Source organism: Harpia harpyja, chromosome 6, assembly GCF_026419915.1.
Source record: "Harpia harpyja isolate bHarHar1 chromosome 6, bHarHar1 primary haplotype, whole genome shotgun sequence".
NCBI lineage: Eukaryota > Metazoa > Chordata > Aves > Accipitriformes > Accipitridae > Harpia > Harpia harpyja.
The window spans coordinates 58,735,208-58,807,296 of record NC_068945.1 but is presented as its reverse complement, the minus strand read 5'-3'; the positions used below and the strand labels follow the sequence as shown (position 1 = coordinate 58,807,296).

Here is a 72,089-nt window from a genome sequence, read left to right as displayed (position 1 = left end):
GGATGACGGTTAAGTCCCAGCTTCCTCTCTGCTGTTCCACAGTGTGGTGTTTTGGACAGCAAAGGGGTGAAATGGGACAGGCTGAGAAAGAATCTGAACTTTGATCTCCAGTCTGTAACATGACATCCTTAACCACCAGACTCCTACACAAAAGGAAAGTACTTTTGCCAAGAGCACAACCACCTGGCACCTGGGCTTAGCTTCATCCCTTTCACTAAGGAGTATATGCTGGCGTAATGAATCCCCCTCCTACAGCCTGTTCTGGAGCCTGAAAGCATCAAAATTTCATTTATAATCCAGTCCTATGTCAGAATGTGAAGAACTGCCTCTGGGACTACTTATGTTTCTTGTTCTTAGCTTCTTACCTAAAATTTAAGTAGCTGAACTTGAGAGGAACTTTATTTCAATTGTTATATGGTTTGAATTTTCTTTAGAAGGCTGACCATATTTTTGAATATTCAGTCTTCCAGGTCCATATGCAAGTATCTAACCCAGTAGTCTGATAGCAGTCTTAGTAGTCAGAAAGTTTTTTGTTAATTTGAAGCTGGGAGGTTATGTGAACTCTGTTCTAACATAACTCAAGGAAATAGGTAAATACCAGGGAAGAGTTAATAAAGGACTCCCCTTTGTCAAGGGAAGTCATGCCTCAGAGGTTTCTTTGGAGAAGTGAGCAAAAGTGGACACGGGAAATCCTGTGTATGCAGTCACTTCAGTTTGAAAAAATCGTTCAACACAATCATCCATCAAATGTTCCTGAAGAAACCCAAAATGGCAAAGCATGAGAAGGAAAATCCTTAAATGAATGAAGAAGAACTGCACAAAAGATAGGCAACAGATGGCAAGAGGAAGTAATCAGGGTTTTTAATGATTATAACAAAGCTGGGAGATCAGCAGGGGAATTCCCCAGAGATTTGTGCTAGGGATCATGGAGGTCAGCGAATTTTTAAAGATTAGACAAAGAGGAGGAATAATGAATTGACAAATGTAGTGCTAATAAAAACTTATTCAGGCAAGAAAGATGAAAACTGAGTGTGAAGAATTGCAGAAAAGTCTTATGACATTAAACAACTATGCAATAATTTTTTTCTGAAAATGTAAGTGAAGTGATGTACATAGAAGAAAACAGTCCTAAAATTGCTGGAATTCTGAGCTGTTATCAGTCAGGAATCTGAGTGATGAAAGATTTTGGACAGAATAGGCAGTTCCATGAGAATGTCCTCTGAATAATAGTCAGAATAGCAAATGTAATGTTGGGAACTGTATTGAATTCTTTATCCTGAAAGAGACACTGCTGAGGTAAGACATGACAGAGTTCTGCAAGTAGCATGATAAAAGTGAATTGTTCTTTCTTCCAATACAGGAATGAAATCTATTACCCCTTAGAGTGGAATAAAACCAAACCAAACCAAACCAAAAACAACAACAACAAAAACCCAAACCAAACCAAAAAGAGGCAAAATCAGATACAAAACAAAAGGAGGTATGCCTCTACACAGTCAAGCTATAGAATTACTTGCTGCTATTAATTTACTTCAGTTCAGAAAGTAGAATTCTAGAAATTAGAATTTCCTTCCAGAAAAGGATTCTTGAAAAAAAAATCTATTTAAAGCTATTTAGTACAAAAAGCTCTTTGTCAGTAAGCTACAGCCTGCTATAGGCTGGGGGATTACTCAAGAGAAATTTTCTCTCATACTGTTCTGTAAGCATTTCCTATTTGGGTAGTGTTCAGCATACTAGGCTAGATGGACTTTTAGTTTGATCTCTTTTTTTTGTCTTACATCTTTATTAAAATCAGGTATTTCGTGTAATACCAAGGAGTCTGACTTTACATCTGACTGATTCAATCCTGGCCCCTGAAATTAAACTGAGTAAAATGAGTTTTCTGTTTCTCAGTTATGATCCTCTCCCAGCTATGATGAGTAAAATATCACAGTTCAGCAGAAAAGAGCAGCAGTCCTAGGGGTACAGAGGATAAAGTTGATAGCAAGATGACCTTTATGATTTTTTTTTTTTTTTGTCTCTTTTGCTGACTTGTTGCACTGCAGACAACTTTTTTCTTCTGCAGGTATCCTTCTGTCGTTTCAACTCATTTCACTTTGGGGCAGTCTGAAGAGTAGTTTGACTAAAGAAAATTATAAGAAACAAATATCTGGCAGGGTAGGTCTTGTATGCAGATATTCTGATTGCTGCTAGCTGTTCGGCACTCCAGTGTTTATTTGTTGTGTAGGTATGCTTCTTTTCATGTATGTTGCGGATAAGGAATATCTACCCCTAGAGACTGTGACAGGTGTATTCAAACTGAGTGGATTAATTAAAGGAGTCGCAAAGAGTTTCTTTATGAACACAGCTGAGTGAAATTTGAGTACGCTACTTGTTTTAATATCTCATTTGATTCTGAATTACAAAACAGAGCCCCATGGGATGCTTAATAGTAGAGTGAAGTTTTTCACTGTTACAGGGGTTTTTTTTCAGAGGGACTCACAAATACAGTTAGTCAAGAGTCTCAAGGCTCTAACAGTGTGGCTTTTGTGATGAATTTTAAATTTTATTTCCTATTTAGATTTTCTTAGAAGGGGAAGAGCAAAATCCTTCAAAAATGAGTGAAGTATTCAGGAAATACACTGGTAGCCTTCAAATGAGCCATTAATATTCACAAATAATCCCCATCAACTTTTTTTCTGATTTGTTGTTCTCTTCTTGACTATTATTTAACCTTTTAAAAGTCCAAAGAACTTTTATTTTATTTAAAATAGATCCTTCTTCTCTACAACTAATAGTTCTCTTTCTGTACCCCGCTATTAGTTTTCTCTTACTAACAGCCATCCATATTGTCTTTACCTATCATCCTCCCAGTTTTTAGGTTTCTTTCTAGAAAGAAATCTGGCTTTCTCCAAAGTAATTCTTATTACTTTTCTGCACATTATCATGTTTTCCTAATATTTTCCTTATTCTCTTTTGCATTGCAGTAGTAATGCCCTCGTTCTCTTTGCCTCCTTACAGGTATCATGTTTTGTTACTTATTTTCACTGTCCTCAGTGAACCACTCTGAGTTCACATAGCCGTGTTTCCCTTAGTTTTAATTCCCGAAAAGGATCACAGGATTTCTGGCCAAGATAACTGCCTGCTATATCAATCCCTGATGAGAAGGATGCTATAAATGTAGCACGGACATTAATAATGAAATGTGGTGACAGGATCACAAGAAGCTCTTTCAGACCCTGGCTACACAAAATATCCTCTGGACTTTTCCCACTAGAATGTCTTCTCCCACTTGCCATCTTCTTCCTTTGAGCTCCCTGGTGCCCAATACTTTGATTCTTAATCTGATCCCAGAAATATCAAACAAGCATCTGAAGGGTCAAAGACTGGAAGAAGCACTAAAGAAGGAAGACCTTGCCAGTGTGAGGTACATAAGAAGCTACAGAATTAGCTCATTTTGAGGAGAGGGAACACGGAATTAAGCTTCCCTATACTGTGGGAGACCTGATTAAGTTCCAGCTTTTCCACAGGTTTCCTGAGTGACATTTGCAAGTTGCTCAACTTGATACGTCCATAACACACTTAAGTGTTGCAATGTTCCAAATTCATTTTTAACATCTCATGTAGTTCCTAGCATGAACTGTGTGACCCTCATATAAAGCACAGACAAGGGAACAGCTGCATAACTTATCCAAGCAAGAAAGGCAGAAGAAAGGGAGTGTAGGTTAGATAAATGCTTCATTCAACATAAGATGTTTAACCATGAACTCTCAGCTATGGAGACAGACTCCTTCACGGGCAGTTGTTTCTTCTAAGTGGGATTGTAGTTAAGATCATCCCCATTTCAAGATTATAATCAATTCATACTTCCCTACCTACCTCTGAATAACAGATGGACTTTTGTCATAGTGCTGCTCAGGGGGTACTGAAAGGATCATGTATTGATGGTTTTCTCCTACCTGATTCACCAAGCGTGAGACTCGACCTTGCATCTCAGCAGCTTTGAGTATGTACACTCTGACAGAAGAAATTCAGGCACCACACCATAGACGAGTATGTCTATACAGAGAAGTAAGGGTAGCCTGAACAGTGAGTGTGAATGTTCAGCACTTCTCAGTGCAACAATTCCTTGCCTGTTTTGAACCACTCCGACTAGCTCTAGCACTGTGCATAGAGGACAATCAGTGCTAGCTGGCCTCAGCGGTCCTCGCTTGGTTCTGATCCCTTCGCATTTGGCAATATCAACAGACTCTTAGAGGCATTAGGTGAATGAAGATTTTTAGGATGCTTGTGATGTCTAAATAGTGGTGAAAGGTACCCCAGGCATCCCTACCTTAGCTAAATTAATTTGCCTCTCTGCTCTTTGGAGAAAGTCAGGAAGCTGGAAAAGCAATTCAGATCTTTGGGACTTTAGTCCCCTTCTGCTTTCTATAAACTGCAGGGGGGAGCTGAAGTGACTAACCTCTTAACCACACTGAATCCACTAAATGTCTGGATTTAGGCCCCAAATCCTCTTGGGGGTAATTTCCTTCCTCACGCTAGCACTGGGGATAAATGTGTATGTAGGTATAAAAAGCAGAGTGACTGGGACTAGACCAGAGAATGAGTGCTGTGCATGTATTTAAGGATCAAATATTGTAACAATTGGCAACAAGGCCAGGGCTCTTACTCTGTGTCTTCACCAAGGAGAAAGACACTAGGATCTTTTTGACAAGACAAAGGCCTCATCATATTATTCCTTTTTAGAGTTTTCCACTTCATTTACTCCAGTGCTGAAACCTGCTTCTTTTCCTTCACAGAGCTGGAACACAAGATCCAGTTTTTTTTCTTAAAGCATGCATGAACTGAACTGTTCTTACAAAATATACTAATAATAGTTTAAAAAAAAAAGGTTAAAAAAAAAAAAGCAGTGTAATCCCAGTAATTAAGAATAAGTATTTACTATAATTATTCATTAAGAAAAAAAACCATAAATGTTCCTAGTAAGAACATTGCACAAAATATGGTTTAATTAACACAATGGTCCCTAATCCAGAATTGCAGGGTGTGGACCAATATTCCACACTACCCAGGCTGCATGTTGTTGACCTTCACCATGTTCAAAGTGTCATCTTGGCAAATGGTACAGAATCTGCAATCTTGATTGAGCTCTTTTTGAGGACAGTGGTGAAAACTCCCACAGTTTTGTTGGGGATTTGTTTTGTTTTAGTTTGGGTGGTTTTAATTTTGCATGTTTCATAAGCTGTACTAATGCCTACAGCTAAAGATAGAAATGGCAACCTGCAACCTGGCACTTTCTAAGGCAGTGCTTAACACTGAAAGACTTGGGAGAATGCAATAATCACCTGTGTTACTATTTCCAAGGAGGTGGCATCCCTAAATCGTCTTGGATGCAATGACTCTTTCATAAAGTTTCAGCTATGAAAAGTATGCAGATTCGAGAGAGACAAAGAAAATAAATAATTAAAATCTTGCAGCAGTGCAGGTCAACAGCTCCCCATGGGCTGGGGCAGGGGCTGACAGCACCAGGCTGGGCTGGAATGGGGACCTGGGCCATGGGCAGGGTGGGGTAGGCCCCAGGATGGGGTGGACTGGGTCTACTGATGCCTTCAGGATCCTGACAAAAAAACAGCTGCAGACCTCCTCCTGGTTTAGCTCCAGTATTTAGAGCAGCCCTCAATCCTCTGTGCTGCGTCGAGCTGCCTCTGCGCGCAGTGGCACTCCACCGTTCCTCTCCCACCTCATGCCTGGGAGCATCTCCCTTGTGTTCAAACGGACAAGGGAAGGGAAACAAGACAGAAACATCTTCTGGAAGCTTCACAACCCCAACAACTAAGCATGAGGTGCAAAGAAAAAGGAACAGAAGTGAGTTGCAAGGCTCTGAGTGATGAAGATGAAGGATTTTACCCAGTCTGAAGAGCCCTCGTACTCAAACTTCAGTAAAATATCCAGTCTCACTTGACCCCTCTGCTTCAATCATCATTCAGTTGACAGAATGATGCTGTAACACACAAGGAGTTTTACTGGCTTACTCCTGCTATTTCCTAAAATTAGTTTCATAGTCAGAAGCTTTACAGGTAGCATAATAATGCACATCATTATTAACTGTTTCTGGGATGAACTTAAAAGTTTCCAGTTATCTCAAAATTACACCTCAGAATTCATGGTAGTAGTCTAATAAACACCAGCATTTTAGCACTCACATGTTAGCTTTGACAGCATTGTTTTTGTACACTGACTGGGATGTTTGTCAAACTGCCAGAGAGTTTTAAAAAAGAAAGTCGCATAAATCAAGGACCACTTTATAACCACTGAGGCTGAAAACCTTCTACCTCCAGCAACAATGCCACTGATTCTACTTTGACTTGACAGGCAAAAGTATTTTTGCATAAAACTGACTGGTATTCGTAAACAAAACTGACATACTTTGAGGAAGGTCAGAGAACTTGACTGGCTTGACATAGCCACTGCGTAAGACTTTCCTGTTTCATAATTAGTTATCTTCTATTACCCATATACATAAACTGTCATATTTGTAATCCCCTCAACTACTTCAAATCACAACCAATGTAAGTTATTTTTCTGTACCTGTTTTAAAACATGCTTTGGGTGGTTATGGATCATCCCATAGTTTCTGTTAGAACAAACAGACAAAATAAGTTAAATCCTGTGCACTGGTGACTTGAGTGCTTCACCTGTGCTGTTAACAAATATGGGACTGGAGTGCCAAAGTTAAAAAATAATAATTACAACATTTAAAGTGCAGCAAGCATGCAACATGGCTTAATTTGCATCCAAGTCCTGTTTTCAGGACGCATAGACTTTCTCCTAAGTCACTACAAAAGGCTGAATCTATCTGTCACTTTCCAAATTTGATTTATAATACCACAAAGACTTGAGGCACAGGACAGAAGCTGTACCAACTACATCATAGGGAGCTGGGGATCCTCAGGAGACAGATTTTAGGTTAAGCTTTAGAAGCATGTATAAGGAAATCTGCTCCAGCAAAATGACCTCCAGGGTAAATGAACAAAGAACAAATTGTAAGAGGAAGTATCAGAAAAGGCACAAAGATAGCTCGTACATGAGTAAGACTCGTGACAGGAAAGCCACCAGTGAATGGTCACTTACATACAAAACTACTTACAGACACAGTCAAGGAAATCCTTCACTCATAGTTGATCATTTAGCCATCCTGTCTTAACTGCAAAAAGAATATAAGCTTAAAATCAAGCAGAAATTGCTTTTAGGGATCAAGGCATGCCTAGTGTTGGCTTTCAGTCAGGTGGGCCATGACAGAAAGTACACAGTGGTGGCTAGTAGTTGTATTTAACATTTGTAGACCCAGAGAAAAAAAAAAAACCTCTGCCACTTGTGCATGACAGCTAATTAGACACTGATGGACAAAGACAATAAAATGAATTACGCTGTTTTCATACCAGTGTCATCTGGAGAGACTCTTTATGTGGTCTGAATTACTACACAGGGAGGAACAAAACTACTTATACAGTCACATATAGGAGGATGTTTAGCAACCTACTGCCCTGCTGGAATATGTTTAAATTCCCGTCACCAAGAAAGCCTTAACTATCAGTTTGAAACCAGTCACATGCGTGATCATGCTTATGTCACTGTTGCCCCGCCCCACTATTTAAGAGGTCCCAAAGCAGTTACAGTGCTCTTTTACTGTGATTCTTATCTCTCTTTCCCTTTAAGTGGTTTGTTATACCTGTAAGACTGTCATCTGGTAATTAAGAGTTTTTCTGTTATACTATACCGTAAGACTAAATCCAGTAGTTTCCTGAGTTGGTGGAAAACAGTTTTACAGTCTTCAGTCTACTCTGCTATTCCAACTTCTTTCACATATCCTGGATCTAAATTGCCTTGCCTATCATTTTCAAGTTCCTGAAGCAATAGAATAGCAATAAGACAATGACCCCGCTGAGTAAGCAGTATGATGTTTTAAGGAGTTGTTATGCTGATAGCATTTTCTCTCTGTGTTCTCAGGGAGCACAGTTTTCAACAGAAGTAAATTGTACTGTCCATTTAGTTACTTGTTCAGCTATTTGAAAGAAAAACTTGTTCCCAACACACTCGGAGAACTTGCTGGGCTATGTCATGGTCTATTATTTTCAAACAGTTTGTGGATAAAGATTCCCTCAGGTTCTACCTATGGAGAAGGCCATTAAAGATATAGATACACAGTGCCCTTCCAGAAAATACACAGTCTGTAGAGAAAATAATCTGTGGTAACATAGAAAGACTACATCTTTCTATATAGATATTCTAGCCCTGCAGTTTTTCCAACCAGATATCTTGATGCTTCAGTGAAATCGTAGTTTTGGCATTCAAACTTCAATTTCTTCCTACCTTTCTACATGGTCTTGATATTTGAGACACTTGACATCTCAGATGCTCAGCATGAATGGGCTCTAGTCTGCCTAATAAATAGATGTAAACTCAGGCAGACAGTCCCTTTTAGGTCATCTTCACTCTACACCGACACCTGTAAAGGACTGTTATCAGCAGCTGCCTAAAAGTAGGCACAGTGCAAATGCCGAAGCTGAGAAGACTAGACCGCACCTTTGGTAGCTCCATTAACTTTTTGCCACTTCCAAAATCCCGTCTTGGCTTTCAGCTTTCAGCCCAATTTCTTTCTTTGGTATCAGTCCAAACTCAGTGTAAATTCTTTTAAGTTTTTGGCAAATTGTTATCGTTTGATTTTCTTTCTCATCATGCTCAGGACTGCAGCCCATGAGTGCAGAAAGAAAAGTCTTCTTATCAGTACTTTCTGCTCCATCATCAATATGCCTCCTGTATTCAGTTCTTCCTTCCTGGGCTTTTATCTTTGGTGAGGACTAAAAAAAGAATAATTCCTGTCCTGTGGAAACCTTATTTTTTTTTTCTTAGTGTCTTGAAATACCAATGAATTATTGTAGCCTGACATGCTCCTTTTTCTTGCACATATTTTTTATTATTTATTAGTAGAGATTTTTTTTAAAAAAAAGCAATTTGTAAACTAGCAACGAATAGTAATTTACTTCCACTTCCATCCTCATTTTTCCAAATATTTTCTGTATATCAGTTATTCCTTTTATTGGAAATTGCCATTTTTTTTAAACAGAAATGCATCATCAGATATTATTGCAAATAACCACCCTGAATCTCCTTTGCTAATAATTAAACTTATTTCCATTTTTTTTCCTTCTGTTGACATGGAGAAAAACTCTGAGCCTTGGCTGGATGAAATAGTGGTGAAGAAGAGGACTACAAGGCCCCTTCACCTTACCTTGATGTCTCCTCCTTTCCTCAGCTGTTCAGTCTGCTCGGAGTTCTTGTTTAACCAAACACCTGCTGAATGTTCCTGTATAACCAAAGAAAAGCATTCTCACTTCAGGAGTCATTTAAGTGTTTGCAGGTCCAGAAAGCTTGTTCTACAGTATATTCCTGACAGCAGAGGAGGTCAAACCTTTCTAAATCCCTAAATTCACATTTACAGGAGATCACCTTGCAGTCAGCATCTTCTCATGAAGAACATGCTTCCTGTATACTGTTACAGACTCACTCAAAACTCACCTGAATTCAGAACTTGATGGAAGAAGTACCCTAAAATAGGATTACCTTTGTTACCCTTTGCACAATCCTACAGCTTTGTGCATTGCGCAATTCTACAACTAGTTGTACTCAAAGAGCAAGACTATAGCCTGCAGAGAAAGACTTGAATGCATCTTTTCAAGTCTTTATCTAGGGTTCCGGTTTTCTGAAAAGTTATGGTCAAATTATGAAGTCAGCCCAGCTAAAGTCTGGGTGAGCTTTTTTCTGTTGATATGGACACCAAATGGTAAAACTCATTGCTTCTGATGGAACTCCAAATCTGTACTCAGCCAGAATTTGGTTTTGGACCTTGGACAAGGGATTTATCTACAAGTTTAATATTCTTAATCAGAAATAAAAATAATAAATCTTCCCCCAAATCACAGTGGTGTTCTAAGGACTAATTTGTTAAAAGCTTTTGTGACCTTCTGTGAGATCTTTAGAAAGACCATGCTTAATTAATTACTATTATCATCATATATTCACCTGAAGGCTCATTGGAGAAATTGTGAGTGGTTTTAAAAACAACCAGTTTCTTTAAAGGGAACAAATTAAGAATGTTGACTTCTAAATACAAAGTCTAAGGCATGACAGATGTAAAGATGCTTCAGCACAAAGGGTCTGTCGAAGAGGCAAGTTGTTATATGCACTACAGCTGTGTGTTACAAGCATTTAGATGGTGATGGCCACACATTTGTTAATTAAATGGTGAGACAATTTACGTCAGATGGTCAGCTTGAACACCATTCCTGAATGATGAGAGTGTCCCTTCAGCAGATGTACAGCTTACTAACTGCTGCAATTCAGAACTGAAAAATGAGCTTCTCCCGGCCAGCGAAGGGTTTCTGCACAGGGAGGAGGACACTGAAGTGTCTCTTTTGTAGCAGAAGATCTCCTAGAAAACTAGTTCAGAACATACAAAAATAAGACTTGAGCATTCATTTCTTCATTGGCTGTGTTATTTTAAGCATTCCTCATCTGTCACCAGGTAGTTGTTCTCAGCCCTTGATCTGTCCCTTCTTCTGGATCATTATAACCAAAACCTTTTTTTCCTGGGTTAGTTTCCAGTTGGGTATGTTCCCTAACACAGTGAACTTTGAAGTAGTACAAACAGAGGGAAAACATAAGACAGTAAGAGTGTAGGAGCTGCTTAATTAGTTGAAAGGCATATCTAATATTTATGCCAAATATCTAAACATGGCCTCCGGCACCTGACAGGCAAGTTAACCCCGTCATCATAGTTAGGTTTGCAACATAATATAGATACTTGTAGGGTTTCTTCAGCATCAAACAGGATCAATAAGGAGTTTCTAGACATCTCCTGGAAGGATACCCACATTCTGACAATTCATTTTAAACATGACTTCATCACTCACTATTGATTAAACTGTAGTTTTATCACAGCTCATATAAAGGGCAACATTTTGTTGCAAAGCTAAAGATCAGATCTAGAAAGAGATTTGGATCTAAAGTATCACCACCCGTTTCCTATCTCCACCCAGGGAACAAAACAAGCCATACCATAATGTTGTAGAAGATTGTCTGAAGGGTCATTTTCACAAGGCCAAACTCCTGCTCATGCTGCCATGGTTAATCTACCAGCTCAAATTGCACAGCCAAAGTATGTTGGAATTCAGGGTTGAGCTGACTCAGCAATAATTTCTGTCAGGTGAAATACAGCTGAATGAGCGAGAGACAAATTTTGATATAGAAAAAAATGACAGCCCCCAAAACAGTTATCTGCACAGCAAGAGGATTTATAGTAAAATAATAAAATAAAATGAAATAAAATAAAATAAAGTAATAGAAAGTATAAATCAGAGCAATTTACAAGAGTGCTCAAAAAACCAGACTGAAATAGAGGATAGGATTGAGTTGCTAGTGGTATATATTACAGTGTCATTTAAGCTTAATTATTACTGGTAATACTCTCCACCTCCTTAACTACAGTGGCATGATATCAGATGAGAAATATTTTCTTCTCATTCATAGCTTTGAAGGAACACATAGGATTATGTAGACACAGAAGAGATCTGGGCAACTAGTACTGCGTAATCACACAACTGCATTGCTTGACCATGAAGTGTATGGCTTAATATTTGTTTGCTGGCAACAGGCAGAAGAATTCATAATCAGATCACACTGTATCTAGTGCATCTTGGACTATTTTTTTTCTTCCCCCAAGCATTAGGCATGTGAAACTGTCATAGGTTTAAACAGAGAGAAGTTCCCACTATGAACTTACAGTACCTTCTCACTACTGTTTGACTCTTTCATTTGTATGTAGTATAGTATGTTCTCAGATTATGTTGCAAAGTGCGTAAAATGGTGTCAAGCTGAAGTCAGATCCAAGTCAGAGGACAATCTCCTACTACCTGAAGTGCATTCTTACTCCCTTTCTTCAGTGTAACATCTTTAGAGAGACCAAGTAAATATAAATTCACCTGAACTTGAACTTGAACATAATGTAGATCCACAACAGAAGATAATCACAGAAATATTAGCTGGAAGGGGTATGTCCAGAGGTCTCAGGTCCAACTTCCTGCTTAAACTAAGAGTTTCATCAATGTTGTATTACACCAGCTGCAGCCTTGATTAGCTATGCCTTGAAAACCTCCAAGGGCAGATTCTCCATAAAGTCTTCCAATGCTGCATTATCCCACCCCCACGAAGTAAAGAAGCTTTTCCTAATGTTCAAAAATGTTCAGCCTCTGGCTCTTTTCTCTTGTTATACATCTGCCACTATTGAGAAGATTTTGGTTTTCACTTTACAATTCCCTCTGAAGTAGTTTTAGACTGTGGTTACATTGCCCCTTAGCTTCCTCTTTGCTAGATTGAATAAACCCATCAGCCTCAAACTCTCCTCACGAGTCATACTCTCTAGGCCCCTAATCATCTTAGCGGTTGGATGGTCTCCAGTTTCTAGACTGAGTGAGATGGCCCAAAACTGTACAGAATATTTCATGTGCATCCACACCAGCACCATGGAGAGAGTAATAATGGCTTCCTCAATTTGTTGGACATGCTTTCCTATTCAGTAAGCAGTTTGCCTTATCTACAATAAGAGCACAGTGTTGGCTTATATTCAACTTGGTGTCCACCATAGCCTTCTCAGCAAGTTTGCAGCTCAGCGGGTCAGTTTGAAGCATGTAATGATGCCTGGTGTTATCCTGCCCTAGGCACAGAACTTCAGGCTTCTTGTTGAATTTCATAAAGTTTCTGTCGGCCTAGTCTTCAAGTTTCTCAAAATCCCTCTGGACTGAATCTCAACTGTGAACATATCAATCACCTTACCCAAATTTAATGTCACTTATACATTTTCTGAGGATGTGGTCTGTCTCATCTTTTGAGATGCTGCTGATGATATTCAACAATATCGATCCCAGTATTAACCCCTGGAGTACTTGTTATCAGCTGCCAACTAGATGTCAAGCCATTGATTACTATCATTTGAGCCCAAAGGTCGATTCAGTTTTCATCCCATCTAATGCATATTTCATCCAAAGCAGGCTTCTGCAGTTTACAGTTGGGAAGGCTGTGGAAAATGGTGTCAAAAGCCTTATGAAAGTTAAGGCATCTGATATCCACTGCTCTCCCCTTGTCCCCACAGCCAGCTGTTTCATTATATAAAGCAGTCAAGCTGGTCAAGAATGACTTGTCCATGGTAAATTTGTGCTTACTGTTCTTGAAGGATTTTCTTGCCTTTCCAGTGCTTGTAAATGGATTGCAGAAGTACATGATGTCGAGTCTGAGATGACCTTGATCAACCTTTCTGGCCTGGAGCCTCCCTTTTGCCACTCTTAAAGATGAACATATTATTAACCTCTTTCCAGGCAGGGACTTCCTCCAATCACTATGATGGTTTTGTAGGTAACAGACAGTCATTCTGCAATCATACTTCAGTGAATACCAGCTAGCCTATGGCTGTGCATACACTCAGCTTTTTTAAGTAGTTTTTAATTTGTTGCATCCCCGCTGTTGGCTAACCTCTTTCTGATTCTCCTATAGGCAGTGGTCTGGGAGCAGGCTTTGTGGTGATTGGGGTAAAAAATTCAATGAATACTTCAGCCTTTTCGGAGTCATCTGTCACCAAATTGACTCTCCCATTCATCAGTGAAAACAGATGTCTCAAATGCCATGCTTGTAGAATCCCTTCTTACTACGTCCCTGGCTAGGTTTAGCTCCAGCTGAGCTTTGACTTTTCTGATGTTTTCACTAAATGCTTGAAGAACACTTGGATGTATTGCTGTCCTTGTTTCCACATCTTCTATGCTTTGTACATACTAGTTCATTAAGAAGTTCCTTGCTTTGTCAAGCTGGAATACCACCAAAATTCTCCCTCTTTCTAGAAAATGATTGTGTGTGGAGACGTTCTTGAACTTTCAGTAAGTTTTCTTTAAAAGTTAGCCAGATCTCTGGAGTGCATTTCCCTCTCACGACAGCCTCTGATTGGATTCTGCTTGGAAGTTCCCTAAATAAGCTTAAGCGAGTTGTTCTGAGGTCCTAACTCTGCTGCTTCTCTTCCTCATCTTCCTCTGGATTTTGAACTCAACTGTCTCATGGTCACTACAGTACAAACAACCATCTACAATCACTTCTACCACCAGATTTTTGTGGGCAGAAAGTCAAATAGATGTCACAAAAATTTTGCAACTGGCCTATGCCAACCGAGGAGAGAGGTTAGGATGCAAAGCATAGAATTACAAGAGTAATTCTTTATTCATCTTCATGAGGTGTCCCATTCAAATTGAGCCACACCAAATGTGGTTTTACACATGGTTCTTACACCTTTCAAGCATTCAGGTACGACATGATTTGACCAATCACTACTTAACACATACATACTAATATTTTTAAAAGCAACTATTAAGCTATGGTGTCACCATCCATCTGCTTCTTTCTTGATCTACATGTCCCTGAAGTAGGTCTTGCTACTGTTATTTATCTGTGATGCCAGATACTGGGAGGATTTCACAGAGATGTTGGAGGGACTGGTGTTATTTCAGTTGGCTTTAAGATTCCAAAAAATAAAGGTCCTTATCTTCAGGGTGGGGGCTGTCCTCCTCCTTGTGATGAGCTGGGGCCCTTTAGTTATACTGACTTAACCATGACTATGCAGTATTCAATGTAAACTATGTGTCTCTTAAGAAAGCTAATACAATGTCATACTGTTAAGAAAGTTCACAGTGTCATACTATAAAGACTAATTGGTACAATAGTTAGGGAATGAGATTTTCCTAACATAGACCTGGCTGGATTCTCTAGCATTTATACTAGAAAATTTTCACCAACAGGATCTAAAGATTTCTTGGATTGTTTGCAAAATACTATCTTCCCCTCCCATCAAAAACCTCCCACGGGGACATGAGCTTGTGATCAGGACTTCTGAACTAATTTTGATGCCATATGCCCACATTTCAGTTCAGACATTGAAGCCTGTGGGGACTTTCAATTTAGGCACATCTAATTCTGTCAGGATTGTGTTAGAAAGGGCATAGATTATGCTGACAGACTAAAAACTTGCAACTTGATGTTGCCACAACAGAAGCCCTTGCTGACAAGCACCCAGCATGCCCAGTCTGTCTACTGTACTACTGCCCATGCTATGACAACGCATGCAGGAAAGTCATGAAAACCAGTCAGAGCTTTCTGGGATCAGGTTTCCTCTTTCTAATGCTTTTTCTTTCTTTTAGGGTTTCAAGAAGAGTGCCACTGTTTTACAAAATATACTCCCCTTTGTGGGTAGCGAATTATGGCTACATGTTTATTTCAGATCAACTGAGTGGCATATACTTGTTAGCTATATTTGCCTCCACATGTTTTCATAATTTCATCATCATTCATTCCTCTCTGTTTAATGTGCAGGCCTTAGATAAAGTATTACCTCAGTCTGTTGCTGTAAATTAGCCTTGTCTTAGAGCCAAGCCTCACCCAAAAAGCTGATTGTCATTCACTGGTGCACTTGCACTGGACTGCTTCAAAACTGGCTTCTAGCCAAAAACATGTCAACTCCAAATGCCACTGGACTTTCACTTCTGCTGTAATCCAGCAACCCACATTTGAAGATCCGTACATTTCAGTGAAAACCAAATATGTTCTAGTGAAGCCCAAATTACCCCGCCATCTTCAAGAATAATCACATTAAATTCTGTCGCTTGCAATATGCCAGGGCTCAGTTGGTTGGTTAATCACAGCTCAGGCTCACCAGGGTGCCTCAGCTTCAGCCAGGACCTCTTGGTCCAGAGCCCAAACATCTGGTATCAGAATTGAGAACAAATCTCCAAACTCCCTCCCTTTGCTGTGACACCAGTGGTCCCCCACCTTTTTGACTGTAATTACACTAAACGTACTGCTACATGAAGAAAAAATAGGTAGCTTTGAATTTTACAGTGGCACAGAGAACATGCTAGTTGTCCCTGTATTTTATCCCACGTCAGAAAAAACAATCTAGCAAGAAGAATGTCAGATAAAGCTTTTTTAATATTTAACTAAGCTTGTCAGGAATAGGGGAACTGGCAAGCAGTAAGGCACACTTTGAATACTGCTTGTTATTTTTACATGACGTTTATTACTTAATCATATAAATGGCATTTCAGTCTTGATCAAGAAAAGATAAGTGAGACCATTTATGTGGAAAAAAAGGTATTTACATTCTATTATTGAATATTTTACGGCAGTCTTTTATATATGTGTGTATCATCTGCCATGTAAGGGGTGTGAATTATGTTTTATGTTCATCAAGAACAAAAAAGAAAGATAATTGGTTTATTATTGTTTGTTAATAGCTGCACGCATGGTATGGAATTTCGCAATTTGTTTGACAGGATACTGTAAAAAGTGTGTGTGCAATACTTTTGGTCAAAATCATCTATCTAGAAGTATAAACTTATAATACATTTTTCATTACTGAAGTGAATGTTTAAGTATATGTATATAATTAAAATGTATATAGAGCAAATTTCTGAAAAATCTACTAAGGGAGAAATGGATGTGAAGTGCTGCAAGAAAAAGCTGGGCTGAGAGCAGGGCAGCCAGCAGGCTGAGCAGCCTGAAGGCAGCCTGCCCAGCAAGCCCAGCCATTCACCTACTTGCTAGCTAACTGGAGAGCGTTTCATTTTATAGCATCAGCATTTTCCCAGCATTCTGTTACAGCTGAAAATTACCAGCTGCTGTGAACAGTTCCTTTAAAGTATTAATCCAGTGCACCATTTGCCTTGCAAAGTGACATGTATAGATTAGAGTCCTCAAAGGTTTGTCTTTAGTTTTTTGTTTGTGGTAGCGGAACATGGCCAGAAAGATCCCTTTGCATTAAAAAGGACAGAGCTGATTATGTGCTGCTACATGGACTGAAATACTCCAAAGTGAATGATTTAATACCAAATATGTGAGGCTAAAGAACGCGGTTCTTCAGCTCCCCAAGCATGATAATCTTCTTCTGTGACCTTCTGAAGTTAGCAAAGGCTGTTCACAGTCCCAGAGATTTGTCCATGAATTTTCCACTGGCTGTGGGTCATAGCCAGTAAGAACTGTTTGCATGAGAAACTATGAAGAACATATTGCACAATTAACCTTTGTTCTAAAATAAGAATTATTTTAAAGGAACTCTGGACTGAAATTCTTCTCACAAAATGGATCTGTTCTTATAAACTTTAAAGAAAACATGATAGGCGGCTGCTGTGGCCATTAAAGCAGCTTGCTTTCTCTGTAGTGCTTGGTAGAAACACGTTTTATTTAATAAGTCTCCAGCTGTGCCTCTGGGAGCAGTACAGAACTGCCAGCCGGCCAGCTGCATTTTGTGTAGTGCTGCCAGGAACAGTGTGCCAATAGCTGCATAAACAGTTTGTCCCTGTTGTTTTACTGGGGGAAAAAAATTGTGCAGTTTCCAACTGTGTCTAAATTTGAGCCTTCCTGCATCTTGAAGAATAATCACATTTTTGAGTTAAGTAAGCAGGAAGTGGTATTTAATCAGTGAGCAATCGGGGGGGGAAGGACCTGTGCTCTAGTAACATGCCTGAGTTTTGCTGAACCATAGCTGTGGGAAATGCGGGGATACCAGAATAACTGCTCCTCTGAAACAGTATTGTGAGACCATGTGATAGCAAGAATTTACTACAAAGAACAACCTGCTCACCACGCTGTAGTAAAGTAATTACTATCAGAACTTACACCCTCTTATACCCACTTATAGTGAAGTAAATTTCTCAAATTCACTCTTCCAGTTATAAAGCATGAGGGAGAAAATAGACACAACCGAGTACTCTGTGACTGTGTTCATTACATATACGTAAGCATGTTAAGGCTAATTAAATTCCCTCTGCTGCTCTTGCAGCTTTGGTATTGCAGACCCTGGGCAACCCCATTGATGTTCTGGTTCCTTAACAGTTAAGCACACGGAAGGATGTTGTACACTGATCCAGAGCAGCCTTGGAATAAATTCCCTAGAGTCAATAGAATAATACCAGTAAAACTGGTATTCAGAAGTCAGGACCAGGCTCCCATTTTTCAGCTGCTAAGTTTTCCTTCTGTATCTTTTCAGACTTTGCTTTCCTGACTTGGATTTTTTGTTTGCATTACAGACAGAGGTCACAGGAATATCTGTTTTCAGATAAAAGTTTCATGCTGATCACTGTTTTGTATATTTTAGATTGCAGTTGTCCTTTTTTTGTGTAGGAGTGCTGTCAACTACTACTATGAAATGCCAAAGCATAAGAATCACAGCAGCCACTGTCTCAGTATTCAGAAAGCATCTAAAAAACCCTAATAACATACCCCCTTCTCCAAGCCTTGTGTTCCCCCAGAAAAGTTCCAGATTCTCCTGAAATAGAGTGCCCTTTTAAAGAGAAAACCAAATCTTTCAAGGTCTGTTTGATCCATTTGTTTAGGACCTTTAGGAGGAAATGTTGTGCAAATGCCAAAAAATCAGTGGGAGCTGAAAAGTTGCTGGTTGTGCTGGATGGAGAGGCATTTCGCTGAACAGCAAAAGGCTAAGTGGCTGCAAGTCCGAGGGCTCCTAAGAAATGCAAAGGGTCATAATCGCATGCATCTTGCAACATTTACAAAGAGAAGGAGCTCCAATAAGCAGCGTTCTGCAAATTGAAAGATCAACATCCCACACCGGTAACAGCAAACCAAACCCGGCAAGTGTAACTTGGGAGCGTGCCCTTAACAACTGGAAATAGGGTTTGGGGTTGGGTGTTTTGAGGTGGTTTTTGTTTTATTTTTCACCAAATCACAGCAGCTACAATGCTGGTATAATGCGACAGAAGAGAAATTCACAGACACAGTGATGAAAATTCATTCAACTCAACTTGGCAACTTAATGGGTAAAAGAGCATAACCTTATGCCCTCCTATATCTGTTAGTGCTGTAAGGAAGGTTTCATAACTCCAGTCCAGTAAGCATTAAAAGATTAAATTCAGGAACTGTTACCTGAAACATCAAAATGAAAATGTTCCTAAACAATTTATTCAGAAGAAGACATTATAACAAGCCTTGTTCTGCCTGTCAATAATTACATTAAGATTGAAGTTCCAGAATTATTTTGAAGACAAGCAGAAATCTACATTGCTTATTCAAAAAAGCTCCTAAAAGCAGATTGTTAAGAAAAATTCTTCCACAAAGTGTCTAAGTTCTCCAGAAACTTCAAACAATTTCACTGGCTTTCATGGTATAAATCTATGCAAATAAATCAGAGGTGAGCTGACACTAAATATTAGCCTGTACTGGTTTATATCTAGTTTCTGTACAACTAGAACATTAAAGCTTACTAAAAAATATACACATACATCATTTCAGCATAGTTCATTAACATTTTTTGTCATTTTTATGCTGTTTATAATAAAGAAATACAGCACTTACTCAAAGGAAAAGCACCAGAGCAACTGTGTTTTTCTAAGTAGAAGCCAATTAGCCTCTTTCAAAAGAAGTTAAAGATGTCACCATGAAGTTACATTGCTAATAGAAGACATAGCCACTGCTCAGGTGAAACACTAGAATGAAGACTTTGGACAAGTAGCATTTGAAATTACTACTCTCACAAAGCATCTCAGGAAATACCTAAAATTATTCACTATGTCAACCAGAAAATCCTAATGAGAAGGTACAGCCAGAGGTGCTGTTTAGTCCATTAAAGAAAATTCCCCAAACATGTTCCTTCTTAGAAAGCAATCTCCAACAATTGTGCATAACAGGCAAGAAAATTTTAGAAGCAGCATTTCACTGAGAGAATCATAACCAAGACAATAGAAAATCGTCTATGAGAAGTGGAAGTCCTTGACCCTGTTTACAGCTTCCAAGAACCAAGGCACAGTATGTAAACCATATTCAATATGAGGAAATGTGTTATTAAAAAAGATTGTTAAGCATTCCTGAAAAAACGGATGGATGCCAGCCATGGATGGATGCCTATGGATGCCAGCCATGTTCCTGACAATAGCCGTGACTACATTACGCAGTCTTACTAAAATCCATTTAAGTTTTAAAAGAGTGGGGGAAAGGTGCATTCTGGTTTTGAAAAATGTGCAGTGGTGTGTTATTTCAGTGACAGCAATGAACCATCAACACAGGACATAAATTTGTCTACTCTTACTGGGAAAGGGAAAGAGGACCACCTTCCAGAACCACTGCAGGACTCCCCTCATAACTCAGACAACCAGGTATAAAAGGGAGGGCCACTGCGCTTGAATGAAACACGCATATTCTGACCATTCCTGGGTACCAAGTACTCCAGTCAGAGGTGTGTCCCTGTGCTGATGAGCAAACTCCAATAAACCTTATATTTTATCTCTGTAAATCCTTACACACTGTTCTTATAATATATGCAGATCTCAAACTCAGAGCTTGAACCTGAAGGCCAGAAGAAGAGCATTTGCACTGCTAAGAAACGAGGAGAGATGGCTTGGCATATGGGGAGACAGTCACTGAAAAGAGGTGTAGCAGGAACAGGTTCTAGACAGGGACTCCACAATACTAAATGTTCCAAATGAAGCAGTACAATGGTTTGCAGCTTTTATAGAAATACGTGATGAGTTTTCCAAAAGGAAACTCTCATCAGATTGGACTAATACCAATAAACCTGTTATTGACATAAAGGCAGATTAGCTCACACTGAGCTTTGCCTTGCCAGAAATAGATTGTACTTGAGATAAATCAATGATAGCTTGAGTAGCTGCCCACAGCCATTTCTGTCAACGCTGTTCTGAGAAACTAGATTGCCTTGTTCTTCTCTCTGACAGAAAGACTTAGCAATCACAGTTAAGGTGCACAGTAATATTAACTCGCTCCTATAGATGATTGATTTAGTTGTGGGCAATGCAGGCAGTTGCTTAGCAAAGCAGATACAGAAAAGAACCAGCTGTTCTTCTCCCTTACCCTTGTTTATGATACTGAGCCTTGCAAAGATGTTTTGTCTTCCTGTGGTGAGTGGGCTGGTGCGTAGTGCTGGGGAGAGGAGGAAGAGGAGCTCTTCCCAGGCACCATCCTTTATTTCCCCGTCTCCTGGGAGGTAGCAGAAGCAGCAAGCCCAGCTCCACACATTTTCCCACCAGCTTCCTCTTCCCTCCTGGTAGTGGGAGTTGCTCAGCCCCAGCCAACCTCCACCCACCCCCCAGGTCTATTTCTTGGAGTAGCAAAATTCAGTGTTAGCTCCAAGATTTGACCTGTCTCTGTTGCATACATTCAAGGTGGGGAATTGCTGTGCCAGGTAAGTCTAGGGTCTAGGGAGTCATTGTGAGAAAACCCTAGGAAAAAAATTTCTGCCTCCAGAATAAACAAAGGCGAATCCTGTGAACAAGGTTTAATGTCAGAGCTCTTCCTATGAAATACTTTATATAACATGAAAAAGGGAAGATGCAGCATAGCATGAGGTGGGGGACAGTGTAACCTGCTTTTCTCTGAAATCTTCCCTAGAGGATTACATTACCCTTACCTGTCTAAGGGTAGCTTCAGACTTTCCATTTAATTTCATGTTTCCATTACAGGACATAGCTCTTCTCTACTTTTAAAACTCACCCTAACAGAAAACTTTCTTTATAAATGTATTCAATACAGATGTGTTTGTGTGTAGAACTCTGTTTCAGTAATTTTCCAAACAAGTGAAACAATTAGGCTTGGGGATTTCAAAACCTCCTTGTCAGTCTGCATACAGAAATTGCTTCCCCATGTCTGTCTTTCTTACTATGAAGTGCATGGTTTTAGTTTAACAGTATTTTTATTTTAGAGCAATGATGTATTTGGATTTTCCTTTAAACTTTTACCTTCAGTCAGCTATGTTATAAAGTCCCATAAAAAATTCTGATTTCAGCTTCAAAAAACCCACTTTTTTTGTTTTTGTTTCTAATCTCATGTCTAAGCAAAAACCTCAGAAGCAAAATGGGGGAAGAAAAAGGTTTCGTAGCCTCCAGAGAGAGAGGGAGAGACAACCTTTATCAGTTTGGGGCTGGGGGGTATGGTGGTGGGTTGTGGCTTGAGGTATGGGCATACATGCTCTTCATATTATTCAAACATAAACTCTGGAAAGTCTTAGGAGGACCTGCACAGTGTATCCTTCCAGAATTTAGTCATAGATAACCTTTGTCTTCATCATTGTCCCTGACTGGGAGGGCCCCATCCTGAGTTCATCTGAACAAGCCACTAAGGAGGACGTGGAGAGCCCATAACCAAGATGACGATAGCATCCCAAATTCTGCTGCTGCATTGGAGCTCTCTAGTGGAATACGTGCTGCAGAGCAGCCTCCTCCTATTTTGACTGCCTAACAAAACACACGAAAATATTGGGCTTGATTCTTATTCTGAGGCCCTGTGAAGATAAGTGATGTACAAAAAAGTTGGCATGTTCCACAGCACCCTCTTTTTCAATACCTATTATGAGTTTAACCTAACTCCCCTGAAACCCTCAACAGCATAATCTGGCAGAAGAGCAAGGGGAAAAGGTTTCTGCTGGGATTGAAGGTAGGGCTTCTAGACAGCCAGCACATCACATAATTTGACTTATATTTTTAGAATTTGGTCTAGCTGGACACAGATAAACATCAAACCCACAGGATCAGACTGAGCTTGAAGAAGATTCAGAATTCTATGCTTATCACATAGTTTTGCTGGGTACTTCAATGTTAGAATCATTTGAATGGGCACCACTAATGGTCCAGACAGAAGTGAGATGGGACTGCGGTGGTTTGGGTAACTGAGATAAACAGGAGGTGGTTTGCACTCCCTGTCAGCCACAGAAGAGCACTGACTCTAGGCTAAAACTCTTTCATCTTTCCTGCTGTCCCTTCTTCATAATAAGAGAAACCCACTTAAGCGTGGCTGCTGAGGGAGCCACAGCCCAGAGAGGGTGGACTGACTCATTCTCTGTCTTCTTCCCTTTTTCCACTGCTGTTTGGCCACATCAGCTCTAAGATAGACCTACCTGCAAGGTAGTTGCATCATTTAGTGATAGCTGGATGCTCAGAAGCGTCAGGTCCCCCTTTTTGGATCCAGCATCAGTACAGGGCTCCAGGAAGCCCCCTGTCCAGTCCTGGTTTAGCTTTGGATCCCTCCACTTCCTGGGTGTAATGCCATGAAATTAAGGGACAGAAGCTGAGGAAAAGGTATAGGACAGGAAGCAATACATAAAAAATTAGACCGAAGTGGTATGTGCATTTCTACTGCACCTATACACTTGTGAAGAAACAAGACAGCAAAAGGTTCTGATTCATAAGACCAGCATGCGAGGCTGGATAGAAGACATGTACAGCAATATGCTTCATAAGCACAGTCAACAGAATTTCTGAAAGCTTTTTTGGAAGCAGAGCATATATTTATGCTTAGAAATTTCTTGCTAATCATTTAGCTGCCATCAATATAAGGAACCAGCTTCTACTTTCTGTGAGCCGTTAGGGACCCTGTCATACATCACTAATGATGCTTTTATGCCTGGTACTAATGTAGCACTTAAATGCACCGAGTGGGTATCAGGTCTTTTTCTGTTTAGAGCTGAGCAGAAATCCAACACAAACCAGTCCATAACTGACAAAGTTAGTGCTGCACTGTGATTATCTTTTCTGACTGTCTGCATAACATGAGACATAGGACTTCCCTGAAATCTTGTTTAAACAGCTCCATTCTTGCAAAACTCTCTCTTCAGGCTCTAGAAATGGTGATCAATTAATGAAACAATTGCAGATGGGAGGGAAGGAAAATCAGGAGCTATAAAATGAGTACATCGCTATAAATACAAGGAGGTTTCAGCCCACCACCTCTGTTTTGTATCACCACCTAAGCAATGTTCTAGTTTTTTATTAAAGGCTCAACAAAAGAAGGAAACAGACAGAAAGTATCTAAACCATTTCCTTACTTTAATAGCTGTTTTGAAGTCTTAGACACATCCTTAAAAAGCAAAACTTCCTAGGAATTTCTGAAGTAAAATTCCATTCATAGGTAATAAGGTAATACGGCTCACCCGAATTTGCTCCTATTGTGAAAAGCACACAGGATAGGATTCAGATCACCTACTTTGATGCCAATGATAAACCTGAAGAGCAATTAAGAAGCTTGAGACTCATAAAGAGAGTCCTAATGTTCGCACTCCAGCATGACGTAAGCCCGAACACAGTTTCAGATGACATTTATATTTTATGCCATAAGGTCCTTCAAATTTTTCTTGATCAGAGCAGCCATGGAGGTTCCCACCTGACTGTCATCCCAATTCAGATGTGAAAAGGTGAGCTCAACTTTCAAAAAAGAAGGGAGAAAACCTTTCCTCTGCTGTTTTTACCAGTTGTTAAGTACTAGATAAAAAGAAAAAAAATATATATTCTTGAGCACGTCTTCACTACTGAGTACCCAACCACTAGCTTACAGAGCCATCCTACTTTATGATCTCCTTCTTACTATCTTCTGTTCTTGGTGGAAAAGTCTGGGCTAAATATCACACTCAGCACCTCTTCGGAGAGTTCAGCAGCTCTCCTGGAGGTGACGGCCTCCTGCCATTGATTGTATCACAAATCTTGGTGCCCAACTTCAGCGCTCTGACTGACCTCACAGGTCCAGGTGAGCCCTCCTACACACTAGGGTGCTAATTCAGATTGTAAGAGTCTGCATTTTCAATCTTGATCAGCTCAACAACTGCATACTGAGGTATTAGGCAATTCTCAGTTATTCTGGATGAATTTCATACCGAGCTTTCTACTTGACACAGTTTTATTCACGCTGGACTCCCCTTTGAGCCCTGGAGTCCTGCTAAAAGCGATGCATGACCACATGATTGGAGGCTGTAAGAAAAATCCTCAGCCTAAAAAAAGTTTCTGAAATCCTTGTAATTTTCTTTAAAGTAAACAGCTATGTTTTAATCTGGCATACGTCATTAAGGCCTGTGGTACAATATTTCAGTGTAACATTCAGGAAGGAAAGGGAAACTATCGTGAAGATCTTTGCAAGTAGCCAAAAAGACCGTCTGAGGAAGAAGAGGTCACCGAGCAAGCTAAATATGTGTAAAGGCACACTGAGATTCACGTGAATGAGGAGAGACATCATGTTGTTAAGCAAAATCTTCAGATTTGCCCTAATTTTTATAAAGACATCACAAGTAATGAAATATAGGAGTACATGGGACATCCAAAGCAGTTCCATTCTGTCTCTCTGCATCAAATATGGCTGGATTTAGTGTGCTATAACAGTCCCTGGTAGAAATTAATCCCATTTGTTCCTATAAAACAAAGGCATTTCCATAACCTTCCTATATAGCTTGTCCTAGTGCTTAACCACCAGTACAGTTAGAAGGCTTTCATAAGATCTAATAGAAACCTTCTTTGTTATAAATTATGACTATCTTTTTTTTTCCTGACCTGAACATCTGATCTCTATTCTCCTCAAAATGCATGTTTGGTATTTTTAGGCTATCATGACCACTTCCACACTTCATTTCCTTGTTAGTCTATTTTCCAAACTTAAAAAGAAATCTGATTTTTTTTTCACTATGACAATTATTTGCATAAGCTCATTTTGTCCTCATGCTTAATACAACTTGTCTTTGCTTTGCTTCTTGAACACCATAACCCCCTTGTTTATTCTTTATTAATTAATAATGGAAAAACGTATCTAAGCTGTCAAAACTATTACAAATAAAATAATTTTCATGGCCAGACCTTCAGATTACATATATTACATTAGACAAAAACATCAAAACAATTTTTCTGTATATTTCTTGTAAAAATTAGGGCATAGTGGAGGTGCGTTGCCCATTACATTCACCTGGTGTTTACTTACAAGGTGGTAAGGTGAGTGTATAATTTTTTGTCTAGAATGGCCCTGACATTTTCAATAAGAAAATGTGTAACAAGGAGAAAGAAGGCTATTTCTAGACTTTTGCTTCCATTATGAGCTTCTGCACTTGGCTCTAAGAGGCTTTTCTAAGGAGACGATGGAACTGAGCACTGTCTTGTGTGAAACTCCTCTTGTATTTCATCACTGTAATGTTATCTCTGGGAAAAACTCTCCTTGACTATGTTGACTTGGATATTAACAGCTACAATTCCTTTCAGGTATGTCTGTTATGACAAATCTGCAACTCTAAGACAGGCATCATATTCAGAAGATGTTTGTATATCCACTTCCTTCTTTCCCTTAGTATATATGGAAAACTGAGGCTTTCAACATTTTCCTGCCCCTAGAGCTATGCCTCTTTTTTTTTTTTCCATAATTTCCATGTATGCCCACACAGACTCAATTCAGAACTTGGCCTGTAGTAAAACAGATGTTTTTCTATAGTGGACTATAAGTCTGTGTAGTCAGACACAGAGTAGCCAATTTTGTTTGCTTGTAAGTTCATTTATATTTTTCTGCTAGAGGAAACAGTTCTGTATTATTTCTGTTGTTTGAAGGGTATTTTTTCCATTTTGAAAGCCATGAGTTCTGAACAAAGGTTTTAATATTCAGACTACAGGCCAGTGAAGCAGGTAGAAATTATTCCAGAGATGGATTTCATTCTTAGTTATTAATTAGATGTAACCTCTGACATAAAAATGTCCTTTCAAAAGTGAGACCCAGATGGTTGGTTAGACTATACAATTAATCTGGTAAAGTGAAATTAAACGTGTTATCTTGCATGCAGAATAGGGAAAAAAACCAACCACCACCCACACAGAAGAGCTCTTGTCAACACAAAGATGCATGTGGCTATCATCACAGGGACACTCCCTGTCTCCCATTGCTCTTTATCACTGTTTCCTCATTTTGTGTTCAGAGATCAACCGCTGGACTATTTTAATGAAATATGTGTTTCTATCAATAAAATTATTTCACCTTGTCACTCCTGTTCCAGTGAGTTGGAAATTATCACTAGCTTTGGCCATTTTCCAACTTTCTGTCAGTTTTCCAAACTTTTTTGGAGCCACTTATGAGATTCATGTGGGTCTTTTGCCCAGTGGGTCTCAGAGTTTATCAGAATGTCTCCAGAGTGACTGCCACTAACCACTGCAAACAATCTCCAGTAACGAGTCAAACATGTTCCTGCACTGAAGTCTGGAAAGGCTCCTAATTTCAAGATCTCTACACAGTGTTTTCCTAAAATCAGAAATTGAACTTTGGCTCTTGGAGTCCCCCTGGACATTGATGACATTGTCATTTGTCCAATGACTTTGAGAAAAAAAGTTCATCCTTAGCTTCTGTAGTAAAGAAATCTTTCACCAGATACTTGCATGGGAGAAGGACACTATTCAAATTCTCCCTGGAGAATTGCTGAATTTGAAGCAGTGAAAAAAAGCTTTAGAGTTTTAATGCAAAAGATATGCTTCTGATGGGAACCATGCTCAGAAGAACCTTTGTGAGAATAACAGTGAGAGCACTGCAGATGGAGATATAAAAAAAATTTTAGCATTCTTGCTGAAGATTTTTAGCAGCAAAAGATGAGGCCTCTATACTATAAGCTGCAAGTGTGAGAGGAAAGTGAACTCTGGAAATTTTTCATTGCCTACAAAAAGGACAGAAGGTGACTACTCCACATGTAGACTTGTACGCTGTAGGCATCTGCAGCCATTTGCAACTTATGTCAACAAATATGCTTCAACATTGTAACAGCAGTGACAGAATGTAGTTTTATTAGGCATTCATGATTCTAATGAATTGTCAATAAAGAACGGAACATAAGTGAACAACAAATTATTATTTATATATATTCATACTTATTTTTGTTGCCTGTACACAAATGTGCACTTTTAAAAGAATATGATACAATCTAGAAACATTATTTTGTTTTCATAGATACAAATTTGTGCAAACAGGATGCTCAAAATGGCATCTTGGGCTATCAAATGGTGATAAAGTAAGAGGATCTTTCAGTTCTTTTTCTCATAGTGTCACATAATTAGAAATGCCCCTGGAGAACATGATGAGCATTTCCCAAAGTACACACATGTCAGAGTAATATCCTCCTCTGTCTTTGGGTATCTCTCTCTGGCATCTTTTAAAATCATAGGATCACAGACTCATTTAGGTTGGAAAAGACCATTAAGATCACTGAGTCCAACCGTTAACCTAACACTGCCAAGTCCACCATTAAACCATGTCCCTAAGTGCCACATCTACACATATTTTAAACACCTCCAGGGATGGTGACTCAACCACTTCCATGAACAGCCTAACATCCAATCTAAACCTCCCCTGGAGCAACTTGAGGCCATTTGCTCTCAACCTATTGCTTGTTACTTAGGAGAAGAGACCAACACCTGCCTCACTACAACCTCCTTTCAGGTAGTTGTAGAGAGCAATAAGGTTTCCCCTCAGCCTCCTTTTCTCCAGGCTAAACAACCCGAGTTCCCTCAGCCGCTCCTCATTAAGACTTGTGCTCCAGACCCTTCACCAGCTTCCTTGCTCTACTTTGGACATGTGAAAAGTTACATCTCTTCCTCGTACTCTTACAGTTCTCACACAATTCATGACATTTTTACCTTTGGCCACCGTGACATCTCTGATATACAAAAAAAAAAGAGAGGAAAAGGACACTATTGCCCACACTGTAGGTCTCTATTCACAATGATTTATCATCTGTTTTCCTGTGTTATTTGGTATTCTTTTCCCAAAAACTCTCCTCAGTCTTGGATCTTGGAGGTGGCAAGACATTTTCACAATTTACCCTTACTATATAGATCATATATTCCAAGAGGATGATATAGGGAGGACGCTGAACAGGTGGCTGATCAGCACCTTGACCAAAAAAAGCTAGTTATGGATACTGATGCAATCACAGACCAGAAGCAGATTAATAATTTCAATAGACTAGCAGGGAGCTCATCATTGCTTGTTCACTTCTGAAGGCGGCACTTTTCCAGATGTTAACCTTGAGCATGCCCCACAAACCAGAGAAGGATATTATGAAATAAACCAGTGGGCAAACTAGGAAAATAGGCTGCTCTGCTTCTCGCTTGATAGTGCTTGGAGTGGAAGGGAGCTGCAAGATGCCTGGACAGCACTGAAAGGACCGCTTTGCTAAATAGTCTTTGTGTTCCTATGGGATACAGGTATTGGCTTCCTCATGCACACAGATCAGCATAGATTGTACTGTAAAATAAGTAGGATGCTGCAGCCAACTGAAGAGAAGTGTATTCCTGAAAGCGTTTGCCATTTATTGACTAACTTGCTCTAACTGTTGAAGATATTAATGAAGCCACAAGACAAATAATGCTTCTACTGACCTTCTGTTTTCTAAGCCTATTACTGCACTAAAGGTACTCTTAATTCAAGGGATTTCAGCAGATGGGGAGAGACAAGAGATGGCTATAATAAAGGTTAAAAAATCCAGGAAGCTAAAGCATCTTGGCTGCCAGCATCCTGACATAAAGGAACTAAGCAATAAAATAATATTATGTTAGTATTGCATAACATACTGGAAAGACTTTCTCTAAAGTTTGGATCACACCTGTGATCTAAGTGGTTGTTCCTGCTATAAGCAAAACTCCATCTCCAATGCTGCAGATTTGTGCATATTGTGGGCATAGAAACCACCTCAGCCTGTTCTCACACACTAACACTGACATAGGAAGCACAAGAAGGTGTAACGCAAAATAAGGCTTTGAGAGTCAAGATCCAGAAAGGCTGATCATGAGACAGCTTGCAAACACTGTCCTTTACATCATGTCAGCTTCAGAATGTATGGCTTACACCTACAGTAACCAAGAACAATTATCACAGACCACCTTAAGTCTATTAATAAACTGTCACAGCCTTCAAACCAGACAGGTTGTAAGTAATCTGCCTTTAGTTGTGCCAATTTTCTTTGGCAAACTAAGTCTATGAATTGTGCAGGGAATGTCATAAACACACCAAAGTCTTTACCGTGACTGTCCTAACAATTTACCAGCACAGACAATCCAGTTCCAGGATAATTGCCAGGAATTCTTGAATTTACTAATATAGCTGCTGCCTATAAATTCAACAGATAACTGAGGGTCGGGGGCAAATACTGAGTGAGAAGACTTATTTCTTTCTGTCACATGCCACAGAATAACCCAGGAGAGCCCGTCATCTGGAAAAGCAACCTGCATTGCTAAGCTATATATGTAGGGAATGGTTTAACTACGAAGTGGAAATCTGAACAGAATATGGGGTTGAATACACGAAGCGTTTGATCACAACTGCTGGACTCCAGCCCTGCAGTGTCTGCAGTTCAGAAGGACTTAAAAACTGAGCAGGCACAAATGACATCCAAGACCCAAGCAGAGCACCACACTGAAGCAGGAGGGGTGACTGCTCAGCCAGCAGGACCGTGACAGGTATGTGACCCCCCCTCCACAGAGCTGGAATCACACAGGGCACTGCACGGCGTCTGGCCAACACTTCAACCCAGAGATGACTTTCCATCAGGGTGACTCTGGAGTGGCAGAGAGCACGCAGATAAATAAAGAGCCTGACAGAGTTGTGTGAAATACCAGTAACACAGCTTGCCAGCTGCACAACACTTGAAAATAAGGCATGGGCACTACAATGACTTCTGGAGAGAATCTCACCCTGCACCCCATGAAAGTACTGCCACAACAGATTTAATAATAAATAGGAAAACACAAAATCAACATTTGGGGTATGGGACACTATAACATGGGATAACTCAAGTTATCCCACAGAGTCTCTTAAATAGCTGCAGCCCTACCTTGCTTCTCTAATGAGAGAAATACTCAAATGAGCAAATGGGAAAACATAGTCACTGTTCAAAGAACCAGCAGATTCTGTTCTGCACTTCAGTTAGTGGCAGACTCAGATAAAATCAACTTTGAGACATGATAAATGCTGGAAAGGGAAGAAATTAAGGAGAGAGACATTTGCACAAAGTATCTGTAGACGCTGAGACAACAAGACCTCAGGAGACTAGAAAGTAATTCTACTTAAAGTTACAACTTTGAGAATAAAACTGGAAGGATAATATTTAATTCTGGAAATGGTCATGTGGTTTTGAGGAACAAAAACATCACTCTTAAAGGCATAAACTAACGTGGTGCCTAAAGGTACAGAGGCATTCCCCATCTCAACATGTCATTCTATAATTACCAAATAAGGTTCATGCTTCCTTTTAAGCAGCTGAAGTTGGATACCATCGAAGATGGAGACACACTCCCATCTGTGATCTGTTATGGAATAACGCTTAGACGCTATTGGCATTCACAAAACTTCTGGCTAGTCTTGCAGGCTCTTCCATTTCCTTTGTACCTAAGTCCTGACCTCGTTCCTTCTGAGACCCGAGGATTCAGAGATTTACTTTTTCTCCCATCGACTTATTGCATTTGGGTAGAGTTCTTAACATATGTGCTTAGAATCTCCTTTCCCAAATACCCAGGGAGTCTGATCTGTGCTCATTCCATCAGAAGAGTAGTAAAAACATTTTGGTTTTGTTTTTCCTTCCCTCTCTAAGAACAGAACGTTTTTGGGGTGGAGGCCAGCCTAGCTCAGGAAGAAATGCTCAGCTTTTAAGTTCCTCTTTAAGGGGAGTGGGAGCTGAGAAGAATGAGGTAATTTCCATTTTCCCTTGAATTCTTTCCAGGACAATACATATTTTTCTAAGAAAAGTATCAGCTTCAGTTGTATTAATTAGAACACTGCTTTATAAGCAGAATGGAAGAATTCTAAAAACTTCATTAACTCTTACAATCCCCAGAGACTGAAAATTCCCACTATTTCCTCCACATGCTGCATGGGTTAGGATGAGGTACTTCATGCCACTGTTTCAGGATTTCACAGTATTTGAGGATACCATCAAGATGGAAAAGGACTTTAGGTATCTTGGTTGAAGACATCTGAAAGTTAAGGAGATCTGACCATAGAAGAAGACAATGTATAGGGCTCAATCAGAGGCTAAAATGGTTACAAGCCACAAAGATAATGACAGACAACTTTGCTCCTCTGGAGAAATGACTTTCCTTCCAGAAGTCATACTGAGCAGGAGAGAGAGTTTTCCCAGAATGATTTCAAAGTTATAGATGGATTTCCCTAGGAAATCTCTCTCTTTCTTTTGCCTTACCACATTTTGCCGCCATGCTCCATTCTTTGAATTAATCAGGTCTGACACAGCGTTACAGTGAAACGTAACTTTAAAAAATTTAATACCACCATCATCTCTAAAATACTACCAAAACAAGGATGTTATTTAGTTATTATTATGGCCTGGAGTGTGAATGAAAGAACAAATATCATGCAGCACGTTAGCCAGCTTCCATAAGTACGCAGTATAAGAATGCATATAGAATAAAACAGATCTCTTCAGATGCAGTGGATTATCTCAGCAGCAGAACAATCTCTTCTACAATCTTTTCTATAAGGATTTTTACAATACAGTAGCAACTCTTATGGAAAAGAAATTTTGTGGACACACTCCATGCAGCATAGTTCAATTCAGTTGACATCCTGGAAATCACTCCAAGCTCTGAAGCTACCTACTTAAGTCCTCTTCAGCATTCAGAAATCAAATCTCATCCAGCACTACACAGCTGTGTTACAGTACAGAGCTGCTCATGTTCTGCTGAGGGGACTGTAGTCACAGGCTGGCTTAGCTGGAACAAGTCTGCCAGATAAAAGGGAAGGAATGCTAGTCTGCTGGGAAAAATGTCTTTTCGTCTTTTCCATATTTTTCCATGCATGTTAGTTTGACACCAAAAGGAAAGGTTAAAATATTTGTTATTCAAAGAGTTCTACAAGCCAAATCAGAATTATGTTTGCTTTTACTCTTCGTTCATTTCTGGCTGTGTGAGGCACTGTGGGACTTGGCAGCTCTTAATATATGAGTCTACTGGGGATTGGAAATGTACAGAGTGGGATGTTGACAAAATATTTCCCCATTGTTTTAAGCTTTTTTTTTTAATGTACTATGTTGCCTGTTCACCTTGTACTAGAAATTAAATCCTTTTAGCAGAGATAGCAGGCATCACCCTTTTTCTCGCTAAGATTCCCTTTTTCTTTGTTTTCTTCCCCCCCCCCAAAATACAAGATGTGCCTCTTGCAGGAGGCAGCAGGAGAGAGTGTCAGGCACTCCAGTGGGAAATATGTGTGAATCAGTTCAAAGACCTCAAATCATTTATTCATTATAATGCATTACATTCTGACTGTTTTTTTTAATTTTCTTGGGTGAATAAGCAATAAGCCAGGACAAAATTTAAACTCAGCATAGCGGAGAGATCATTTGTTAATCTGTGTAGAAAGGTCAGACCCCGAGATACTTGCTGTCCTCATGTGAGAAATCAGGGGAAATCAGCAGTGGTCGGTGCAGTTAATAGCTCTTTCAAATATATCACAGACCTCTCGTAAGCGTGGTCTGGAGTCAGAGTATTGGTTCAGGAGAGACTGAAGGGTTTGGGCTTCTTTTATAGCTTTGCACTGGATGTTGCTTTTTCACTGGTCAGCCAAAACTACACATCAAGTTTCAGACTTTTGGAATGACCAGTTCTTAATCTGAACATAGTAGCTTAGCCACACATCTACTGTCACAAAATTGGCATAGGTTCACTGAGACACAGCCTATGTTCAGCTGAAGTATTGGTAAACTTGCCAATATTATGTGAGTCTTACCTGGACAGATAGCCAGCCAGTGAGCCCCCACCCAGCGTTCAATAATCTTTGCTCACACAATGTCACATATTCCATTGCATCAGCATGTGTTACAAATAATACAGAAACGAGGACAATGAGTGTACTGAAGCTAGTACAGTTCACGTACCTCATAGTGAGTTTGAGATTTTCACAAAAAGGGAAAATAGTTATTACATATGCCAATATTTTGGGGAAAAAAATCTGTCTGACAGGATTGAAAATGTAACAACTCCTTATTATTTTAAAAATATTTTGTCTTGACAGTTGTAATGTTGTTTCTTTCCTTCTTCTAATTCCTTTTCTTTTCACCTCTGTAAGCAGTAAAAATGAGTGACTACACCATTCCTTTTCCCTTTCTTGTATAACTAAATGGCTTTGCAAATGTTATAGTGTCATTACTGTGATACTACTATAGAGCTAAGGGACAAGATTTCCTTTTTTCTTCTGTGATTTGGTAATGTTTTGTAGATAGGAGATGACAAATGGTGGGGGTAGGGGGAACCCAAAAATCTTAGACTTCACTCACTTATTTATATGCAGTGCAGAAAAAGGGAACAGAAAGATTAGGAAGGAGCAGAGCAAATAAAAAGAAAAGAATCTGAATTTTATATTTTTTAATATTTTGAGAAAAAAAGGCAGAATTTTCAACTTCAGTAAGCTATCAATATATTCTTTGCTTTTGAATGTTTTTCATAGAAACAATATTTTCTTTCCCATGAAAAACTTGAAAGTGGGTTTTTTTGTTTTCAGTTGGAAAATTTCAGGAACCTGAAGTTTAAGAATAATATTGCTTATAAAGGAAGCCACAGTGCTGAAGACCTCATAATCATATCATTTTCCCACATTAATACAGTTAACATGGATATTAAATCTGCAAAATATTCTTCTTTTGTCAAAATGTGAAGACAGTAGGAAGAAAAGAGCACAAAAATGTTAAGTATTGATAAACAGACATATAAGTGTCTCAGCTGATATTAATCACATCTTCTTTTTCTTACCAATTATCAGTATATTTGTTATCCTTACTTTTATAAGGCTTTTTTCCATAGCGTGGAAAATACAGATGATAGTTCACCACACAAACATCCAGGACAATATCTAGACCACTAAGATCAATTATGTGACCCTTCTGAAACAGCCATGTTAGAGTTATTTCAATTTCTGAAAAATCATAAGGAGAGCTATGTAGATCTGATTTGGGGGTTGGTTTTTTTTGATTGAAGCAAGAAGATAAACAGCAGGATTCATCAATAAATGGAATCTGAAGTAAACATGGATGATTACAGGCACCAGGACTACAAGAAGCTTATCTTTCATATAACATAATATTTAAATCACTGTGGAAGCATGCAGTGCATACAGAAAAGGTTTCACAATGGGTACATAACAGGAAGAATATTAAGGAATTGCTAGATCATACACTTCAGTTTCTCTGAGCTAAATGCTCATCTGTTTTTATGAGGATATGCTTTCAACTGTGCTTGAAGACTCAAGTAACTTGTTAACTATTTCCTGTAGCAAATAGTGCTATTGCCCAAACACTGAATTTCAAGTGTGCTTGTGTACTGCTCTGGATTAACTTACTTAGCATTAACTTTGGACAGTGCTTATTAGTGGTTGGTATGCTACAGGGCAGGGCCGCCTTTCAGACAGACCTCAGTAAGCTAGAGGAATGGGCCAACATGAACCTCATGAAGGTCAAGGGCAAACGCAAACTCCTGCATCTGGAACAGAATGACTCCATGAAACATTAGGGGCTGAGCGCCGACTGCCGAGAAAGTGGTTTGCAGAAAAGGACCTGAATGGTGGACAGTAACTTGAGTATGAATAGCAGCATGCCCTTAGGCAAGGCCAGCCACATGCTGAGCTGCCTTGAGAATACAGCCATCAGGTCAAGGGAATCCCTCCATTGAGCTCTCTTGAGGGCACATCCAGAGAAACGTTTCTAGGTTTTGGACCACTAATAAAAACAAAGATTGTCATCAACCAACGAAGAAGATTTGAAGGCTGAAGCACATGGGGAAGATGGTGCTCAGTTTGCTCAGCCTGGCTCAGGAGAGGATCTAACTGTAGGCTTCCATTAAGAAAAAGAGGAGATGACAGACTCAAACCCTCCTAAGAAAAGAGGCAACAGTCATGTGTTCCAGCAAAGGAAATTCCAACCAGAGAAATGGAAAAATACTCCACATTGAATGTTTAAGCGCTGGAACAAGCTACCTGGAGAGACTGTGAAATTTTCATCTTTGGACACTTCATAATTTAGCAATGCAAAGCCCTGAGAAACTTTAACTTTGAACTTATCTCTGCTTTGAGCTGAGGGTTGGACTAGAGACCTCTGGAGGTCCCTTCTAACCTAAGTTGTTCTATTAAGTTATTAGAGAAATCTCAAATAGTTTTACCTTAACTTTAAATTATGAAGCTGGTCTATGAGTTCCTAAGGCCTCAGGGAGTTTGCCATGACACTCTGCAATGCCTCTTTCTTAAGGAACCTCTATATTTTAATATAAAATAATTTCAGTAAAAGACCACTGACCTGTGTATCTTGAGAAGGGGGGACTAGGAAAAGATGAGCCATCCTTGCTGGTGAATGATATATCTCAGGTATCATCTGACTTTCATGTCAGTGTATTCTGTTTTGACTCCTCCAGCTGAGGTATCTGAAGTATAAATGGACCTCCATCCCATAACATTGCAACCTTCTCTGTCAGTAAATGCAATGGATCCCATTTTATAATTGTGCACATTCACCAACAGAATTGCTGCTCATCCGGAATAGAACACAGGAGACCAGCCTGTGAACTCCATCTGCAAACATGAATTTCAATATATTCCCCTGCTGAGAGGCCAGACAGTCCAGAGGGGGGGTTCTGATTAAGTCACCTCATCTTATACATATAACTGAGGAAACTGAGGAAGTCCGAGCTCTGACTACCCTTGAGTCAACAAGATTGAGCATGTCACATATGTGCACCGACAGAACGGATGGCAGCACTGCTACAGGGAAAACCAGAGAACCTGGAGAACCTGCTTCCAGCGACACTGGAAGGTCTGCTTCATTCATGGAGACAGAATGTTGAATAACAGAAGTAATTCAGTTTCCTACTGTCGTTTTTATAAACATTCGCAGTAGTATAAAGCTGGCTGGTAACACCAGTTTGATGATTGTCACATTTTCTTGGTCTATGTCAGGTCAGACATCTCGGTGTTGAGACTGATACATTTTCCCTTTGGCTTGAGATGTATGCATATGATTCTTAAGAGGAGCTAGATACTTATCTGGACAATTTTTTGTGGGCTTCACGTCACACTCAAGCTTCAACAGTTTCAGTTTTGTAACTGAGTCACAATATCTTGGAAGAGGATCAGAGCGGCAAGAAGAGATAGTTTGAGAAGCCCTCCATGGCCAATCTACTACCCAAAGATTCTCCACCAGTTACACTTTACTGCTAGGCTAGATGGCCAGTTCTGAAGTCAACCCCACCAGCTTCTTCCAGGTCTATCTTAGGTTCTTGTGAGTCTGAGAGATGAAAAGCTCACAGAAGGATTAACAGCCATCTGCAATATCACTTATAGCAGTCAAGCAATAAGGGTATGCCTACATTGTACGAGGCAGATGACAATCCAAACTGTAAACATCACACAGTGAAACACAGCCTTATGTGGAGATAGTACCTCAGCTACACAAACATTTTAGCACCATGACTGGCCAAGTGCCAGAGGTAATAAACCTTGATTCTTAAGAGGTTTCCAAAGTTCTGGTTTTGTGCCATGTTAATGCAGCTTGCCATGGATCCAAGCTAACACCAGTGCTGACTGGGAGCATGTAAGGCATCTCTGTACCCACCCTGCTTCGTGTATCTCTAGAATTATCTGTCACTGAGCAGATATGTCTGCACGTCAGTAGTTGCAAAAGTCTAGATGGGGCTTGTCAATATTCAAGGTGTGAGAGAAACTTCTTTTTCCACTAAAATATTGTCAATGCGCAACAGAGTATTTTGGAGCTGGTTTGGTTCTTCTCATGCATTGGAAGCAATTCAGTAGCCAACTGAAAGAACTGAAGGGTTTCCTTTGATTGTAACAGACATTGTACTGAAGATTTTTCAGACTTCCTTTATTTAGGAGCATACGGAAAGAAATGTATTGAAAGTTCCTAAATTTAGAGACTTCTATTCTTACTAAAACTTCCTCCTTTTTCATCAGTGTCATTCTTCCAAATTTTATCAGGGAAAAGGGAAAGCATTAGTTACAGTGAAATGTGGAAAAGATGAACAGACTCCAGTCTGAACAGTTTGTAAATGCAAAGACCTAGAAAGAAAGTAAGAGAGAAAAACTTAGAAGGTGTGAATTTCCTAAGCTATGCCTCTTTCTTTGACTGGGAAGTGTATAGTACTTTCAGAAGAAACTGAAAATGAAAACCTAAGTTAATTGGAAGACTCTATTAACAAAACAATCTATATTATTTGCCAAAGAACAATCCCAAACCAGTACACCTTTAATATAAGTTCCAAAATAAAAATTTGGCATTAGAATCCAGAATCCCAAACCCATGACTTCTGAACAGACCATTTGTAAAGGCCTTTCAGAAAGTCTGTTAGAGCTCTTACTAGCTACAGAATGCCTTTAGTGTACACTCTATATTATCAGCACCACCTAGAGTTCATCACTAGAAACAACTCCAATAACATAAACCGATATTCTTTACAAAGCATGATTGCATTTCAAAGGAGCGTTTTCCGGACTTTCTCTCTTTCAAAGACTTCCATGTCAAACCTACGTGGCTGATACAATAGAAGAGAGGCAGGGAGAGACCATATTTTTATTATTGCACCTAGAAGAGCTGGAGAAAAGATATCACAAAAGATTTTAGATTCAGCTGAACCTTGTAAGGCAGTGTCTATTGCTTCTGGCTTAATCATCAGCAGAAATTTCCTCAATCAAAATATAGTTAGTGATGATGATGATGGTTATGATGTCCAAAGCAGAACAGAATCCTCTTCACTCTCCAGAGAAATAGAAACAGATTGCTGTGGGTTTTTTCAGTAAACTATTTAGTCAAGAATTTGAAGGCAGAAGTGAGAAAATCAAATGGATAAGATGTTACAGTTATTGCATGTTTGTGAAGTAATTGGTTTTATCTTTATTTCTATACACATTCTGTTTACAGCCTGCTTGTATCAGACACCTACTTATTTAAAGCCAATTCCTGTATGTAGTCATAACAGCAACAGAGAATGTTAAGAAACTCATGTTACGGGATGCACACTTGATTTTCCATCGCTTTCCATCTAGGAAAAATGATGTAAAGCTTTCACCTTGATTTATGTACACTCATTTTCTTCCAATATTACTGAATAGGACCTAGTTTACCATTACACTATTCCAGTTTGATACTGTAAAAATTAAATGCAAAATGAATAGAGTTATACGAGTATATGCCTGGAACAACTCAGTAGTGAATAGGGCCCTTAATCTGGAGATGATGTTCATCTCTATGATTTGTGACTATATCAGTTAATTGTAAATTCTGTTAGTGCTCAGAAATGCTCAGACTTACTTTTCAAACCCACTGAAATCCATGGGAGCACTGTACTTGCCTACGGTTCTGATAAACAGACACTTGGCACTGATATCACACTTCTGAAGCTGCTCATTTTCATTTTTTAAACAAACCAGTTGTTACCATGGCTGCATAAAGATCTTATTACGGCTTCTTTTAAAGAATAAACAAAATAGGAATATAGGCTTAACAAAACAGCATTTTCTTGCATCATAAATGTATATGCAAACATTCAGCTGTTAACAAGTACTGATTATTCATTTCTCATCAAGCAGTGCAAGGAGACTGAAAACAGGGCTTCCTGCTCTGCTGACTGAGAAGCATATATGGAAAAAGCACAACTTCAGATCTTTATTGCAGTATGTGGTCTTAATTGTAAGTCTGAGAAGACGCTCACTATTGAATGGGATGAGCACAGCAAAGGACCTGTCTTTTCTCAGAAGACAGCTCTCTTCTGCTCTAATGGCACAGAACACGTTAGTACCACTGCTGATCTTTATTCCTCTGAATCCCATCTTCCCCACCCAGTACCAGTTGCCTGCCTGTTACATCTGGGGTCCACCTACTTCTGCTATGGGAAAGTTTCTTTTCTATAGGATGAGTTAGTTCCTTTTCTATAGGAGTTAAATGCTCTGCCTCTAACCCTCTTCCTCATTTATCTTCTGGCCTAAAAATACATCTAATGTCACTCAAACTGACCTGCATGCTTATATTTCCCTGAAACATTATTTCCAGGCTAAACATTATAAGCTTACTTACCATAAAGTCAGAGCGTTATTGACTATTACTAGTCAATAATTATAGAATTATAATATAATTTCATGTTTGTATGTTTTATATAATTGAAATACTTTAGAAAGTGAATAAGTGCAATATTGATTATATTCTTGCACACTAGTGAGATTTATTTTATTGAAATTCTTAATCTGAAGAGAAGGGACCAAAAAGAAAGTATTTTGGATCTTTTAGTCCTGACAGTAATTCTCTTACCCATTACCACAATATTACAGTAGAGTATATTTTCTCAATATGCTGCTAACACTACATGCCAAATAGTATTTCCACTGTATTGCATAAACCACTTCTATATTACTATTGCACTATGAAGAAACTAAGATGGAATTACTACCTCAATGGGGAGAATCTTACCTGTGTCCTTTCTTACACAAAAAAGGCGTGGTGCTTTCAGCCAAAACTGGTAACTGCTAATAAAATCACAGAAAAATGGAACAGGCTGACATTCATCAAGGAATGGCTGCAAAAAAAGTATCCCAAAGATGTTACAAATTGCAGTAAAGTATCCACCACCATTACAAGAAAATAAAAGTACTTGCCATAATACAAAAATGCAGCCAACATTCTGCATGTTAATTAATAATTCAAAACAAAATATGTCTTAACTATATAAATTCAACTTCTGTCATTTTTAAATAAAGAATACATAAATTTAAAGATACAACTACTGAGAAAGATGAAAAATAAATTATGCTAATGCTTCAAAGACATATAAACCTTTTTTGCTTCAGGGCATAAACACTGATTCACAAGCTGAAAATTTTTTCCTTGAGCAGGGTTATTCCCAATTTTGTTGTTTTAAGACATTCTGCACATTTCTTTGAAGTGTGTCAAGCTGGAACCTATCTGAACAAGGACAGAGATCTATCCGTATCTTGGTTTTGCTCTTGAATGGATCATTTTAATTCTATGACATCATAACAGTATGTTTTTATGTCCCTATATAAATCCTTGACTACAGCATCTCCAGATCATGTGACAGGTGAAAAGGGACCATTTGATTTGAAGGCTGAACACAGAGGTTGAATGGGATTTTAAAATTTTCTTTAAGCACAGGCTGTTGTCCTCCTTCTGAATTAAAGCAACTAGTCTGACAAGAAGTCAGTCAGCTGGACAGAGGATTTTTAACACCTCAAGATGGGCAGTGGAGCCAGTTCTGAGAGCAAGGAGTCAGCCAGGAGATCCAGGGAACTGGAAAAGAAACTCCAGGAAGATGCAAAGAGGGAAGCCAGGACAGTCAAACTACTACTGTTGGGTAAATAGAATAAAAATTGCTCATAATGTTTTTCCATTTAGGGGTTATTTTGCTCTGGAATTACATTTGAGTACAGTGAATTTCCCACTTCTCATTGTTTTATTGGAAGAAGACAATCCTGTAATACATGCACAAAATGTTTTCTGGTTGAGCACACTCATGAAGTCACAAAGAACAGGCTGGAAATGGCCATGTCATTGCATGTATTAAATTTTAAATATTATAAATTTTTAACTTTGAAAAGATTTGAGAATTGAGAACCTACTGTTAGAATAAATGTTATGGTGCTTACTTATGCAGAAGGTAGCACAGACTTATCTTTTTTTTCATGGATCTATATGCGTTCATTTGCAGGAGGATTAAGTGAGATAACTGGTTACATAGAAAATCCACAGGTGTCACAAGGTATTGATATTGTTTATTTTCCAAACTGTTGCACTTCGTTTTTTACAGAGGCAGAAAGTGACTTAGAAGGGCTTTTTTCAATGTATAAAAATGATATTGTGGAGAATGGAATGGAAGGTAATGAAATGAGATGAATACAGATGAATATACTCACAGACTACTACTTCTAATTCACACTATGATCTATTTAGTAACAGCCAGCAGGTGTAATGGCAGATGAAAAATGATTTTTTTTCCTTGATGAAGCTTTATTCTTCTCTCTTTTTTTTCCATGGTACTGCGTAGCCTACGGAAAATATCCAAGAGCACAATAACATTGCCACCCTCTTAATATTTTTCTTCTAACAGTATGATGCCTGTTATGAGAGTTTACATGGGTTTCTCAAAATGAATAGAAAAACAGTCTTTGATCATTGAAACGTTTCTATTTTTCCTTCATTGTAACCACAATGCTTACAAATGCTTTTAAACTGACACTCAGCTAGATCCCTTAGATAAAATAAATTGGCTTAACTCTGTTGGTTTGTATCTTATGCAAAAAGTCTATTTATACCTGTTGAGAATCTAACTATTATTATTAATAAAGAAATAAAAGAAAAACACCACCATGCAGGTTACTCAAATAATAATAGGAAAGTAGCACTTTGATACACTTTATGTATCATCAGTATTCAGATTGCAGCTTACAAACCTTTTCAGTCCAGTGGAGAATACAAAGATTTTCTGTGCCACATTAAGACAAAATATTGCCCCTACTGAGGCAAGCTTGAATTGGTCAAAAAACAGAATAATATTTTCATTTAAACTTTCATAAGTTTCAATACTTTCTATATATTCTTACAAAAAGGAATTGGCATATCGAGTTAGAACCAGGGTCCATCTACTCCGGCATCCTGTCTCTGAGCTTGTCCAACACTGATCCATGAAGAAGATATAAGGAATCCTTTAAGAGGAATTTATAGGATCAAGAGGAATTTATAAGATAAGCAGTTCAATTATATATTTTGATCTTCAAGATTTCATGCCTTGGCAATAGTACTGGAGGCTGTCTTACACTATAGTTTTAAATATAGGACTATAAATAGTCCTATAAATAGGACTATAGTTTTAAATGTTTCCTAATGTAAATAATCACTCTTCTTTTGACACTATTAATATCAGCCTCAAGATACCTTTGGTAAAATACTTTGAGATTAATTGCAAGCTATGTGAAAAAGATTTCTATTTCATTCATTTCAAATCTGAACATATTTCAGTTTCATCAACTATACAAGCACTCTTTTCTTAGACTAGATGATCATCGGAATCCAAATTACTTTCGCTGAAGTCTTCTTTATGGAATATATTTCTAAAATATCTTCCTTTATTCATGTCACATGATAAAGAGTCAATTTGTCAGTGGGTAATGTTTTGGAGGGTTTTTTCTCCTGGGAGATTGTTACAAGAGGTCACAAGGACTTGGTAGAAAACATGTTGGTGAGAGAAAAAAAAAGATTATAGACTTAACAACAGCTTGAATTTTCTTGTTCTTAAAAAAGCAAGAGGTGAATAAAACATGAGTCTGTTTTGAGCCTGTTGCACAGCTGGAGTGAAATTGTCTCTTGAACACCTGGAATCACAGCTGCTGAAGCAATGTATATAAGGGGCACCATATAGCCTCTTCCATAGTCAGCCAGTGAAATGGCCAGATAGGAGAGGATTAAATTTGCTATGTTCAGACCTGTACCTGTTATCTTTCCATAACTCTGAGGTGACCTCAGAAATTATTCAAACTTTACACTTGATAAATTAAGGGCAGCTCCATTCAAGCCAACCAGTCTAGTTCTGCCCTAGTCCCAGGTTTCTGTTCATTCAGACCATATGTTGCCTCTATATTACAGACCAGATGTCACCATTGTTTCTTTTGCAGTAGGCAGACTGGTAAAAAATACTGAGGAAAAAATGGGTATGTGTATCATAAGTTTTTCAGTGTGATCATTATGCTCTTATCCTTAAAATGTAAAAAAATGTATTCTGGCCATTTCCTGAGAGGATTATTTAATATCTAGTCTGATCTCTCTACATCCTCCAATAGGTCCCTTTACAAAAATGAAATTATATCCAGAAAAAAAAGACACCACATTTGTTTATGTTAAGTTCTATGAACTGGGCACACACATTATCTGTGTTGAGGTGATAATTTACAGTTTATATGACATGCACATAAAAACTGGGGTGAAATTATGCCACTTTCTGACGTTCCTCACAAGTTGTCCAGGAGCCAAGAGGGTTAAGTCCTGTGTTACGTGTTCCTGTGTTGTTACGGCCATCCCATCCCCCCACCTTGTCCACAAATCTAGCCTCTACATATTTATACTTCAAAAAAATCAGATTGGTTTATGAGTCTGGAATAAACTCCAAGGTGAAAGTTTTATTTCCTTTGTATCAGGGCCATATCTTGCCTACCACATCGCACACAGTTTCTGTACTTCGTAGGAGGCCAGCTTGCAATTTATTTGTGTGCAAAGTACAGCGCACATTCCAAACGTGGCCAAAACAGCTGATGGTCACAGTGATTTTTCACAGAAATAAGAACTTAGCTTCAGTTTAAATAATCATTAAAACTTTGAACTTATTTCTTTTCAAAGTATGACTCCATGGCCTCGTTGTCTACAGTTTTCAGCAGCAGGACAAAACTCACCCTCATTTGAGCTGGTCATCCTCAGCTCACTTCACTGATAAATACTCACTTTTAGGGCACAACCCACCCAATTTAATTTAAACATCTGCTTCAGGGTGACAAAAACTGAAGCTGTTTGTTTTAATTTTAGTAGCAAATATTTTTCTCCACTGACTATAAGAGGTCTCTGATAAGTAGTCTGAATGTAGTTGTTTATAGCATTGACATTTAAAACCAGTTAAATGAATCAGTTACTGTAGTACTGAAGTCAGGCTTAAGTTCCTGTTATTAACACCTGCACTGGAAGCAAAGACTTTGAGCACAAAGACAGCCCAATTATGCTGTTGATTGGAATACATTGATTTTCCTTTTTTTTGGGGGGGGGGGCAGCATTTAAGGACCTTATTCCCTCAAGAGAGTTAGATCTTAGAACTTTTCTCTACCTTCTTTCTCTCATGGAGAAAGTTTGCTGAGTTTGGTAAGAGGACCAGGAAGATACAATTTCCAGTCTAGTTCACAGTTTCCAGAGCTCTGAATGGCACACACCAGGCTTAGGCAGAGGTGTGAAAACTTTTCTGATTTTAATTTGAAGATTTTCTTTTTCTGTTTTTTGCTGTTTATGTCATTGTCAATGGCTTTTCTGACAGGTTTCAAACAAAGTATTCGGGCAATAGGGGGGGTTTATTTTCTTACCTTTACTTCTGGAAAATTTCCTAAACCAAACCTTTACTTCCACATAAAAAATAGCTGTAAAGAGATAACAGCTCTTGATCTGAGACACAAAAGCATCTTCTTCAATGGCTCAGCAGATGCTAAACTCGAAAGGGGCTTGTACTCTCCCCAGTTTCCGCAACTATTCAAACAATCTCTGCTTAGAAAAACAGTAACGTCAAGTTACAGCTGAGGTCCTGGGTTCTGTTCTCCTTTGAACTTGAGAGATTCTCACCATCCTTCAAGGCACCTCCAGTTTTTCCCCATATTTCTGCTCTGTCGACACGCCTTGGTGGCCTGCCGGGAAGCGGTCAGGCAGTCCCGGAGCGGTGGGGCGATTCACACCAGGCTGCTGGGGCAGCTCCTTTGCAGCTCGGGGCCTGCAGCCACACCGCACCGCACTGCTTCGGTCTCCTCTGCAGCCCCAGCATGCCCAGAAACAGAATGGGTTTGGGTCTTGGGGTGCCATTCAAAACATTCAAAACAAGAAGAGAGGCGGGTTACAGTCTGGCAGAGTGCCGTGTGTACCACACCACGCTGAAGGTGGATGTGGCGTGCCCCGGGGCATGGTGAACGCGATCTCTGGGAAGATGTGTGGGAGCAAACTTCCATCAGCTTTGCTGGCAGTGGGAACACCTACACCTCCCAGGAGCAGGGCCAGAGTTTCAGGCATTGACCAAGGTTTCTATGCCTTTATTTTCTGTGCCTTTATCCATCTCAAGGAGACTTGGCATGCAAATAGAGACAGAGAAATCAGAGGTAAATGTGAAAAAGCTAGAAGATCCTAAATGTGTGAAATGCAAAATACAGGCTATGGCATATTATCACTGGTCTCTATCAGGCTGAGCTATAAATCTTCACAGGGACAGAGAGTTTTTCAAAAGCCAATTAAACTTTCCAAGCTTCAGGACAGGACTAAGTTTGGCTGAGCTCTCCTCTTTTATTCAGAAAATCTGGGCTCGGTCATAATTGCCCTTTTCGCTGCCTCCTAAAGGGAAGCTGCCTTCAGCTCCCCGTGCAGTCACGTAAGGGCTGTCACGATGCACTCTTGCCGCTGTTTCTGCGAGCAGAAGGCTGCTGCGGTGGCTGGAAACGCAGCTCGGTCCCTGCTCTCCTGCCCTGGGGCCCTGGCTGGAGGAGCAAGCTGCACAGGAGGGGAAAGGAAGAAAGGAAGCAGGTGCAAAGTAAATTGTTTCTGACCCATTTCCTGGGGTGCAAATGCCGCTACGACTAACATGATACTCCGGAGTGAAGCCAAAGTCTCAGCGTCATCTGTTGTTTAGATAAAGGCATTACTGGATCATAAATTACAGATGAGCAGAGGTAGGAAAACGAACCCAGAAGATCTAAATTATGCCTCTCACTCTACTTTAACTTTTCCTTTCAGATCTGGAAGAGAGGTTCATTTCTAGATCATGTTTCCTGGAATCTTTCCGTGAGGTGAATGTATGAATTCTCAGCCCAGCCTGCTCTCTTCCCTACAAAAAGTGTAACGCCACCTTGCTGACAGGGCTTCACCAAGTTCTTCAGAAGGGCATTGAAGGGATAATAAATGATCTACAGCAATTTGCATTTTTTCCAAACTGTGGCAGATGGCAGCATCAGCCTATTTTGCATGGGCTCATTTTTCACTTGCACTTTCTGCCGTTCACATCACGGATTTTAGAAAATGCTTTGCGTATGGTTTGCTGTCTGTCGTGATTCATTTGACTAAATTAATCCCTGTCATTTAAATGTTATTAGCTTTACAAAATCTGTTTGGAAAGTCTGTAATCAGTTTGTTCCATTCACTGAGAAGCCCTCAGTTAAAATAGCTATGCCCCAGATTTCCTCTTTTCTCAAAAGTATTTGACATCGTCCAGTGAGGTAAATGATAATCTGCAAAGAGAAAAGCAGTGATGATTCCTGTCCCATGGATTCACAGGCAAAGTTAAATCCTCTTTTAAGGAGCTTTCAAAATCCAGCTTGTTTGGCAGTTCTTGCCAAGCCTCATCACTCTCACTGACAGAAGATGATAGTCACTTGAACTGATTTCCAGTGCAGAAGGTTTGCATTGTGATTACTCACTTTCCATGAGATAAGAAGGGCAAATTAATCGTACATAATCTTACCAAATCTACGCCCTAGTTCTGCAACTGGCTGTGCAAGCAAATGCCTGTACCTCCCCGCCAGCTATGGGGATCTCCTGCAGGATCGTTCCCAAGCTGGATCTGTTGCATTGCTCTGCAGGTTTCCCACTTCCAGCCACACTACTTCATAGCAGAAGACCACGGGGCAGAGGAACTGACAAAACACCAGTGTCAGGACATTTGCTCATGTGCTGCCTCTGCATCATGAGCTAGACCACATGCAAGTCTCCACGCTCTGTTTTGCCACTTGCTCAAAGAGGCTGGCTAAAGAGCATGGAACTGCCTGGTTTGGCTTACAAAAGGTCATGATACACATTAAATGAGCAGCCACAAATCACGTAATGAATGGGACACTGACAGAAGCTGTACTTTGTTCATGTCTTTCTGCCCATCTGCCAGGCATGAAATCAAAATATGACCCATATTTTATTTCCTTGATAATTAAAGAGTCTATTTTTCTCTTAATTGACTGAATGTTCCTTTCTTTTCAAATGTCCCTTTCCTTTTCAGAATTAATACTTTTACCAAGATTTCATTATTTTTAAGTCTGAATGGATGCTAGGGAGGGTTATAGGTAGCACAATGTGGATCTAAAACATCTGTATGTCTCTTCATAGATACAAAATTCTGTGTTCCAGAGAGTTATTTTTAATGCTTGCTACTTATTCATGTATCGGTCACATCTTCTCAACATTCCCCTTCTGCAGGTGCTGGAGAGTCAGGAAAGAGCACTATTGTAAAGCAAATGAAGTAAGTATATGAATATTCGTATCAGTTGTTGAATTTGGTATTTGTCATATAAGCTATCTAGCTAATGTCTTACTACAATATTTATGCTTATCTGAATCATTAAAATCAAGTTCTCATTCAACCACATAAAGAAAAACACAAAGTGACTAAGACACACAGCTGGATTGGTAATCAAATCTGTCTGATCAAATCATGCTCCGGTCCAACTCCTTACTGAAGACCAGGGAAGCTTCTTCATTGGCTTTGGTAGGAGTTACAGTACTGTAGTGACAACATGAATGTATAAGACAACCGCCCATGGCAGATCCACCTAGCCTAGTATCCCATCTCCTGCAGTAGCTAATGAAGGATGTTTTCAGAAGATCATCAGACCAGACAAGCAAACACACAGTAATACTTGTGCTGGATGCCGTGACAGTATCTGATGATCCGTGACTCAGGCAGCATCCTGAGCCAGAGACAGCATCACTGTGCTTAATAGCCTTCAGTTAATTCATGCCTACGTTTCTCTTGAATCTTTTTTGAACCAATGTAAACTAATAACATCCACAATATTCTACAGCAAGTAGTTCCACAGTTTAATTACATATGATGTGAATCATCTCCAGGTGTTCAATTTTAATTTGGTCCCTATTAATTTAATTTGATTTCACTAGATTGCAAGAGAAAATATCAAAGTAGTCACACTGTATAATAGCACAAAGTTTTTTTTTTTTCTTTTTTTTTTTTTTCCACAAACTGGGCTCTGTAGATCATTCTTGGTCTCCACAGTCTTATTGCAGCTTCTGCCAGTGGTCAGAAAGATTGTTCTCAAGTCTCCCACAGCCCAGGTGAGAACATTTTTAGCCACCAGCCTACACAGTGAGCAGCTGCTACCCACCATCTAGCATAGGTAGGAACAGTCATGAGAACTGCTTTTAGCAAGGAAAGTATCACCCCAAAAACTTTTCAAACAATAATCAATCTGGGAAAAAACAACCTGTACAACCTCAAATGCAGAAATCCCTGTTCAAATTCAGACTGAATATCTGGTTAGGAAGATCTTGTGACCGCACCATAAATCTACTGCAAGAATACTTGTAGATGTTTGTTCAAAGTGCACATGGTGCCACACAGACTGAAGTCAGCAGCTTTATTTGCCCTGGTTTCAGAGGAAGGTCAAATTCATGTGCGTGTGTCCCCATTTACAATTTACTACCACAATATTTTCACATATAATAAAACAGGCTAAAACTAAATTCATTCAAGTTACTTATTTAAGGGTAGCCAAAATACTAATCATGTATCTGGTTTAAATAGATAATCCACCTGAGTTCCAGAGGTCATATTTACACAGGCAGTAAAAATCCTCTGTTACTGTGTAACCTGTTAAAATATTGCTGTTGTATCTAGCCTTATTTTCATGGACAGTGTCCAGGTCTTCCTCCTAGACCTGTCCAAATACAGAAAAAAAACTACGCAGGCATTGTAACTGTTTAGACATGACTCCACTTTGTAAGCACCAATCTCTTCCAGTGTAAAAATCAGACTGTTTTATGAAATCAGCAACATTAATCTGAATTTAAGTTCTTTTAACTATTTCATATCTTCACCAATGCATTTTAAAGAGTGAAGTAAAAAACATTATGTTGTAAGAGCAATTTTCTACTATTTAAGCAGCTCATTTTGTAATCAGACAGATTCAGAACCATCCATCAAATACTTTGTTAACTCTTTTGGTCCAGTTAAATGGTGGATAATTTTATTTCTCTTTTGAGTTCTAATCAGAAAACCCTCCCTATTCAGCAAACCATTGAAATGTGTTGTGCTGAAAGCTTGCCCAAGTAGAAGCAGCTTAAAGATGTTCCTCTGAATTGAGCACTTTAAGGCGGCTGATAACCCTTAGCAGCATTGAGGAGGGGGCAGAAAACTGCAAAGCTGAGAGTCATCTTTAAAGCGCTGTGCATTTATAAGCTGTCAACCTGATCACAAATATGAATTATTTTACAAGAAAACTGTTCATGAAAACTATCATTTTTCATGCAAAATCTCATCTTTCTGTCACAACCAAGGACTTTTTTTTTTTAAAGGGAAATTTTTCAGAAAAAAGCCCTATTTCAGTAATTAATTTTTTTCAGTGAAGCATAACATTTTCAAGAGAAGACTGATAGCTGCTTACAAAAGAAATAATTTTGCTGAAAATAAAATTTTCCACCAAAATCAGGGTAATTCTACTCCTATTAATATAATTTTCTAATTCCTAAGCCTCATTCTTTCTAGACTGAAGATTTCAATCAAACTTAAATCCTTCCACTAAGCTTTGCACAATATCTTCTGATGCTCAAAATATAGATATGCTGCAAGGCACTAAAAAGGCTAAGATGGTTATGAGGGATAATCAAAAAGGAAAAAATATAAGCTTCTCTGGAGCTCTGTGCCTCTGACTAGATCATTTCCAATGTGTGATCTAACTTTTTCAAAACCAAGTTGAGTATTTCTGTGCCATGCTCTAAGTTAGTAGTACAAACCTACTATAAATAATTCAGCGAATGAAAAGCAGGGAACAAAATATTTGGTAACTCAGCATGCCTGTTGATACTGAAACAACTCCACCTATCTGGTGAGAAGCCCTCCTTGTGTGAAAAAAAAAAAACAGGAGACTAACTTTTTTCCTCCAATAGAAATATAATTTAGATATTATGACTGGTAGCCTAACACCTCATGCCTTCAGCATCCTGCATTTACTTTTTAAATGTTGTTTATTTTTTCAGGGAAGATCAGGGAACAAAATTTTCCATTTGCTAAAATGTTCCTTCTGGCCATACAAGATGTCAGCCTGTTTTACAATCCTTCCTTAAGAATGACAGATCTTTAATAAAAGCAGCAAAATCCACTACTGATTTAACAGGCTGGCTAACATACCTTCTGCCAGAGGACATAAATACATTATTTAAAAAAAAAAACCAACAATGAAACAAAAAAATCCCATGAAAAGCCTCAAGCAAACCCAAGTTTTCTTTCTGTAATTACAGAATCTAGTTTTATTTCAGAATCTTATATTTTCTTCCTTCTTTTGTTCTTCAAAGGGAAAGCATGAAAATATAAAATAGCCATTTGTGGACTGTGTTAGGGGCTTTCCTTCTCCCTCATCCCAGATTTTTGCAGCCACAGGCAAAACACCCATCTTCCCAAGAAATCCTGTTTTGGCCACTGCTGTGAGACACACAAAGTAGTTAAACCAAGTTAATGTGCTTCAAGGGATTTGAGTTTCTATATATTTCATTCCATTATTTATAGAAAAGCTGCTGTTTTCACAGGTAGTAAGGATAAGAGTGAGAAGAATATGCTTAAGTACCAGTGCAAGATTCAACACTGATGGCAGCTGAAATTATTTCTTGTTAGAGGCAATCTGATCCATTAAAGGAGGCCACCTACACCAGTAAGGAGCTCTGGGCTCCATGGTGCTTCACAGACAGGACATTGCTTAGGCCATCCCCAAGCGGCAACCCAGATTATCCCGTGCACTATCACGGAGCTACGTTAGACTCCACTAAGTGAATAAGCCTCCCCTCTGAACAATTCTTATTTCATTCAAATCACTGTGTTGACACAGGAATACATGGATATTTCAGAGGATGGCAAAAACCAGATTCACTAGTATACCAGACTGCATAACAGAGCTCCCCTTTTTCTTTCTCCCAAGTTCAATAGGATTCCCTTGAATCTTGCAGATTTGCTTGAATTCATGCTGAAAACAGCATTCAGAACACCAAATGTACAACAGCGTTTATAGATTTGCCTGGTCTAGAAGTGATTGGGGAAATATTTAGGGAACCCTTTTTTACTGCAGATGCTATTCCTACAGACACAAGAAGGCAACTTTTGAATTTTCTGACATCCATAAATCAGAGAGATGTTAAGACACATTCAATTGTGATCTGGGTTTTGTGCGTGTGTGTGCGAGTGAATTATTTTCTGACAGGGCTGACCTCTCCCCTTGAAGGGAAAGTGTCCCCGAGACACACACCTACACTCATTCTGGGCTAACCTGGCAGATCCTTTCACATCACCCCTTTCTACTTGTATAGCTCTGTCCAGACTGTATCTCTGGCAAGGGAAAAAAAAACCAAAACCCCAAAGCCCAGAAATTACTTATGTAGTAACCTGGCCCTCATCTCTGAACAACTGAGGTGAGGAAGAATAGAGCCTTGGTTCCAGCAGCAGCCACAGCAGTTTGGTGTCTGTTCATTGAGAGTATGCTACACCAAAATGGGTGAAGTTTTCATCCTTTTTCACAACTCATGGAAAAAGATGTTTCCGAGTCACGTTATAATCTGCACATTGATCTTGGAGAACTTTAACCACATGCCATTCTCCAGTCAAGGAGGATCATGAAATTATAATCCCTCTGTCATAATTAGATTAATTGAATTTGACTGCTAAGGTTCTTTGTCCTCTGCAATACAGGCCAAATCCTCTGGAGTAATAAGTGTGCTCTCAAAGCCTGTATATAATAACAGTAACACCTTTCAATAACTAGAAATTGTAACTGGTGTACAAAGAAATAGTGAAGTTTTTTTTGTTGTTTACTTGAGGAAGTACCTCACAGTGCAGAAATATTTTTTGCAATAGTTTTTCTACTCTAGGTAAGATTCTGGATAAAAATGAGAATGATTAAACAAGCAATGTGACAGCCCATGACTAACACTGTAGATTCCAATAATACAAGATTTGGGATCTAAGTACAGCTATGCATCTTGCCCTGTATCTACAGTAATGGGCCTGGGTCTTGTTCTGAATTTATACATTATCTTATATTCACCCACAAGGCAAAAAAACCAATACCTATTCACTCAGATTGGGAATTCAAAACCTAGCCTCACAAATTTAACCACACATAGTTGCAGAAACTTCTGGTTACCTGTTCCAGCAGAATAGGCAAATCAACCATTGATAATTGTTTTTCCAAGGGCCAGATGGATTCAGTTCTTTCTCATGCTGACTGCAAAAGCATCTGATCCAACTTTTCATTACTTTCTTTTTTTTAACGCATCCCATAAACCTTTTGCTTTCTATTTTTGCACCAGGATCATCCATAAAGATGGTTTCACCTACCAGGAACGCATGGAGTTCAGACCTGTCATTTACAGTAACGCAGTGCAGTCCATCCTGTCTATCGTGAAAGCAATGACTAAATTAGGAATCAGTTACAAAAACCCAGCTAGAATCGTGAGTATGACACCCTTTGTCTTGAAATAGGCATTAGAATACAATTCTTTGTAATATAACAGTAGAGACTAGCAGAACAAAGAGGGCTCAGCATTTGCTTTATGACAGTGGCAACTAAGTACTGCTTGAGTTACATGTGACAAGATGTCCCTACCTATTTTTATTTTCCCAAGACTGATGCCTGAGGTCTAACTTCTGCATAAACTGCCATTTTGTTTGTTACAAAAGAAATGTTCAACTTGCAAAGATGTAATAGAAAAAAAAAACCAACTTTTCTTAGCTGCTCAGTCACTTATTTATTGCTGTTGGGAAAAGGAATAAATATTTTCCTTTTATGAACAAACCTTGGGGCTCAGCCATGTAAGGAAGGGTCATCTAGACATGTTGGGAATATTTCAGTTTGGCATTGCTCCTGCAGCAGAGACCTCCCTGTTGTACAGAAGCAGCACTGGCGCATTGGCACTGCAGAGAAGTGGAGTCTGACCCTCCTGACACAGTCAGCAACCCTGTGCACAAGCACATAGAGGGAAAGCCACAGTAAGAAGACCTGCTACCTTCCGGCAATCGCGCTGAATTTTCAGGGACAGAAGTAAAAGAAAAACACGTACCCTTCTCAGTGCAATGATTTAGTCTATTGCCTGTAATACAGACCTTGCTGACAATTTCTCAAAGGCCTGTCAGAAAATCAGCTGGTTCCAGTTTTGGCAAATTGTGCCTATTCCCTAGAGATTTCTCTTAGAGGGAATTACATCTGGTTATCTGAAAGAGCTTTTCTCGCTCCAGAAGTCTATATTTCATGACAATGACATGGTGCTTTGACCTAAAAAATGATAAACAAATGCTTCAAAGGTTACCAAAGCTCATACAGTCATTTGGCAAAATAGGAACTAAATGTTTTCTTCCCGTATTCTTTTAAGGGTCCGTGAATGCAAGTCATTCAAACAAATGTAATGGTGCCCAAAAGCAGCACACAGAAAACAGACCCATGTGAACGTGCTGCAACTTGGCCTGTCTCCTCAATTGTGATAGACACGTGTACCACATAAGGACCCACCTACCAGTCTACATGGCCTAAGTCAGTTGAACCTTGCAGCACCTAGCCAAAAGTCCTGGCTCAGCCTCTAATATCCACTACATGGTCCAGACTCTGTTTGCCATCTGTAATTGAGATATGTTCTGCCTGAGCCCTGGTACTTCGGCCTCTTTTCTCAGCCCTGCCAAACTTTCTGAGAGGTTTATACATGTTCACTCATCATCTATCATCTATGCCAGTTTCACAGACATTATTTTCAAGGGATTTCACAGCCTGGGGAACTGGGAATTGAAAATTTTGTTAAATAGCCCAGTTAATTTCTTCGCATTATATATAACCCAATGCAGAAAATACAGCTTTTGTAAGTTTATCGCAGTAAACGCACTCTTACTGTCGTTGGCAGAATAGGCCTCTAGGAATACAGTTGAATGCACCTGTATAAAATATTTGCAGTGCCTGCCTTCTTTTCCCCCAGAACCACATAAAAGCAACCTGGATGTGAGTCTTAAAGAAAATCGAAATTTTGGTCACATTTATTTGAATTGCCACTAAACATTGCCTTTTCTTCCAAAACCAAACTTAGCTTACATTTTCTGTAAAAATCATAAGCCATTTACAAGCTTGAGTTGTTTTGATATAAGCTTTGATTTCAGCTGGACTTTGTTCTTGCTGTCTTCTGGTTCAGATTTAGCTGCTTAAAGTCATCTAGCCCAAAGACTGGGCTTATCTTGGGCCAGAAAGCAATGGGTTTATCCATGTTCCAGGACTGCCTGCAAATACCTCTTACTGGTCCTGAAAGTGCCTCAGCACGTAATTTTGAACATCTGTTCTGGGGAGAGGTATTTTTTTCTTCCTAAAGCAACATTGCAATCTATTTTTAATATGAAAATCATCCGAAGCCTGTCTAAATGCCAGAGAGAAACAAAATATGATATAAATCAGGGTTATGATAAACTCAATCTGCCGCTATCTTCCTTTTTTATGTAAGCATCAAAATCCACAGTTGTCACCTTTTGCATAATAATCCATGAACATTTACCGTACACCTGGAGGCTCTGAGGTCAAGGCTTCTTGTTGCAGGCTATTCAACCACCAAATCCAATATCGTAGGAGGAGAGCTATAATCATTAAATGATATGCGGTATCTTGAAGGGAGAACATTCCAACTCTTATCTGGAAGCTGAACAAGTGTGCGCCCTGGAGAGCAGCCCTGGAGACAAATGAGGGGCACACAGGAGAAAGCATGACTCAGCTCTGCTGACCCAGCACTGAGCGAGAGCATGAGGGTGTAAATGGAGCCGGTGTTGTTTAGTGTAGAAGGGCAATTGTACGGCTGTCCTCCTTCCTCTTGTGAATGAAGGCAATTCTCTAGGGGTTATTTCCCTTTTTTTTTTTCTTTTTCTCTCCGTGCTAACTCAATTTCTCCAATATTTTAGAAAACCTGCAGTGTTTTCTTTTTGATCAGTCTCTTACTTTTACAAAGTTTCCATAAACTGCAATTTCTATTGAAACATAAAGGTACAGTACATTCCTAAAATAAATTTGTTACAAGTTATTGTGAAGATGTTTTCTATTTTTGAATAAAACATACTCCCTGCCAAAACGGTGTCTGTCAGAATGCACTTCTACTTTTGCAACTATTGACTGCAAGTCACTTCAGTTGTCCACTTACATGGCTAGGAAGGAATTATATTCTATAATTATCCATTGCTGTGACACTGTATCAAATGACCCTATTTTAATCATGCTCTTTATTTACAGTACATTTCTAAGCTGTTAACCACTGAAAAGAAATATTTTTAATGTAATACATTACTTGAAGTCTTTTTGGATTGACGGCAAAAGGAAGAAATTACAGAATAATACATTTAAAATATTTGGGACTTTATTCAGTTACAGGTTTCTTCTTCCCCAAATAAAAAGCATACGGGAAATGCATTTACTAGTTTTATTCACTTTGCCACATTTCTCACTGTGGCCTAAAGCTAGACATTTTTTCTTCCACATACATTCAAAAATATATTTAGCTACATATTTCTGCTTTGATGTAGTTATAATATGTTTAAGTTTTAAATATCCTTTTTAATTTAGTTTTTGATACCCCACTACTCTCTCTTACAATAAAAGTCTTCCTTCCAAGTTGGACCTTTTGTGAACACCTATGGTAAGATGAAACTGAGCTCTTGTATGAACAAAACAAAACAATAAAAAGAGGAAAACTCTGTGTATCACAATTTAAGTCTAACCTTGGCACTAACTAGAGGGAAGTGAGCTTGCAAAAGGATGCTTACATGCACAGGTGAGTACAGCTACCTGGAAAAATGAGTGAAAATGAGAAATTTTGCCCCCGCAACACATTGTAAACCAAGCACATCTTCAGGGAGGCGGAGGGGCACAGTGAGTTTGCACAATATTTACTGAAATTTCTCTTTAGGAAGATGAAAGGAAGCTGTGTGCCATGGCAACAACTCTGGAGGATGGCGACATGTCTCCTGAATTGGTTGAACTCATCAAACAACTGTGGAGGGACGGCGGGACCCAGGCCTGCTTCGCAAGGGCAGCGGAGTACCAGCTCAATGACTCGGCAGCCTAGTAGGTGACACCAGCTGCAGGTGCTGACCAGCCGGCTATTACCGTAACGGACAGCGTAGGAAGGCTTGCGACAAGAACTCTTCCTCACGTGCAGAATAGCCTATGAAAATTATTGCTCATTAACCTGAAAAAGAATGAGGTTTTTTGCTGATGTTTATAATGTATTAGAAATGCTTAACTGAAGGAAACAAGTGAAAACAAGGAACAATTTGTTTCTGTGAGTTTGTTTAAACTTTAAAAATAGTCTATTCTCTCTCTAGGTAATTCCAAGATTGACAAAATGAGAAAAAAGGTGAATCGAAACAGCTTAGGTTCTAGTTGTACTTTGAATGCACACCTTTCAAGCTGCTAAACATAAGTCTGGAGAAAACTATAAAAACTTTCCTCTAAACTAATCTGGCTGCATGGACGGGTATTCCCTGGGCCGTTACCACCGCAGCATCCAGCTGGTCTTGGCCAGCGGTGCTACAGCCGCTCTCCAACCTGACGGCCTCCAGTTCCCTTTCCGCAGCCTGGGAGGTGGCAGGCAGGTAAGCAGGGGAGTAGGGCTGCTCAGCTCCAGCTCCACAAAGGGTCACCATTCAGCTGGAGTACATCTCCTAGCTTAGATGTAGTCAGTAAGCTTAGACTTTTCAGGATTCCCTGGTCTGGTTGCAACAGAACAGCTGTTCTTGCAGGCTACACTGGTCCTGCTCTGCTGTTTTCTCCCTAAGCTCATACAAGACCGAGAAGGGAGGTGTCACCTGGGTCGGAGTTTTCCTAGAGTGCGTAAGTCTGACTCTAGACCTGGGGCAGAAGGTTGTTCCAGCTGAGTTCCATCTTCCAAGATCTGCAGATGGAGGCTTCTCTGCTCCTGCAGCTCCTCCTACAGGCTGAGGGCACTTGCAGGGTGAAACCTCACAAGGTGTTGGGTGTCCAGTCTACTCATCAGGGAAAGGCATGATTGGAGGCTGGTCCAGGAGCTGGGCAAACGGAAGGCAGTAATAGCTCACTAATGGTAGATAGTAGAAGAGATATACCATGAAAATATTAAAAATTCTTTGTCTCTTTTATATCTTCAAAGCAAGAATGAAGACCTTTCTGCCAGATACCTAAACAAAGAAAATACTGCCTGCATTGATTTGTGCCTCATTTGGCAGTATTTTATGGCACCCTTGTATTTCTATAGGAGTAGTACAGAGCAATCTTTTGTTTCCTAACACATCCTTTCTGACAGGCCACACTGCAGTTCCCAGCACTAAAAGCCCATAACAAGTCAGTCATCATAATTAAAAGGAAAAACACTTCCAGAAATATATAAAAAAAAAAACCCACCAAAAAAAACTAATGCAGAAAAAAAAAAAATTACACTACGCCTGGCAGATTAGGCTCTGTTGGCTAAAAAGAAGATAGGATAGTCTAAAGTAATTCCCTTTCAGCGTTATGGGCTGTGTCATGTTTTAACCTGCAATAGGTTTCAGTATTTAAGGGAGCTAGTACGGACTGTAATGGAGCCAATAATCATTATTTATTGCTAGAGTTACATTAAAAACAACAGTGATATGTTTTTCAACTGCTTGAACACTTCTGAAAATCCTGCTAATCCTCTGTCTTCATCCTTCAGTACCCGATGCTTCTGAAAATCTAGCCTTTGGCTCTGAACCATTAAAATCAACTTAATTTTTGCCCTTGCTACCGGGCTTCTAATGATCAATTCAAAACCAGCTAGAGTCAATCAACCATCTAATGCTACATTTCAATTTCTTTTAAAACCAACACCCTGTTTCTCAGCTCCTGTGAATCAGCTCCTACACAGAATATTGATTTATATTGTGTAAACTGACCTTCTGAGGTTATCTGCTCTGAGTCTTTTCATTATTAATTCATCCTAATGAAGTTTGATCACTGCCTTTACTCTGTGTGTTTTAATTGAAAAAAAATGAGATCTTCTGAATAATAGAAAATCCCGTGTATGTCAAATTTGGCTGGAATTTCTTCCTTAGACTCACCTGGAATTAATTCTGTTTTAAGATGGAGTAATGGGTAAGGAAGGGGCAAAATCAGGATTATAAATCATGACCTTAAATGTCGTTGTATAGCTACCAGTAGTACATGGTGCTTCTTGCTTGCTCAGTCATTTGTCTCTCAGGGTAGGATTCGTCTCACCTCATTCAAGCCAAGGAAAGATCAGGCATTTAGACTAACCTGCTAGTTTGCAGTCCCTCTTTTGCAAGTAGAGAGTTGGCCTGCAGAGTGTCCCCTTGGAGCTGCCTACAGCTCTAGGAAGAATCTGAAGATGCTTCTCTTGCTCCATTAACTAAATAATTAACCTGGTCTAATTTTTTATGCAATTACAATTGGCTGTGTTGAATTGAATTTAGGTATTTGTGACTAAGAACTACCAGATCATTATAATGAATTTTATATATAAGTGTTTATTTTAGTGCTTACATGCTTTATAAATTGCAAAATGTCTTTTGTTTCTGTGTTCCACAAAAGTGAGCTGAGCTGAGTTTGCCTCAGGCCCTACTCGGAGAACCAGAGCTATATTGCATTTTTTTTTAAAACAGATTGCTTCCTGGACTCAAATAATGGGCAAACGTTGGATTACTCAGATGGACTTCAGCACTCCTTGCTGAGTGGACTCAGTCTATTCAACGTAAAATTAGAAAATCCCATTTCCAAGCATTACTTACAAATCTCCAAATGGAAGATTCTAGCTTTAAAAAAAATTATTTTTCACTTTATTTTATTTTATTTTATTTTTTTATTTACAGATCTATTAAATATTGCAGACAGGTATGATGAGCTGTGAGGTTTGTTTTGGTAGTTGTCTGGTTAAACTGAACAGCAGAACTTCATGCTGGGCAGACTTTGTGTTAGAGAAGGAAAAAAAAAGGCACAAAGCCTAATAAACATTAGGGAGACTGTGTTTTGTTTGTCAAGAGACAAGAGGCTACAAATGGAAAGCAGCCAACTGGGACACTGAAAGCTTGAAAATGCTTCAACCTTTGTATGTGGTTTCTTGCTTGTGGCTTTATTTGAATATTAGTAGTTAAAAGGTAGGAAGCTACCCAGACATCACCTCTTCTTTTCCTTCTCTCAGTTCATAACCTCTTTACACAGATTCCTAGACCAGCTAGTAGGATTCATAGGCTCTGTCCAGCCATTTTGAGAAAGCTCCTTGCCCCTGGAAGAGAAAGGAGAAGGGTTGCTGGTAGGACAGGAACAGGCTTCAAAGATCTAGTTGGCATTCTTGTTTCATGCAGATTTTATCTCTGTATGCCAGACATAAAACCAGATAATCCACTCTTTTCCACGGGGCTGTGAGAATACTAACCTCGGGGGGCCTCAGCTTCATTGAAGCTTCTGGTTTTGATTACAAAATACATTTTTTTAAATTATCATGTACCTTCCTCTTGTAAACTGATAGGTCTGCAGGGAAAACAGCCCCTAAATGTGAATTCTTCCAAAATATTACGCCCTCCCTCTCACTTATGAAGGAAGATAATGTTAAAACAGGTCTGATATAGGCTGTAATAACTTCTAGTCAATGTGCTTCTGCAAGATGCTTGAGGTTCTTCCTCTGTGGTGGCAACTCCCACTTGCTGAAAGCAAATGGACAAAACCCCTTCCCTGAAAAGGTAGGTTTTTAGCATCCCTGAGGAAATTAAGGATTTTCCTGGACTGAAATTCTCAGAAAGATGTTTATTATATACAACTAAATTAAGCTTCTATATACAAGGAAAAAAAAAGAAAAAAGAAAAAAAGAAAAAAGAAAAAAAGAAAAAAGAAAAAAGAAAAAAGAAAAAAGAAAAGCTCTGGATTGTGGATCTAGGTTGTATAAAAACCAATAGTATTGTATTTAAATGTGCAATTTACAAGAAATATTTAAAAGCAGCTCAATATGAAGTGATTATGTAACGTTCATTTCACCTTTTGAATTCACCGATCACCATTTCTTTTTACTCTCCTTAGTTACCTCAACGATTTGGACAGGTTAGCAATGCCAGACTATGTGCCTAGTGAGCAAGATGTTTTGCACTCCCGAGTGAAAACAACTGGGATTATAGAGACTCAGTTTTCTTTCAAGGATTTGAACTTCAGGTAGGAAAGCCAGTTTTCTTGACAGTTTTCTGGGGTTTTATCTTTCTTAAGTATTTTCTTTCAAAGGTATTGACCTATTATAATATTGGTAATCCCATTGTGATATCCTTGAATCCACTCTTATTTAATATTTTGAAACAGCCAAAAAAGCAAGGTATTTTAGTACCAGTACTCCAAATTTAAGCATATAATGGACTGTTATTAAGAGATCTCAGAATATCAGGTTCTAAAAGGACATTTTACATATGTAAGTGTCTAAAAGCATTATTTGTATCCTGCCATTTGAATAATTGTTTGTGACATTTATGAAATTTGCCTACATAAATGTCCTTAACAGCATGCAAAACATTTGATGACTACTAATTTGCACGCACTCTCAACCTTTCACTCTCTTCTTTTGAGAACGGAAATAACTGCTCTTAACACTGGAATGCATTACAGCTGGCAAAAAAAGAATAATTTCTGTCCCATGGGAAATTTCAGTATTAGCATGCATGACTTCATGGCCATCTAAAATGAAAAGCAAAATGTTCAGAAAAAGTCTTGAAAATAATGTGTCTGAGAAATTTGACTGAAAAATAATTGACAGTTTCAGATACTCAAGATTTTGTTATGCTTGGTGAACCAATTAAAAACATCTAATTCCACATGAAAATGTATTTGAATGAATTATGATAGTTTCAGTGTTCTATAACGCTTTTCTCTATGGACTGAATTCCATTTAATTCTTAATTTAAAGGCTGGGGTGCAAATTGAGGAATTTAGTCCAGACAAGAAACTGCCTGTAGAGACAGATAGATGTATAAAGCACCAGGATTATAACTTTTACATTTTTCATTGGGCTTCATTTTTTCTTCTCATGTGGCAATTAAACATCCCACAAACCATCTATGCTTTGACACAATGGAGATTACATATACAAAATAAGATTCTGAAGTAGATGCTCTACAAATAAATTATTACCACCTATTAATACACTGATCACTTGTGAAAATTCAGCACTTACCCACAAACACTACAGTGCAACGTCATAGACGTCATCTTCTTTTTCTCTGATTAACTTATTTCCAGACAGCTTTGTACATTGGAAATCCGAGCACCTTCAGTTACAATCATAGTTTATGTACGAAATAAAATCAGGATGGAGAAATAAATCATCAGAGTGCAAACCCTCTTTAACATGAATGCTACCAGTCCTGATATTAGAATATCAGAATTAGTGTCTAGGTCCAACTGAAATGCAGCACAACGGAGAATTAAGTTACCTGAATGTCTGTAAACAAGAGGAAGGCTCCTAATGCCACCACAAACACAAAAAACACTGTGTTTAGCCTCTCTGCTATGCATCACAGTAGTGTTATGTGAGTAAATTCATTGGTGGTTTTAGGCACTTGAGTAATACAAGGTAAAATCACTACAAAATAGTCTGAGGGTTTGAGTTGCTATAGAGACGCAGAGCAGCTATAAATCCATCTTAACCAGCCAGTTACTGCTATTTTGCATTGCCAGAGCAATGCAAAACAGCTGGGGGATCCTGATGACTCTGCAGTTAGTTTGATAAGTACCATAGAAACTTCTATAAAGAGACGGAACACTTCCACATTCAGAGTTTTGGTTGATGTACTTAAATGAGGCCTGAGGTCACAAGCCATACATGGATAGAAAGAAAACATGAACAGATGCTTCATTCACTAAACACTTGTCCCTCTCCTGAACTGAACGAGGCAGAAAACATTTTGTATCTGTGCAGTAAAAGTCTAAATCCCAGTACTGCTCCAGGGAACTGAATTACAGTTGCACAGACAACATCTCTTGTTATTTGCTATCTTCTTAGTGGTTACGTTGCTGGTTTAGTGTAATTTACCTTTCTTGTGGTCTTCAATTTATTTCACTGTTGTTGACTTTGATTTCCAGAGCTCAGAACATACTTAAATATTTTTAAAAGAAGGTCTGATCTCCATAGGTCCTCTCCTGCTGTCATTTCCATTGATGTGCTAGGAAGAGTTTGACTGAAATCAGGCAAGCTTTATTTTAGTCTTCAAGTCTCACTATATGTAGCATTAGGGCAAATGAATATATATCTGGCCCCATATCTGTAGCTAAGTTTTCCAAGAGCAGTGCTGGGAAAATATAGAGCTTTCAAGACTAACCTTGACTGTCTTGGTAAAACAAACAGATCATCTCAGAAATACATTTTCTACCACTCACAGAGGGACTTCAATTTTACATGGGCATATGCTACATTCTAGGCTGACAGGAGAAGAGCTAAGCAAACTAAGGTTAGTACAACAAAAACTGCCCATAAGCATTGCCTCTGGCCTTGATCTTGTCCTATTTTAACTGACTTCTCATGAATATTCACAGGGCATTATACTAAAAGCTTTCAGGAAGTGAATACAGATTCATATGATTATATATGCTTGCAAAGCTTTACTGCAGACTAAATTTTGAAGCCTTTTTCCCCCCCATAACCCTGATTTCAGAGTTACATACCACAAATCAAGGAAGACACATAATGGCACGTGATTTTGGGGCACTAATGGCAGCCAAAAATCAAGATGCTTTATTCATACTGACCTCACTCTTCAGTAGGCATACTGAACTCAGTGAAGATATGCTTGGAAGGACGCCATTACTGTTACTAAAATCTTGCTCCACAACAGCTTCCTGATTTCCTAATAATTCACATTTATAGACACCCAATGATCAGAGATGAAATGTACTAGAAAAAAAATAATTTTCTCTAATTACTCCTCAGCTGCAGAAACAGTTCATCATGACCATTGGGAAGGATTTCATCTCTTCTAAGCAGGATGAAAAATGATTAACAATAACCTTTGTTTCCATCAGCTGCATTGCTGATGGTGAAGAAAACAGAGGATCAATATACTGCAAAAAATGGTGTTTCAGTAACAAATTATTCGTGCTTTGTTTATTACTGACATAATTTTTTCATACTGAATCCCAATATTTTCATTGCTGTAAAAACCGAGTTGTGTTTAGTTTCCAGATACTGCAGGAGATACATCAGAGACTAAGATCTAATGCATTTTCTTGAAGGAAGGGATAATGCAAGAGGAGATTAGGGTTTACAGCTTTAACTTCAACAACAACAGGCAGCACAGGGAAAAGTCATCATGTACACAAGGAAATAGAAAAAGTAAGGGTAGGATAAATCTGATTTTTTACATGTTCTTTCTCCCTTGTAATGCACTTAAAATGTTCAATTTGGCACCTTTTATGTCAGAAAAAGAGTGAAAAGAAAGCCCCATCCCTTATCACTGAAGAACTGCAAATGTAAGTGGGAACTTTGGAAGCTAATGCTAACCAGAACAATGGTAGCTTTGACGACAGCTCCATCTCAGTTGGGCCCTAACTAGGTCCCAGCCAGGTATGCTCGGTTGGCTTTGGACCCCATATAAAGAGTCCATAAAAAGTTCATATGATTCTACCCAAAAGTACTAATTTCTGGCAAAGACTGAAGGAAATTAATGCAGAGGAGGACAGCTCTATGTTTTCCTCTCTACAAATGAAGGGATTCCTGCTCCCCATGAATTGCTGCTTAAACAACAACTAATGAGTTTGATGGGGCAGAGACCCCCCACACACAAACGCATGCTGCAGGTTATACAGCTAGCTAAGTGATTGCGCCAGGGCAATGAATAGATGACTAAATATAGATCTACGCTAGCCAATTAAACATAACCTGTGGGTCAATCCATGATCGGCTTCCAGTCACATGTCTTACTGATCAATGTGTCCATTCACTACAAGCAAAACTATGAAGTAACAAATGACTGTGGATTTGAGGGTCTTTTGTCAATGTTTCACGTATGAACTTTGTCCTGAATAAATCCTTGCCTGCAGGGCTTAGTTCTGCACTGAGCTCTTATGCAGAGCCCCACTTCCTCAACACAGAGTGCCACCTGAAAGTACTGAATGTATTTCCTATATGCAGGTATTTAAGCCTTTACTTTTCATTTTATGTCCACTACAAAGCCATAAATAATATACAGTACTCCTTGACCTGTTGGGATAGAAACAGACCAATATTTGGAAAAGCTGGATATTTGACTGTCATTGATTTCCAGTTGCACTCTGCACATTAACAGCATGACTCTGTCCTTATTAGTTAGTGTTTTACATTGTACATATGTTATTTTTTCTGCAAAGGATGTTTGATGTGGGTGGACAGCGATCAGAGAGAAAAAAGTGGATTCATTGCTTTGAGGGAGTTACTTGCATCATATTCTGTGCTGCACTCAGTGCCTATGACATGGTTCTGGTGGAAGATAAAGAAGTGGTGAGTCAGAAGAGACAAACAACCCTTTTTGCTGCTAAGTTTTAATGTACTCTCTGATGGCATATCAGAACTATTCCTGTTCCCTGATAACCATTTAAAGGCTATTATGCTGTACTGGTTCTTGCCGGTAAAGAACATTACAGTAAAAATGACATATGGGCATGAGATTTGTCAGTCTCTCATGTTTACCTTTTGCATCTCAACAGAACAGAATGCATGAAAGCCTTCAGCTGTTCAACAGCATCTGCAACCACAAGTGCTTTGCAGCCACTTCCATTGTGCTGTTTCTAAATAAAAAAGACCTCTTTCAACAGAAAATAACAAAAGTTCATCTGAATATCTGCTTTCCTGAGTATAATGGTAAGTTTGGGTTTTTCAGAAGAAAATACATTCAGATGATTAGTGCAGGCCATGCATTAAAGACTCAGACTTTGACTCAAGTCACCTAGATATAACCATTTAAATGCTAAGCATCTTATCTAAGCATCTAGCCTTACTCTCAAAGAATGGTATGGGACAGACATGGTCAGAATCCGATTCATCTCACCTACTCATCATGTTTATCCTAGGGTGGGGTCATGTCTCTCTGGAGATGCTTATTTCTCTCCCTTGGTGGTAGAGGAAGCTGAGAGACCTAGAAGTTTCAGATGGCTGAAGTGTGGTGTGATGAACCCAGCCAATACTTCAGTACAAGTCAGTGGCTTATCATTCACACACACCATAACTGGATCCAAGTTTTTTTGTCCCTGTTTTGAAAACCCATTCCATAAAGGAAGCCTGCCTCCTTTTGCATGTCACAGTAGTGTCTACTGGAAATAAAAACCAGCAGCTGTTCCCAGCTGCTGCAAGAGAATATATGAGGCTAAGTCAGAAAGTGCCAGAAAAGCCAAAATCTGTCAGTATTTTAGCATTAACCTAATGCATTTGGGATAGGGAGTGTCCAGAATGAAGCATACTTAAAGCAATATTATTATTAGAAGATGGGTTCTGCGCACTTCCTGAAAACCAGCTCCTTCACTCCCTTTCTCAGGACACATCAACACAGCAACCCAAAATTACTCAGTGCTTCACTGGGATAATCAAATATGTGCTAGACTCAGTGGAGCTACGCCACTTTACACTGCCTGAGGCTTCAGACAGGATGGGAGCCAGCAAGGGCTCTCGGCACAGCCTGCCTCCAGGACTCTCATCCTGCTCCAGACCTACAGCGAGTCCGCGGTACCAGTGTTCACACCTGCTGTTGTTCTAAAGGAGTACTACCGAAAGGCAGAAAAGCTGCATGAAGAAATTATGACTGAATATATAAGCATGTGAATTTTTCCCTTTTTCCTTCTTTATTTCTTTATCTCTTCATGTTTGTACTTCCCACCAATTTTGTCTGCTATCAACCTGATTCCCTTTGACTTTACGCTCCTTCCTTTTTTCTTCTGTTTCTCTCACTTTCTGCTCTCTGTCTAAGGTCCTTAACTGTTTCACACTGACTTAGGAGCATTTCACTTCAGAAATGAGGACTTCTGGTTAGGCATTGAAATTTAAATTTAGGTGGGCAGTTTAGATGATACAAAATTTTCACACCTATTGCATGAAGTTCACTCCCTTTAGAAAAAAAGAAAAGAAAGAAAAAAACAGAAAAAAAGAAGTCTTGTTTCTTAGCAGCTGTGAGGAAGTACCAGTTGAAATGTGTCTTCTCTTTCTTTTACCGTTCTCTCCACTAGGACTAAATACATTTGAAGATGCTGGAAATTACATCAAGAAACAATTCCTAGACTTGAACATAAGGAAAGAAGATAAAGAGATATATTCTCACTTGACATGTGCCACAGACACCCAGAATGTCAAGTTTGTATTTGATGCAGTCACAGACATAATAATCAAAGAAAATCTGAAAGACTGTGGGCTTTTCTAGCTCTTCATTCCCTTGCTCATAGCTTGACTTCACCTCAGTCCACTTTCTTCATCCTGCGTACTGACTGAAATAAAAAACTCTAGGGAAGAAACAATATCAATTAGGCTTTCGTTAGCTGTCACTTGAAGCCTTGGGTATAGCCTGAGCATTGCGGACCAACACTGACTTTCTGTATGTCACAAGAAGATTGAAAAAAATGTTCCTGCTCCACAGAAATGCCAGCCGCTGATAAATCCTACTGGAATCAAAGAGAAATTACTATTTTAATCAATACGACTTGAAGGTAATCAGCACTTCTCAGGAAACTGGGGATACTTCAGTATCCTGTGTTTTCTAGTGATGGGAGAAAAAAGATAACATGTAGCAGATAACTGACTTTTATTTATATTTGAAGCCTGAAGAAAGCTATAGCATTAAACAGTATCAATAGATAATTTCCATTCAGTACTCTCTCGTTTTCATGTTACATACACAACTAAAAATTACATACCATTAATTCAACAAAGGCAAACCCCCGGACTTAACTGGTGTATGACAAAGAGCAGTGCAAATCTGAATGTTTAATTATACTGTTTTGTTAGAGGAGCTGAGGAACATGTACATAAAAACTACACATGTGTAAAATTGACAAATGCTGCTATCCTGTTTGGAAAAAGTAAAACACAGCAAGATGGAGGCAAGTTTTTTGAATCCCTAAGGGAGAAAGCAATATTACATTAACGATCAGCTCCTGCATAGGCCATACAGGCAACCTGAAACATTATTTTTTTTTTAATAATTAAAGATGAGACTTTTTTTTTTTTAATAATAATTACTAGTCCTGCTGCTGGACAGCTTCTCCAGTGCCCTGTCACTGCAGTAATCATTTCCACCAGTGCAGAGTAGATATAAACCCACCAGTCCTCGTGGCAAAAACACGTCCTTGGACTTTGGTGCAGAGATACATTCTCTATGCAAAGAACTTGCTGAGGAAGAACTGCTCCCCTTTAGCTCCTGATTTACTGTGACTGTAACTACAGAAAATATTTGACTATGTTAAACAGAATGGGAGTTCTAAATATATTCAACTGAGTTTTGAAATTTGGTCTTGAAACAACACTCACTTTTGAAATCTGATCACTGACAGTTTTTTTTTTCCTTTTTTGTAAAATATGTTTCAATATAATTTTCACTCACTGTGTTCTGGTTAATCTAATTACTGAAAACACTAGAAAAGGCAACTTGGTCACCGAACAGCAGAGTCCTGCAAGCTGTCCACATGAGCAAGGCCATCAGTGCGTGCAGGTCTCTCAGTAGAAGTAGGAAGCGGAGAGCTAAAACACATCTTGCACTGCCTGGATTTCTATTGCTGCCTGATCTGTAACGCTTCGCTTGATTAATTCCTTGTTTGTATTGAAAATAATGGATTTCCAGCGGTAAGGTTTCTGGATTCGTTTCCAGCAATAAATCTGATTTAAAATGAATAATTTGAACCATGGTGACATCAACATTAATTTCGGGATGCCCTGAGGGCATAATAAAAGCCAAGGCCTTTAAGGAACAAATCCACAAACAAATACATCTCTCAGACGAATTTTTCAAGCAAACGCCTCGGAAACCGGACGGACTTTACACCGCAGCCTCGACGTTAACACAGGTACGCCTGTACGGACTGGGCTTCCGACCCACGCCTTCAGAAGCTAGGCCGGCCTAGGCGCGCCCGAGTTTCTGGCAAAGCAGCGAGAGGAGTGAGCTCTGGGCTTCGTGATCCTCCAGGAGAACGGGGATCCGCGGGGGCTGGAGGGCCAAGCTGTGAGGACAGGGCAGGCTGCGGGGGCAGCTCCCTCAGCCCAGCCGCCACCTCCGGCTCCCACCCAACCCAGCGCTGCCGGGGCAGGCCGCCGGCCGCACCCCCAGGAACCCCGCTCCGGGAAGGGCGCCCGCGGCCGCCGGGCCTGCCCTCAGCCCGCCCGCCGGCTCCCGCCTCGCCGGCGGCCCTGAGCGGCGCCGGGCGCGGCCGCCAGGGGCCGCCGTGGCACCGCTGCGCCCGGCGGCCGCCCGCGCCTAAGGGCCCGGGGCAGGGCCGGGGCAGGGCCGGGGCAGGGCCGGGGCAGGGCCGGGGCAGGGCCGGGGCAGGGCCGGGGCAGGGCCGGGGCAGGGCCGGGGCAGGGCGGGCCGGCGGCGGGGAGTGCGGCCTGGTCAGCCGCCCTGCTCTCCCCCTGCAGCAGGCGCGGGGCTCGGGTGGCGGAGGGAGGCGGGCCAGGGGCGGCGAGAGAAGAGGAGCCCGCCGTCCTGCTGACAAAGCGTTCGCCTTTAATTCCGGTTTGTTTTTTTAAGGGAACCTGGCATATCCGAGGGCGACAGCTCTTACTCGGTGGGGTGTGATCCAGGACACCTGCATCCCGCGTGGGCTGGATTACCCCGGACGGCGAGCTGGATCGCTCTCTTCTCAAGGCTGGCTGATCCTTTTAAGTTCATTAAGTATCTCCGAATTTACCTAGCGGAGTCACTGAGCTTCTGAATGCAGGCTCCCGCCCGTGGTGAGCAGTGCCGGACCTGCACGGGCGGGCGCCTGGCGCTGAGGCCTGGCCCTGCCGCAGGCCGGTGGCCAGCCGAACGATGCCTGATTCCCGGGGAGGCCAAAAAGTGAGGCGTGGGGAGGAGGGCAGTGAACGGGCAGTATTGGAGGGGAGGAGGAAGAGGGAAGACCGTGGTATCTGCCATCTGTTTTTCACGCATGGTAAACTTTTCAGATGGAAACATGAAATAGGACTTCCAGAGAAGAGATAGCTAGAGTTTTCCGCAAGTCTTCCCAGGAATGTGTCTGCACTGTCCATAGAAAAGGCACTAAATAATAGAAAACAACTTTCCCAGTCCCTAACCCTAACTGCAGTTTTTGCCTTAGCTAGAAATGAAGTTGATCCCATGAGCAGAGACTGATGAAGAAAAGGTGTCTTCAACAGTTTGGAACCTATTCTATACACCCAGAGACCTCCAAGTTGCAGCAGGAACCTGGGCTCTGCAGCGTGCGATTTCCCAAATTCTAGCCTTACTCCTAGTTTTAAATCTACCCTGGGCTAGAAATCAGGTCCAGTCTTTGACAAGTGAATGACAGAAGGTAAATTAGCACTTTAAACCAAGAGGAGCCCTCTTCCTTTTTTCTCAGGGTTCTCGATGCATTGAGAATTTAGGTTTCTCAAAACTGTTTCTGTCACAGCCCTAATACTATCGTCAGCTGTCACCCTAACTTTCACTCCAAGTACTATACGTTTCAGAGATGTAAAATTAATCATTAAATAATAAAAAAAGGACTGGATCCCTTGGAATCTCTCAGCAGATCCCTTGGAATCTCCCCTTCTTAGTTAAGAATGCCCTGTGTAGCCCCATGCATTAGTAAATACAGTATTGCTGTTGCTGGTAACAAGCGACAGGCTTTGTGTTAACACAGGCCTGAGAGCTTGTCGGGTTTTGTCTCGACTAGTCTCAACGAGCTTGGAGCTTTGTTTCAGCTTGTTTATCTGTGTCAGCAATTGTCGAATGAGCAGATGGCTCTTACCTTTTTTGTTTTAGTTTTGCTTAGTTTTGTGTAATTGGTCTAATGTCTGTTGTTAAAAGTCTTTATATAAATAGGAATAACAAGTAATTCGGCTGTGTAGAATGAACTAGCTGTGACCCTAGACTAATGGTGAAGCATAAAGAAGTAAAGTTATGTTGCGATAGTGGTGGCTGTAAAGGTTTGAGTGTAGGATAGTACCAGAGGCCCCAGTGCTATCAATAACTCACCAGTGAGGGCACTGCAAACCTAGGAGCTGGGTAAAACCAGCTGTAGGCATGACAACAAAGAAAAGTGTCTTATGTGCATAAGCCCTACCATAAATAGTAAAGTTAGGTGCAACATAAAAATTGTGGACCAAGGAAGAAAAACCAGTGTAGAGCATGTTAACAAACACATAAAAATGGGCCCAAGTGGCCCTAGAGCAAGGAGGAAGCAGCCATCAACATCAACATCATCATCATGCTCCTCCTAGCAAAGAGGAGAAAAAAAACCCTACCATGAACATCATAATCCTTCCAGCAAATATCTCAGGAGGACAACTTGCTGTCACACTTCTTCCCTCAGACAAAAACCACCAGCATTAGGAGCTAGAGGAGCAGTGGAGAGGAAAATGTAGCACCAGAGAAAAAGCATTAGATACTAGGAGGGGGTTTTTATTACAACTTTTAACTATAATATTTTTTTAATCTGGAAAATTTAAACTGCATTTAAACTAACTAACATTAACTATTTTTTGTGTTTTGGTTATACAGTCAAATCTTTAAATTAGATTAACAATAAAGTTTTGGCTTCCAGTACAAGATGTGGTCCTTCCTTTGCCCATAACAAGACGCTTAAGCACAGCATATGTGGCATATACAAATACCCTGGGGTGGTAGTGGTATCAAACTGGTAATCTCATCCCTGCCCTTGTACTTTAGATGATCTCCAACAATGCATGCACTCCAATGGGATAAGATGACAAAAGATTTGCTGCGTTTGACATCACACCTCTTCGTAATTCTCTTTGAGCTTCTCATTTGAAGAACTACAGTTCTGATTCTGTACGTTCCATTTCCTAAGGTTTTTTGAGCATTTATTTTGGGTATAGACTCTTCCAGGAAGCAAAAGATAAAAGAACAGATTTCTTACAAAGAACATTATTGGTTTTGCTTATTTTGCAAACTCTTCAACAGGCAGCATTAACCTACAGAAGGAATGCTCAAAAACTGCCAGCTTTCAGTGCATTGCCATTAAGTTCTTTTTGGTTTGTACCATTGTTACAGTATTGTACATGTGGCTTTGATAGTCCATGAATATTTGAATGACCCATCTTTACTTTAGTTTGAAACTGGCATCTAAAACCTCACGGGATGGCTTTGCTTTCTATAGCGCTGCAAATCCACCTCAGTTGGCTGTGTGAGATCATTTTGTTCATGCATTGAACTTGTACTGATGGTGCATCCCTCTGTTACATAAAGGGCATGAAGCACTGTGGGTCAACCTTAAACATTGCTAAGGGGGCTTCTATATAGGCAAGCACACTAGGGTTTTATTTTTTATGTCTGATT

The 72,089-nt window shown here is 39.6% G+C and overlaps 1 protein-coding gene across 1 annotated transcript; it reads left to right on the top strand.

The window, feature by feature from the left end:
• The first annotated feature begins 41,104 nt into the window (after positions 1–41,104).
• On the top strand, positions 41,105–67,417 carry GNAT3 (G protein subunit alpha transducin 3). The gene is made up of 8 exons (XM_052789785.1): positions 41,105–41,222; positions 47,834–47,876; positions 52,943–53,084; positions 56,552–56,709; positions 60,667–60,795; positions 64,969–65,098; positions 65,305–65,458; positions 66,814–67,417. Exons 1-8 carry the CDS (start codon positions 41,105–41,107, stop codon positions 67,002–67,004), a joined length of 1,065 nt encoding a protein of 354 aa, XP_052645745.1. The 3' UTR covers positions 67,005–67,417.
• The last annotated feature ends 4,672 nt before the right edge of the window (positions 67,418–72,089 follow it).

Bases quoted from the DNA above. Each gene is read 5' to 3' on its own strand.
- GNAT3 (XM_052789785.1), top strand. From the start codon at position 41,105: ATGGGCAGTGGAGCCAGTTCTGAGAGCAAGGAGTCAGCCAGGAGATCC. The intron at 47,877-52,942 runs GTAAGTATATGA...TTTTTGCACCAG, and splicing joins ACTATTGTAAAGCAAATGAA to GATCATCCATAAAGATGGTT. The intron at 53,085-56,551 runs GTGAGTATGACA...ATTTCTCTTTAG, and splicing joins ACAAAAACCCAGCTAGAATC to GAAGATGAAAGGAAGCTGTG.